This window comes from Melitaea cinxia, chromosome 16 (genome assembly GCF_905220565.1).
Source record: "Melitaea cinxia chromosome 16, ilMelCinx1.1, whole genome shotgun sequence".
Taxonomy (NCBI): Eukaryota; Metazoa; Arthropoda; class Insecta; order Lepidoptera; family Nymphalidae; genus Melitaea; species Melitaea cinxia.
The window spans coordinates 6,027,192-6,095,733 of NC_059409.1; the positions used below are offsets into that span (position 1 = coordinate 6,027,192).

Here is a 68,542-nt window from a genome sequence, read left to right on the forward strand (position 1 = left end):
CATCCATCTAGGATGGACAAAGATGAAATTTAGCAGGGAGGTAGATTATAGTTAGTAGACTTCCGCTCAGATCGGATTTTGCGATATTCCACCGCTAAGGGGGTTTAATTGGGGTTGATAGTTTCTATGAGACATATACAGTAGCTATAAGTTCGCCTGATAGGTTATTTATACTGCAGCCTGAATGGAAATTAAAATATTTTTAAATTTCAAGTCTCTTACTTCAAAAACATAGGACTTTCATACAAACTACCAACCCCCGTTTTACCCTCTTAGGGATTGAGTTTTGTAAAATCCATTCTTAGGGATTTTACGCCCTATAAGGAACCTACTTGTAGATTTTAAATTTGTAGCTGTTATAGTTTCGGAGATTTCGTGATGAGTGAGTCAACCTACCATCCCCCGTTTTAACCCCAAAAGGGAGTTGATTTCTAAAGATAAATTATTTGGACACCTTCTCATCTTATATAGAGCATATATTTTAATTTTCAAGTCTCTTACTTCAAAAACATAGGACTTTCATACAAACTTCCAGCCCCCGTTTTACCCCCTTAGGGGTCGAGTTTCGTAAAATCCGTTCTTAGCGGATGCCTACGTCTTATAAGGAACCTACCTGCCAAATTTCAAGTTTGTAGGTGTTATAGTTTCGGAGATTTCGTGATGAGTGAGTGACCTTTCGCTTTTATATATATTATAGATTATAGATTACAGTTGACAAATTACCTTGTACAGAAAGCGCGCAAAATCAAATGAAGGCAGGCTGCTTCGGCTGCCGCCATATTTTTGTTTCTAATAGTTTTTTAATAATCAATATATTTTGCAGATAATATTTAATTTATTCATATTCAGAAATATATCAACATAAAAAGAACTTTATTTAGTGTTATTATATTCGAAATTCACGAAGAAATTCATGAACATGAATAAAACCTTATTGTCATATTAAGTAAAATTCAGTGTAATTATTTGACTGATTTAGCATACTCTTTTGTGTTGGTATCTCGCATTAAATCACGGAGCCTAGATGAATATCATATTCTACGACAACATGAAAGGGATGATGGATGTTGCTCGAAAATGGCAAGATTAATTATCATTATAATAATATTGTTCGTATCCTAGTAATTAGTCGTGCATCATCGAGTCTGTTCATTATATTATTCAGGAAAGTAATATAGTACACAATACATAATCTTAATTTTTTTTTATTATATAAAAACTCTGAATTGTCAAAATATATGTAAACTTCCGAATGCACAAATTTAAGTAATTAAAAAAAAACCGCATTGGTTATCAATAAACACAAATATTTCAAAAGACATGTTTCTTATCCTACTCAAAAATTGTATTCATAATAACTATAATAAATAATCAATTCGCATTAAAAAAAATGACACATCGCTGTCAATTCAACAGTCTGAAAAAAGATAAAGAAAAAAGTAATTTGATTGATTCAGCCTTTAACTACACTACACTACTATAGCACTGCTAGGCATTGGCCTCTTTCTCCACGTAGAAGAAGGGTTGGGACTTAATCCGCCACGCTATTCCACAGCGGGTTGACGGGCATCGACCGCACTATAAGTAACAATCGCTATCAGGTGTATATGATAACAACTAGGGCCGATATATAACGTGCTCTCCGAGGCGCTGTGAGGACACCCAGACGTAAAATAAATATTTGTAAAAATACAAATATCCACTCCGAGCGAGAAGGGAACCCGTGACCGCCGATGTTAAGTAGTACTTTCCTTCAAGTGGACAAATTACACACGACGCGCGACGTTCTAATTTATCATAATATATACGCTAAGTTTAAGGATGTTTGCCTCCCTTTTTAGAAAAAAAAAACCTGACAATTACTCCACATAAATTATATATCATTTTATAGATAGATAATTGCTTGCACTACCGGCATCAATAACTAAAAAAATTATTATTGCTTTTGTTTTTGTAAATAAAAGTTTTCCAATATAAAAGAATACAAAAATAAAATAATTTTTGTAATTTTGTAAAGTGATAATTATTATACTTATTTATTGCGAATTTTTCGCACGGGTATTGCTTGTAGATGTAATTGGTCAAAGTGCGTAGCTAAGTGACATTGGTGACTCAATATTTTCTTTACGCAACTATTAATATAATTAATTTTCATGCTGCACACTTGCTCAACGTCAGAGACATTTTCAATATCAGAAGAAATAAAGACGACCTTTGTAAATGTAACAATTATTGCTTTGAACTGGGCATGTACTCTTAACGGTTCGTTGATAGTTTCATTTTCGTCGATTCAACTTGCAACGAACGCCTGTTACCCGTCAGATATAATATAACCCCTAGAGGAAAACCAATATCAATTAACACTAAAAGGATATTTGGATTAAACGGACCGAAAAGAAAGGGCGCCTACGCTTGTCTATTAGGACCTATTTGATCATCTTACAATTAGTTCATGTTGGGTTGTTAAATAGAGCATACAATAAAAATACCCTGGTAAAAGCTAAAAGTATTTATGTTAAAGATATTTGATAAAAGAGCCATAAATTTAGAATTATACCGTCGCCTTTTGTACAGGTTTATACACAGTTCATAGGCTGGTGATGTATGGGTTTTTTTTTTTAAAAAAAGATGATATTTATTTGAAAAATAAATAGATAAAAGTCGATATTTAGAATCTACGTTTAAAATATATTTTTCAATAATTTTTCATTAAAATTGTTTATGTATTGTAAATACTATTATAAAATATTAGTTAATGTGAATTGAAATCAATACTAAAATGAATACTGTCTAAAAACTATAATTATTTGATGTAATACTTATCAAAGTTTTTGAATAATTTTGTTTTATTTTTACGACAACCGTTTAAAAATGTTTCAGCGAAATATTTATAAATAAATGAGATTGTTTTGTATGTCGTTAATCCGAACACGTTTTTCAATTTTCTGTTCCAATACCTTTTTTATATCTCGAAGCACGTTTTCCTAAATTACAACAAACATTTATAAATTTTTATAACTGCTACAGGCTGCAGGCGTGTGAACTAAAATTAAACAAAATTAGCCTTTTTTTAGATTAATAATAATTAATAATAATAAATAGTTTTTATTTGCTCAAATTATGTAGTTTACATTATCAAGAAGCCCTGCGACCCGTGCTAGCTTAAAAAAGCTGTGTTTACAGGCCACAGTGTCTTCCACAAAATTTAGTTTATTGTTACATAATCAGACTTCAGCGTTCAGATAGCGAAAACATAAATAATACTAGTCTGTATACAAAGATACACAGACAACACAATAATAAAACAAGGATTATAAATACAAAATTTGGAAAAAAAAACAAAAAAGGTTGACAATTATTAAAGTTTGGAAATATTTACCATCAAAACATAATTGTTTTTAAAAATATTTTTTTTTTCCTATTAATATTAACGAATATTTTATTAAGTATAAGCGAAGTGAGAGTAAGTACTCGCATGCTGTTTTGTTTGTGCCTGTGTGTGTGTGTGTACTTTTGTGTATAATGGATAGCTGATTGTGCAAGTTATGTACAGTAATGATTAGTTTTACTTTAGCAATTTTAAATGCAGATAAGATTTTCCGTATCATCATAAGATAAGCTCAAAAAAAAGTTAAAAATTTTTGTTTTACATATTTTACTATTGTCAGAAGAAACTTTCAACCTTTTATTAATTTTGTTATAGATAAAAGGTCCCAAGTAACAATACAATTTACGAATAAACGCAGTTCGAACTTCTGATTGTTGGAACATATTGTATAATTTCGGCGCTTATTTAATATTTTCTTGGTATATTTATATAGCTCTGAATGTTGTTTCAAGATAATATGAAGTAAAAATAACTGTCGAACTGTAAGGACCTCATAATATTTATATATTTCCTTCGTTGGGTAAAGAAGTGGAATTAAAGGATTAATCTCATCGATCTCGATCAACATTAAACAACGGGGTTAAGAACAAAATTAAAAAATATTTTTTTAAGTTTTTTTTATTTATTTATTCTTTTCAACGTAACTTGATTTCTATTTAGAATCATCACTCATCACTTCAGGCTATCGCAGTCCACTGCTGAACATAGACATCCACAACTTCGTACCAAAAATGGCGTGAACTCATGTGTTTTGCCCATAGTCACCACGCTGGGAAGGCGGGTTGGTGACCGCGGGCTGGCTTCGTCGCACCGAAGACGCTGCTGCCCGTCCTCGACCTGTGTATTTCAAAGCCAGCCGTTGGATGGTTATCCCGCTATCGGTCGGCTTTTTAAGTTCCAAGCTGGTAGTGGAACTGTGTTATCCCTTAGTCGGCTCTTACGACACCCACGGGAAAAAGGAGGGTTTTAATTAACTCCTTCTCTGTATTATACAAAATAATGATAATTCAGTGATACTAATTCAGTTCAATTCATAAAAGTATGCAATTTTTCATCAATCTTTCTTTATGACGTTATCACGTAAAACTAACATCCGTAAACCGACTTTACAGAGAACATATTTTTTTTTTCATCATTAATATTGCTAGTTTTTAACATGTTTGCTAACTTCGACTCATGCAACTATAAAATAGCTTAAAATATTTTTTAAATATCATTAGGAATATAAATAATAATAGGTGTTTCATAAATTTTATCTGAACTATTATTATCCTTCATTAAGGACACAATCTACGATTTTTATGTAAAGTTGCTTTTGATCTCGTCACTATTAAGATATTTAGGAATAACATTTTAGTATTTTATTGTAGGCAACAACGTAAACGACTACAAAACCTAATGGTGTGTAATATTCCGATAAAAATGTTTTATATTAATGGTATACGATTTAAATGTGTGCCGATAACTTAAGAAAAGAAAACGGTACGTTTACTTAACTATACCTAGGTAGTTTATAAATATTAATGTGAATAACAATTTTTTTATATTTAAAAATATGTATATATCTATTAAATGTGTATATCAGTCGGATTTCAGCTAAATAACACAGGCGTTAAATTACCTTCAACAACAACAACATACGACTGGCACGATCGTGAATACGTGTATGTTAAAAAAAAAATTATTTATTAGTTATAATATAAACAAAAGATAAAGGTCTTTTCAAAACATTATTTTCCTATTATGACTAAAATTGTAATCCGCCACCTCATGTGCTTCAGGGCATACCCAAAATATGACTCCTGCTTTTCATTGGGTCGTCAAAATTAATTAATAATTGTATTTGCTCGCAAACGAAAAAAAACCGACTTCAATTACATCGACAAGTAATACAACGTAGATAGACGAAAAAATAGTTAAGTAAATACGCGTTATCAAATATTACCCAAAAATTTGTAATCAAATCTCGATGAAATTTAAATGTGACCATATGATAAACATCAGCTTTCGAAAAAATTAAAAATTATCAAAATCGGTACACCCAGTTAAAAGTTATGCGGTATAATAAAACGTAGGTCGACGAAAAAATAGTCAAGTAAAAACCAACCACCACCAAATGACACCTTTCGATTAAAAAAAATGTCGAAATTGGTCCACCCAGGCAAAAGTTCTGAAGTAACACACATTAAAAAAAATACAGTCGAATTGAGAACCTCCTCCTTTTTTGGAAGTCGGTTAATAAAAGCAAATGCATTAATATCTAAAAAATAAAACGACCTTATACGTTCTTGACCTGAATTACAGTATAAATTTGCATATTTGAGTTTTATAGCCCAATCAAACGCTTCAATGACATTCTTCATATTTTCACGTCCCTTCTACGGGCCAGTGACATCAAACGTGCTTTAACTTATTGAGGCAGCAAATTGACAAGTTCAGCCCAATATACATTGTTTAACACTCGAGCAGAAACATAGTAAGCACTAATGAAATAACAAGTATTTTTTGGGTCACTATGTAAGACGCAGAAGATGTAACTAAATAAAACTAATATCCTTTGATTATTACATTAAAGACAATGTTAGTAAGTTTATAATAAAAATTTGATAAGCCTTACTTCATTATTATTTATAGTATTTTACAACTAAATAATTCTAAACTTTTTTTTTATAGACGGCGTCACGGACTTAGACCGAATATAAAAAAATCATCATATCAAAAATTTCGATCTAGCGAGTACATCGTTCCATAGCAGCACCGACACGGTCTGTCGGAGATGCAGGTTCGATCCCGCTGGAACGGTCGATTTTTGATATGATATTTTAAAAAAAACGTTTAGTATTTCCTAATGTGTGGGGGCAACACAAAAATAAATCGTACGAACTAAATGATTACTTGGTAAAAAAAAAAAAATTGACGACACGTTGGCGCATCGCCAAATCACTAATTGTAGCTGTTGCGCTGGCGGTTGCGGGTTCGATCCCGCTCATGACAAACATTTGTATTGACCATACAGATGTTTGCCGTGGTCGGGGTATTTGTGTAGTCCTTGTGGATCTCTCCACCGTGCCTCGGAGAGCACGTTAAACCGTCTTTCCCGGTTATTATCCTATACACCTCATAGCGATCGTTACTCCTAGTAGGGAATATATCCGCTAACCCGCATTGGAGCAGCGTGGTGGATTGAGATCTGATCCTTCTCCTACATGGAGAAAGAGTCCTATTCCCAGCAGTGGAATATTACAGGCTAAATCACTTTATAGCATTTTACATTTTGAACCGAATTTTGTTAAATCATTTTAGTGTTATGATTAAATACTCTTTCATACAAAAACAAATTATTAAAATTCTTTCACATTTGACGTTTGCACTTATATTTAGGCATTCTGCCACCGGTACTCAATAATTAATATCAACGTAAAAATAATGTCTTTTTGTTTCAAAATGTTTCTGCAATTACCTAAAAGTCAACGTAAGTATTACGATATTTTACTGTTACTTTATATCTAATACTAATATTAGTTCATATTGTATACTTTTATTTGTGTTATCATCAAAATTATCAAAATCTATGTTTCTCAGTAATAACATGTGACGTAATAATGTAAAAGTTTCTTTTATCTTTTAATATGATAAAGTATTTTAAATCACTTTAAAAATACACGCTCATCAGTTATAACATTTCGTTGTCACTGTAACAGACATTTCTTGGAAGAGACCACTTGAAAACTTAATTACTAACGTAATTAAAATACAAATTGTAACTGTTACCACCACAACACATAATTATTTTAAAAATGTTACATAAAACACGCTTAAAGTACTTATAAGAAATACGCTTAAATACTTCTTCCCAAAAAAATCATAAAGAATTATTACAATCAATTGCTGAATGCAGAAGTTATCCTAAACATTTGTGGAAAAAAATTAAAATATGAGTTGAATTGAAAATCTCCTTTAAAGAAGAATAATAACCTTGTCTCATTGATTCTACCAGAATAAGATATTTATAATATCAAAGATTTATATTTAATGAAAAAAATTGACAAAGAATTATTTGTATAAGTACCAACATTAACTACAAGAAATAACGGTTTGGAAAAATTTCCTTCAAATTAATTTACGTCTTGAAATATAGGTTCTATGATTGGAAAGTCTTGTTCAAAATAAATAAGTTGACTATTATAATTTTTTTTTTTCAAAATACATAAATAAGCATACTGTTATTATATTTCTTTCATTAATTTAAACGAAGGACGACTCAAACGACTCGAACTCGTTAATTAAAGTAAAAAATTAGTCAGATATTGTAGACTGTATTGTATATTTATAAATAAAAAATTAACAATCTCTATCCAGAGGTAAGTATATGTATATATTATTAATCAAGGCATTTCGTAACATAATAATGGCTTAAATTATAGCTATCCCAAACTTCCAAGTTACGTTATAAACAGGTGTTCAATAATCTAATTTAAATAGCTGTGAAATTTTAATCTAAACCCACTGAAAGATGCGAGATTAGTATGTAGACATTTTGTATTCGTTATTTAATAAGTATTACATTACTTATTTAATAAGTAGATATATAGAATATTACATAACGTACACCACATTAAAGGAATGTACGTATTTTAAACATACAAGTACTCAGGTATAGGTATAGTACGGCGGTCTTATCGCTAAGTAGCGGTCTATTGCAGTCAGTCAAATTTTAGGTTGAGGAGAACAATATACATAAAAGGTGGTGTTATAACCAACATTATACGTACACAAATACATAATATACACATTATTACTGTCATCACATGTTATTACATGTATTAGCTTCAATGTACTGTAGTAACAACAAACAAAAAAAGGACATTAACTCGTTTATTATTATTTATTATTCGTTACTAGAAATTTACTGGACTATTATGTACAACCCTGGACACTAATTTATGGGGTTGGGGGGAAAGAGGGGGGTTGGGTGGGGGGAGGAGGGTGGGTTTTCACCCCTCCGGCAGACTATTTTCGTGTAAACCCCGTTGTTACAGAGATAAGGTTAAGGTTAAATTTTTGTTATTTTTGACTCCACCTTAATTCTGGTGCTGCGGTAAGTTTACTCATGCTCCGTTCTGCGACTATCACGCGTTATTTTCCAAGAAATTTACGTAAAAACGATTTTTACTGTAAGATGAAAATACGATACGAACTGACCTTTAACGACTGACGAATAGACACTTTTAAACAAAATAACGCCACTTTTAAACAAAATAACGCGTAGTTGTGCTGCGGGACGTCCACTCATGCTCCGTTTTGGGACTTTCACACGTTATTTTTCGAACTAATGGTGAAATAAAATGATAATTTAAAACACAATAACAATTATTAAAAATACGATACGAACTGACGTTTAACGACATAGACAACATAAACTGAGTTCTGGGACAGATTATTAAATGCATAATATAAATTATATAAAAATCATTTTTAAGATTTAATAATCTAAGCTATTTTTATTTATAATTAATATCTCAAATAATTGTAATTTTCTTTTCTTAAAGTACTTTTAAATTTATATCCATAAATAGGTCAGAGATAGAAATAGATTAAAAATACTTTGAGATAGTTTAACATTGCGTGCTAGAATATAGGTTTAGAAATTCGAAAAATACCCAAAACCGAATCGGAGCACCCCACTGTCCACGTGGTCTTGGTCTGTCCTACCCCTAGAGTGTTTTTTTTGTGCCGCGGAGGCGCGGAGGGAGGGCAGCCCTCGCCCGCCGTGCGAAAGCGCGCGAACGAATGCGTAGAGGAGCGGCTGAGGCTGGTCGCCGCAGGCGACCAGCCTCCGCTGCGGAACGGAGCATGAGTGAGCGTGCTTTCGCACGCAAGGGCGGAAGGGCTGCTTTTCCCGCAGCGCCGGAGCCAAGCGTTCCTCTAACTTTCGAAATTCTTCTTCTAGCCTGAAAACTTTAACCATGGATATCTCCATAACTATGGGGTTCTGAGGTGTGACAGTGGTACCAGTGGTAGCGTTCCCCATCCTCTCCCCCCTTCCCCCCACGTCGTTAAACGTTGTACTTCTTAAGTTAGATAGGTTAGGGTTATTTTTTTTTTTTTTTTTTGTTAAACGAAACTGTCGTTAAACGTACTTCTTAAGTTAGATAGGTTAGGGTTATTTTTTTTTTTTTTGTTAAACGAAACTGTCGTTAAACGTACTTTTTAAGTTAGATAGGTTAGGGTTATTTTTTTTTTTTTTTTTTTGTTAAACGAAACTGTCGTTAAACGTACTTCTTAAGTTAGATAGGTTAGGGTTATTTTTTTTTTTTTTGTTAAACGAAACTGTCGTTAAACGTACTTCTTAAGTTAGATAGGTTAGGGTTATTTTTTTTTTTTTTGTTAAACGAAACTGTCGTTAAACGTACTTCTTAAGTTAGATAGGTTAGGGTTATTTTTTTTTTGTTAAACGAAACTGTCGTTAAACGTACTTCTTAAGTTAGATAGGTTAGGGTTATTTTTTTTTTTTTGTTAAACGATACTGTCGTTAAACGTACTTCTTAAGTTAGATAGGTTAGGGTTATTTTTTTATTTTTTTTGTTAAACGAAACTGTCGTTAAACGTACTTCTTAAGTTAGATAGGTTAGGGTTATTTTTTTTTTTTTGTTAAACGAAACTGTCGTTAAACGTACTTCTTAAGTTAGATAGGTTAGGGTTATTTTTTTTTTTTTTTTCGTTAAACGAAACTGTCGTTAAACGTACTTCTTAAGTTAGATAGGTTAGGGTTATTTTTTTTTTTTTTTTGTTAAACGAAACTGTCGTTAAACGTACTTCTTAAGTTAAATAGGTTAGGGTTATTTTTTTTTTTTTTTTTGTTAAACGAAACTGTCGATAAATGTTTAATTAATTTTATATATAATATATAAAGTATAGCAATTAATTTTATATACAATATTAATTATATGTATATGATAATTTTAAATTAGATACGTTATGGTTGTTTTTTTTTTTGCAATGACAAAAATTAAAATAAAAATAAAAATATATTTCAGTAAAAAGTATGACATGAAATTAAAATAAAATACACTACAATCATTTTGTTTAATAGTCTGTTTTAGAACTGTTTATGTTGTCTATGTCGTTAAACGTCAGTTCGTATCGTATTTTTAATAATTGTTACTGTTTTTATTTTATGTACAGTTATTTAGATAAGAATAATGATTTTGTGTTTAAATTTTTTCTAAAAGTAATGCTAAGTGACGCGTTATTTTGTTTAAAAGTTTCTATTTGTCAGTCGTTAAAGATCAGTTCGTATCGTATTTTGATTTTGCAATAGAGATCGTTTTTACGTACATTTTTTTTGAAAATAACGTGTGAAAGTCGTGGAATGGAGCATGAGTGCATTTCCCGCAGCACTGGAATTAAGCTAGAGTCAGACACGGAGCTCTAAGGTATTGTAATAATCAAATCTAAGGTATTGTAACCTCAAAACTTTAACCACAATATTTTCGTAACCATGGGGTTTACACGATAATAGTTGCCAGGGGGGGTTAGGGGGGGGTAGAAACCTACCCTTCCTACCCCTCCCAACCCCCCTTTTCTCCCTTAACCCCATAATTTAACCTTAAAACAATAACCACGATGTCTTTGTAACAACGGGGTTTACACGAAAATAGTCTGCCGGAGGGGTGAAAACCCACCCTCCTCCCCCCCACCCAACCCCCCTCTTTCCCCCCAACCCCATAAATTAGTGTCCAGGATTGTAATTAATTACCATTTACTGGAACCATTTTAATTAAAATCGAAATCGCACATCGCATTTACAATCATAATTATTTCCACAAAATAACTTTATAAAATTTGATTATAATTTTTATTTTATTCCTTTTCAGTTAGTTTCGTGGAAAAATGGCCGCTAATGAATCCAAATGACATAGCGTTTATCATTGTAACGTATTTTGCATTCATTCTCAAAATAGGTCCGCTTTTGATGGAAAAGCGTCCACCGTACAAATTAAATACGTTTCTCGTATTTTATAACTTAGTTAAAGTAATAAATTCAGCTTTTTTAACGTATAAGGTAAATCTCTTATTAATTAATCTTTCTAATATATAAATTTCTCGTGTCGCGGTGTTTCTTACCAAACTCCTCCGAAGCGGCTGGAACGATTTTTATGAAATTTTGTATGCATATCGGGTAGGTTTGAGAATCGGACAACATGTATTTTTCACACCCCTAAATGATAATGGTATATAGCCAAAATTTTTTATTTTTATTGATTTAGCATAAAAAAATACATACTACCTAAAATGTTCAGCTAGTGATAAATTATATATCGAAGCGTACGTTTATCAATAAATGGTTTCTAATATATATGTATAAAATGCTTGTCAAAATGTAATCCATAAATGTAAGTATCAACTTTTGATAAAAAAGCTTTTACAAATACTCTTTTTTAACGTAAATCCTCAAAGAGTGGATTAACTTCAATATATTGACAGACGTATCGTTTTGAATACATATTGTCCTACAAAAAAAATGGGACTGTTCTAGCTGTAAACGAACGATTCGTCACATTTTATAAAAAATTCGTAAAATCAATATAGCTTAATATTTTGCAGTTTCTCTGTTATAGTATCGACAAAGGATTATTTCCGAGAAAATGTTTATATGACGATCATACCGTTTTTGTGAGTATTTCTTTGAAATTGTTTTAATTTTGTAAATTTAATTTCATTAAAACTTATTAAATAAAGTGGTTATTCGTGCGTCATATTAATTTTAATTTACTTCAAATTTTATTAAATTCAGCACTCAGTTTTTAAAATAAATTATATTCACAGCAATTAACTAACAAATTTACAATACGCTCATTAATAATGTATTTTTTTTAATGAATTTAGCAATAATGAAATAATTTATATTTCAGATAATTGCGGCTTTGTATTGGAAGTACTTGGCAACAAAAATTTTGGATCTTGTAGATACAATAATATTCGTGGTAAGAAAGAAAAACAACCAAATAACATTTTTACACGTCTATCACCACGTGTTCATGGTGCTCATGACATGGTGCACTCTGAAATATGACCCCTCGGACCATTGGGCTTTTATGGCGATCGCAAATTGTATAATACACACTGTTATGTACACTTATTATGGGGTATCCGCTTTAGGTCCGCGCTATGCAAAATATCTTTGGTGGAAGAAATACCTTACGATAATGCAAATAGTAAGTCATTATTATTAAATTATCAATATTAAAAAACTAGTGTTTTTAAATTGTTATTTAAAGTAGAACAAATATTTTTAAGTGTAAAAAAAAATCAAAATTATACATATAGTAACAATACACTACACTTTGTCACTAAAAAATAATATTGTAACTTTATGATGAAATCTATAGATGAAATTTAAATAGATAAATGACTTAAATAGCATATGTATATTTTTTTAAAGGAATCAATCCTACTGATAAAGTATGAAATATGCAAATGTCTATTGATAAGCAAATTCCATTTCCTTATATCAATTATAAAACTCTTTGCTTGTATTTCAGATTCAATTCGTTCTCGTCTTTACTCACGTGGTTATTCAAACGTACACTTCGCAGTGTCCTATGAGCACAATTACGTATTGGGTCGGAATCTCCAATCTTACGCTTTTCACGTGCCTCTTCATCGACTTCTATAATAAGAGGTACAAAGCAAAAGTGAAGAACATTGCCCTCTCCTGCACGGGACAGATCTTTGATTAGGTTTTATCGTTTGATTTCTGTTTATGATAGGGTTAATTATATTCTGAAGTACGTAGTAGGAACATAACTTTGTGTATATGTGTAATAAATAATATATTATGATTAAAAAGTTAAGGCGTATTGTTAATCAAAAATAGTAATTAACTGATATAACTAAGCATAATACGAATATAAGACTATTATATATAATATATTATAAGACTATTTATGTAATTGTACAGTGCTTATCATAACTATTTTTATGTTATGGATTTTTAGCACATAAAACACAAGTGAGGTTATTTGACAAACATCTTGATTATAGAATCATATCTGCAGTAGCAATGCTAAATTTGAAAATATCTTGAATAAAGCTGCACATCTCAAATTAATTATAAATAGCCTCCTGGTACATTCATATTATTTATATAAAGTATGTTAAACCTGCTAATTCTGTAGCATAGCCCATGTCCGTTCTGTCGCGGATAGTCTCATTTCTAATCCTATCTTTGAGAGAAACCTCAAGCATAGCCCGTTCCATTGCATGTTGAGCGATTTTAAACTTGTGGACCAGTATCTGCGGAATCTTCGAAGTGAAGACTCGACGAAGCCTGCCGAACGCCGCTAAGCCTAACCAAATCCTCGAGTGGATCATCGACCGAATCATCGAGTGGCAGTGGGCTGGTCACCTCTGTCGCAGGACCGATGGCCGTAAAAGCAAACATGTCCTGGAGTGGAGACCGCGTCTTAGTATCTTTCAGCCCGCTGGACCGACGATCTACGTAAGGTTACCGGTGTAGGCTAGATGAGGACTGCGGAAAACTGGGATGTCTGGCGCGAACTTGGGGAAGCCTATGTCCAGCAGTGGACTGCAATAGGCTGAACTCTATAACTGTAAAGTATGTTCGTAGATAATTGTGTTTCAGACCTTGTCAATCAAGCAAAACCAAAACTGTAGTATGTAGCGTTCCGATAGTTTATTAAATGGCTGGATAGCAAAGATTACCTTGGAAACATAATTTCTATAGAGATAACTTCATACGCCGTTATATACAATATCTATCAAAATATTAATTTTGTGTTACGTATTACAACGATAAACTTTTAATGTACGAATATACTTTTCGTTTCCGCCAAATTACGAACCGCCGGTTTTTGAAAAAGAAAGAAGTAAAGATAAAGTCTTGAATATTTCATTGAGTTTACGAATGATAAAAGAATTCAAATATATTGAAATATTTGTTGGCTACTTTCTCTTCTGACGATGAATTTATTTAAAATATTATAAGTAAACATTTTTTCTAACAAAATGCTGACATTCGTGAATGAATTTTAATGGTTATGGTAAAAACATGGTCAAAAAATAAAAAAAATAAATAAAAAAATTAAACACTAGACTACAGTCAAAAAAGGTTTTTTTGGTAAACTACGCCTACTTTTTGGTTTTCTACCAAGACTATTAAAGGTCTAAGTCAATCTGTTTAACTCTAAACTACTTTAACAGTGTTTGGTAAAGATCGCTATTTATATATTAAAACTCAACACCCACTACTGCTCTTTAGCTTTTAAGTACCTGGGTGACCGAGCTTAGCTCGATATTTTTAGTAAATCATGTTTTTTGGAAATCATATTTAAATACGAATTACATATTTATAAAAAATAATATTTTTTACCGACAATAATAAAAAATATAATATAAAAAAATATATCTAACAAATATAAAAAAATCAAAAATAAAATAATAATGATAAAATATGAATAATATTTTTCGATGTTACCGACATAATAATAAAAAATAAGATCTGGCTATTTAAATAAAAAAAAGAGTTCAATTAGAAAGAAAAAAATAATAACAATCGATCTAGATATTTGAGGATTTGAAGCGTGGTCTTTTCGGTCAAGTGCGACCGGACGAATTCCTAACCTGAGCTATTACAACTTTATTGACGAGTGCGAAATTTACCTTCGTATTCTAACGATATTGTAGTCATTTTTTCATTTTCAAAAAACTGGGATAAAACGACATTTTCAAAAAATGAATCCTAGCTACAATTATTTATCTCCCCCGAAATCCCCTATAAATTTCATGAAAATCGTTGGAGCCGTTTCCGAGATTCAGATTCTATATATATACAAGAATTGCTTGTTTAATAGTATTAGATATTAGAGAAATATATATTTTTAGTTATTTAGAAATTTAATTAATACACAAAAGATATATAAAATTATTATACTTGGGTATTTACCCTTTTTGTACATAATTTGATTGACAATGTAAAAAAAAATTTTTTTCAAGTGCTAATTTTAATTTTTAAAATTCATTCCGGATTCAGTGTTGAAAAAAAATCTGAGTACTCGTGTAGTACAGAAAATCAAACTTGACTGAAAAGTTGTTTAAATCGAATAAAATAAGAAAAACGTAAATTGAGAGTTTCATTAGCCGCTTTTATGCCTGATTTGTCAAGTCACCCTTATTTATTGAAATTGCTAAAAAGACCATTAATCGGTAAGTACTAAAATTTATACGGCTTTTATAGCGTTAAAATAATGCGATTTGTGAAAAAAATAATCCCCTTAAGTGATTCTTAATTTAGCCCTGCATCACTCTTTAACACGTATCATAATTGTAGGTAATATAATCTTGAATAATTAATAAATAGAAGTAAAATATATATGAATATAGTAACTAATTTACCATAACAACCTGTATACTGCTAGCTATTTCTGAGCAAATAAAAACAAATTAACTATCTCGCTTACACCCGTATGTTTTTTGTAATCGTTTTTGTGACCATACCGTAGATGATGATAATTAATAAAAATGAAACTATTTTTAATAAATAGGGTAGACGTAAAACTTTGTTTAGCAAAAATTATCTAAGCGTAGTATAAATATGTTTTTCGTAACCACTGTAGATTGTAAATGTTATAGCAATATATTACAAGTCTTATGTAAAATGTGAGAGACTGTTACTTGCGGACAAGCTTATGGGCTTTTGCAAGTAAATATAATTTGATGTATGCTTTTCTTAATGTTACAAATAAATAAAAAAAAAAAAAAAGGTACTTAGTAGAAATTTCAATAATATAGTTAACCTTTTGAGTAACTTTTAAAACTACAAGTAACAGCTCTAGTTTTCTTATGCTTTATTGTTGGAACGAAGTTCCTTACGGCAGGCTTGACATTTGGCTGGGCGACCGAACTGAAAAAAATGTGATACTAAAACCGTAAGAAAAATATATAACGAAAGTGACGTCATATCAGTCACACGACTGTATAATATGACGTTTGTAAAACTAAAATGTTACTAGTAAACTTTTTTAAATTATTTATGTAATTTTATACTATCGACAAAAATAAATAAAGACACATGTTTTTTTTTATTTGATTTATTTTATTTTACGGTATTTGTTATTTTCTAAAATACAAAATTTCCTAAATACTTTTATGTACTTAATTAAAAACCAATCAACAAAATTAAAAAAAAATCAAGAACTATAATATATATATATATATATATATATATATATATATAAAATTCAACATTTTTTTTATTGTGTTGCTTCTATACTATACGAAGGAACTTCGTTACTACCTGGTGTCCCATGACACCACATAATTTTTTTAAGTATTTTTCTATTTTTTTACATGAATTAATGTTTATTTATTTTACGTACTTTGAATTGTGCTTTATTTTAACGTGATTAACTAAATAAATTATTAACTAACATTATTAAAAAATGTAAACCAAAACCGATTACGGTAAGCAAATACGACTAATGAGAAATTCTAGTGATTATGCTAATATATACTACGCTCATACCCGTCTTGTAAAATTACTTGCCTTACATAGCTTTATGCAAATAGGCAATCGAATTCCTGTTTGATGTTTCCATACGACATTAGATTTAATAGAATTGCGTGAATATACCCAATTACTTCGTCCATATAGCCAATCCACTTTTATTTCAAATATGTCTAAGTCATAAAATCAGCTATAACGTTATGGTAATGGTAATTTCTATATGCCATTGTTGATTAAGGTTTAAATAACTTTATATTAATATCAACGAATTCTTTACTTCAATTACATGTACGCATTATCACGTACATGACTAAGCTCGCAATTTTCCAACTGAATTCTTACTAAACTGTGAAAGTGATAAATATTATGAAAAGCGATCAAAAATGACAGATTCAACTAATTTGTGGCACTTCACCTCTGATAGGTGATCCACTTTTCACTCTTACTTTAGTCGTAGAACTCCTGGCGACGGTAAAGTTTATGCGTGGGCGTGACTGAAAGCAGCAATTTAAAGTCACCGTAAATGCGATGATCGAATCTTGAAAATGTCATAAGTGAAATTCGTACTTATATTAAATTTACTGCAAACATGCCATACTTTCGCGCGAGAATTTGTTTAGTGTTTGCTTGACTAAGCTCTACATTTTTATTGTTGGTAGATTAAAAATCGAAATAATTTATCAACATGCGACTTACACCTTTAATAGAATGCCCCAGCAAGAATGGGTAGTCCTGAAACGCCTAATAGTACGACTAGCTGGTGCTCTTATAAAAATAAACCAAAAAAAATACCAAGTGATGTCAAAAATATGTGGTTGTTTTTAAAAAATGCGTTTTTATTTACCTTAGTGTACTTTCATGTACACCACGGTCGCAAATTAATGAAAGCCTGCCCCCTTGACCCTCTCCAGGAGCTCTGGCTACCTTAATCACCACAGGAACAGAGGTACTACCCCAGTCGGGCTGCTCCAAATTATGAGCAATATATTTCCTGCTGTGCCCTACCTCAATATACCTACAATTGTATTAGCATATTACTATTCAAAAGATTAAAAAAAACACTCAAACAGCACTCCGTAATCAAAACCGACGATCAATGATGACTGATGATACGATAACCAATGAATGTAATGATGATGACGTTATGCATAATAAATGTTTAAAAGGGCCAGTCTCGTAATCCTGGCTTTAAACTACTTCTTAAAATCATCAAAATAATAATAATAATAATTCTTTATTTCAGGCAACAATTTGACCCATAAAACAATTTGACTTTCTTCAATTCTTATAATACACAAATACAACTTTAAAAAAATGAATAAATGTCACGACAATTTGAAAAATACAATTACAATAATAAAATAAAACTAATTACAATCACACAATGTCCAATATGAATAATAATAATAATTAATATTTAAAGCTTTCGCTCCGGCATTTGTATCGCAAGGTGTCTATCGCAGGGTATCTATCGCAGCAATGCCGAAGGTAGAAGCAGTCAAAACGCTCCGCGATCATCTTCAGCACACTGTTTTGGCTGCCCCTTACTCTACGCACAAAAGATGCGCATCGCTTACGCATGGTGGTGTGGAAGCAGTCGGTTCTTGCGTCTGCAAACATGCCCGAGGCGATGCAGCATCGGAGCAACCCCAACAGTATCCTGAATGCATTATTGTAGAGGACACGGAGGTCACTGTATCTTTTCTTTGTGTAGTCAGCCCATAAGCTACACAATAAAAACGTAAGCGGTGCAGTTGCAATAACTAGTACAATATAACTCCTCGCAATTAATTAGGAATACGACAGTAACGCAACACTGTTTCATTGTTCTGTGACAATGACAAGCATTAATTGGAAAAGTTATAAATTCAACCAAAGAGACAATTAGAGAGGAGCATGAAATGATAAAATTAAATAACAAATCCTCCTATTATTTTGCTATAGCTTTTCTTTCGACATTCTATGCGTAGAAATTATAATTAAGCGTCTGTTTTTTTTTTTTTTTCATCAAATATTTTCATACAAATTGTTATGTCGACCTATATAAACAAAAAGAAACGGTGTCCATAAATAATAAAAAATAATCTTTTGGTGCTAATATTATAAAGCTGAAAAGTTTATTTGTTTGTTTAGGGAGCATTTTACGTAAGTTATTAATGATTAAATTGATCTTATTCGTAGACCGCATTTTAATTTCATTTACATACAGTAAAAATGGTAATAACTAGCTATTTCACATTACCTATTTATATTGTTGCGGGGGCGTTAACAATGGAAAATTCCCGTTTTTAAGATATCGACTCCAAATTTGGTACGAATCTCCTATATGTGATGTAGAAATGATCGATGAGCGGATTTTAGGATAACTCATGCCCAATAAGGATTACGGGGGTGGGCGTTAACAATGAAAATTTTAAATGTATGTAACTCCGAAACTACTAAACCAATTTTTATCAAATTTTTTAAGCATCTGTAATTTGGTCCAACTTGGGAGATAGGGTAGTTTTTATCTCAATTGGACTCGGTAGGTGGCGCTGCTATATGTATGTAGCTCTGAAACTAATGAATCAATTTTTATCAAATTTTGTAAGCATCTGTAATTTTGTCTGACTTGGAAGATATGGTAGTTTTTATCTCAATTGGACTCGGTAGGTGGCGCTGCTATCTGTATGTAGCTCTGAAACTACTGAATCAATTGTTATCAAATTTTGTAAGAATCTGTAATTTTGTCTGACTTGGAAGATATGGTAGTTTTCATCTCAATTGGTCTCGGTAGGTGGCGCTGCTATCTGTATGTAGCTCTGAAACTACTGAATCAATTGTTATCAAATTTTGTAAGCATCTGTAATTTTGTCTAACTTGGAAGATATGTTAGTTTTCATCTCAATTGGACCCGTTAGGTGACGCTGCTATCGGTATGTAAGCTATCGAATTTGGTAGCTGTTTTCCGGGCAGGACAACTTCTGCTGGGTCCGCTAGTACGTTAATAAATTCATATAGAGACGATTTCTCGAAATAAAACACGCAATTTTTATTAAATGCGCCATGCAGCAACGAACATAAGTACAAACAGATATACTTACAAGAGTCCGGAATTACACAATATATTGTAACATAATTGTATTTACTCGCAACGAAAAAACTTCCCGGCTTCAATTACATCGACACGTACTACGTAGCTAGACGAAAAAATAGTCAAGTAAATACTCGTTATCAAAGATTACTCAAAAAGTTGTTATTAGCTCTCGATGAAATTTAAATGTGACCACATGATAAACATCAGCTTTCGATTAAATCAAAAATCATCAAAATCAGTACAACCGTTAAAGTGTTATGCGGAAAAAATAGTCAAGTAAAAACGCATTATTAGATATAAATCGAAAAGTAATTGTTAGATCTCAAATAAATTTCAATGGAACCAAATGACACACCTTTCGATTAAAATTTTTTTTGTCGAAATCAGCCCACCCAGTTAAAAGTTCTGAAGTAACATACATAAAAAAATATATATAGTCGAATTGAGAATCTTCTCCTTTTTTGGAAGTTTAACAATGGTTGATTGATTGCTTCAACCTGTAGCATCCCATAGCTAGGCATATGCCTCTTTTTACATGTAGGAGATGCGTGGGAACGTTGTGCACCACGCTGCTCCCTTGCGGGTTGACGGATATATTTCCTACTATGAGTAACGATCGCTATCAGGTGTCTATGATTATATACTACTACTGATATATATTATAACGAACTTCGACGACGCGTTTGCGCAGTGGTCATAGCACTGACTGTTGCGCTGGCGGTCGCGGGTTCGATTCCCGCGTCACGACAGACATTTGTATCGGCCATATAGATGATTGTCGTGATCTGGGCGTTGTGCTTGTGTTTTGTGTGTTTCCGGACACAACTTCCGGTTTGAAGCGTTTATGATAAGTCTAGTGCTCCCAAGAGTGTGTGACGGTGGTGAAAGCCATAGGGACAGACACCTAGTACAGAAACATAAGTTTTGTACAAATACAAATATAGGTAAGTACGTCTCGAGCGAAAATCGAACCTGCAAACACTGGTGTGAGTTAAGCGCCCACGCAATACATGCAACACTTTACAAAGGAGTTGTCATGTACCATATAAATATACGTATATTTATATGGTACATGACAACTCCTTTGTAATAGTGTTGCACGTATATCTTACAACCATTTTTATTTTAAGCATGTATCTAAGTACTTCCTATTTATAAACGAAACGTAAAACAATTGCGTACATTTTTATTATTCCTATAATTAAATTACATCCATTAACTTAGGAATCTGTCTCATAGTAGCCATAATCTTTTGCATATTCATAGTTTCTGTTTACGTTATTCTAAAACCAACTGCAAATTGAAATTTCAAGTAGCTTTATACCATTACCAATACCAGTACCTAATACTTATATTAAAGTGTGCAGTTATAAGTACTAATTGATATCTTTAGAAAGGAAAATGAAAAAAGTATATACAGTTGTTTTTTACTGTTTTAAATGCCCTAATAATACAGCATGTAAATGAGAACTGTTTTTCTGAAATATGACCAATAACAAAAGCAATTGTTTGAGTCAGAATAACTTTCTTATTTTGTTTATTCATACCTACTCAATAAAAGAAAAGATTCTTTTGATTTAGGAACATCAAAGCGAATTTGTTTACATCTAACGTTTTCTTTGCTTTCATTCGCTCACTTGATGTTTTGTTTTTCGTTAGAAAATGTTTTGTAAATACGAATTTTAGCCTTTTTCGGTATTTAGAAAGAAATATAAGATTCATCAGTTCATCAGCACCCTAGGGACATTAGAGCCTGGTGTCCACGCCAGCGAAGTTTTCAAGAACGACAATAATCAGGACATGTATTTTTTTATGTTCACAAAGTTGCTTTAAAAATACAATGTTATTGAAAAATAAACTTCGAACTTTTGCACGACTGTGATCCTAGTCAAAGTTCTAAGACACCTTGGTGGAAAAAATCTCTGAATTATTGACAATATCAAACTTGACTCTTCAGAGATTTACAGAGTTATCATTGTTACTTTTTAAGATTTTTTCAAACAAATATTTCCACGATGCAGCCGCATGTGTATTATAAGTACCTACCTATTTATTACGTAAAGCATGCCTTCTACTAATAGTTTTGTTATTAAAATCGTTGTAGATAAAGTGGTCAAATAAGCTAAGATGTCCATTCTAACTATATCGATAAAAAATTATACATCGTTTTGCACTATCTTCAATATTAAAACTTATATGTATACTGTAATAAGTATAACTTTCTCAACTTGAATTACAGAAGGTAATTTTCTCTGCTTAGTATTAACGATTCAATCCACTAATTTAACGTAACATACGTATTACGTTCCATTTTGTGGAAGCAAAAACTTGATAATCAGAGCTAACTCGACCGCCAACTGCAATTAAAGAGAGGAAATATTATCTTAACGACTTAAGGCTAGAACTCCATCAGCTTTAAGGTTCTCCAGGCACAAACTTTAGATAATGCGATAAAAGATTTGTTGGGCTTGGAATATTAAATTAGATTAAACGGTGATTTGTCTTTTGAGCAGCTTCAGTATTTAATAGGCTCAATAAGTTAATATTAAGGTCCCGAATAATTTGTGGCATTAGTGACCTTTAAAGTTACATTATTTTCAATAAAATTCTAATTCTATTGATTACTTTTTTAAGTGATTACAAATACTTTTCATTTTTAACGATTTAAAAACACATGAAAACAATGATTCAAAGAAAAGAGCTTCTTAGAATATATACGAAATTATTCAATAAAATGTTTTTTTTTTGTTTGATGATGAAATTAGGGTTTAGAACCGGAAACCTTTCTTTCGGTACCGGGATTTCCTGGTTTATTGGGCAGTCAAAAAGAACCGGGAAATCTAATTTCAGTCTCAGTTCTTTCAGTACTTTCGGGAATTTTTTTTAATTACGCAATTCATATTGAAGCGAACTAGAGATGCAAACTGGGTATCTACACGAAATTTATTACGTGTCCTAAAGATAAGGCTGCTATAATAAAAACATGATGGTGGGACTATGGCAACTGTTCAAAAATCTCCCTCTTGTATAGATGGAAAAAACTCGTGCAGAATCAACGTCTCTATGAAGAGATAAAAAGATACTTATAGATCATAAAAAATATAATGAACTGCCTGTCGTTGAGGGAGTCTAGGAGTTGTAGTTTATATTGGGGGACACCTGCAAAGGTGCAAACAATATTCTGCATATAGACAGATGTGTGAAAAAGTATCCAACGTTTCGATGCGAAACATTGTCTGGCCCTGTTCAATACCCTGAACTTTTTGGCAGCCAGTTTGACATTATTCTCCAAACTATCTCGAAATAGGACCTCATTCGTAATGTAAGCATAAGGATCTTAATATTCAGGGAGACGTTCTAGAAATTTAGAGCTACAATGAAGGAGAGCTTGAAAGCGTCAAGTACTCAAATCTGCGACTTTTCTTTCACTTTCATCCCAGAGGTAATAGGCGTGCCAGTAAATAAGGCATCATCTGTGCATTAATGGGTTTCCGAGAATACTCTTTCGACAACCACATTATTCTGCTCTGGTTAAGAAAACCGGTTACCGGAGTGCATGATACTTCTAAGATATCGTATGGTGGTTTCCATGTCAAAAGAGCTTTATGCCAGACCCTATCTGAATTATATGAAAATTACTTTGAAGTGCCATAGCTTCTCCGTTACCTTTTAATAGTGATTGCTCAACGGCGTCAATCACAGTTAAATCCTACGCTACTACATTGATTGGGTTTGAAACTAAGAAAAAGTAGGCTATTATCAAAGCAAATTCACTACTACTTACGCTTTCAATACCATGACCGGTAAACCGTTTCACTACTAGACTTCTTGTTATAAAAAGAATGAACGACACTGTGCGCGCGCATCGTAAAAATTTACTCTCATCATTTTTCCCTAACGCGCCAATAGAAGTATAACTTTAAAAAATATTCGAATTGAGAACTTCCTACTTTTTCGGAAGTCGGTTAAAAACAGATCTGTTCTGAGAATCCTAGTTCGCAGTTATACTCGCTGGAAAATATTCCTCCGATAAATAATTCGCTATCCGCTCGGTGCAGAAATCTCTATTTTTTACAAATATTTATTTCTAGTTTTATTATAAGTTTTTGTCTTTATAGTTTGCTCCACTATGTCGCGTAGAGCACGCAAAGCCGATAGTCTCAGTTTTAACCATAGACACGTGAAAGTGACTGACTCACTGACGTGACTCATGATAGATAAAACCATGGAGCAATGCTCCATGGATAAAACATTCGCCAATCAGCAGTGGGAAGCGTAGTTAATTAAGCTTCAACTCTTCTCCTACAATTGAGGAGAAGCCAACAAAGAGGACTTACAGTCTGATTCAGTTCAATTCGATAACATAACAATGGCTATGCATAGCATTCACGTCATGCTGTTTTTAACCTAGCATAAAAAAGAAAACAAAAAATAAACGCAAAACGGAATCTTAATAAAGAAATAAAAATTAGTATGCTTTACTGAAGTAAAACTTCTTTAGCTCCATCTAACTTATATATCCCTCTCAACTTCCGTTCACTTCGCCCGATCACTCTTTTCGTAACGCTCTCGGCACGCATTCACCATAGCTAACTCCCCAAGTCAAGCGTGCGTAAACTTTATTTCAAAAATTGAATATTAACCATCATCGGTAGCGAAAATATTAATAACGTTGACAGTGAATTTAAAGACTATTTTTAATTAAATTCAAAAAAGGATGAGGTTATTACTTGTACGTTGTATTACCTGTCGATGTAATTGAAGTCACACAACACAATTATATACCTATCGTATTAAAATAATTAATAATATATCCGTTTCAAAATATTCTGTATAGTGCCCTGAAATAATTATGCGAATCGATCTGTGGAAAGAGGCAGTCGGCTAATTTCAGCTTGGTAAAGCGTTGTCTCTGTCGAACACTACCTATTATATTAGCTGACCCAGCCACGCGTTGCTGTGGCTCAGTAATTATAATTTAGTAGAATATTTGTAATTCTATATTCAAACGCACCATCAACAATCTAGAAATAGAGAAACCGCGCCATCTACCGGACATCTGTGCAACTTAGATGCCAAAGTCGTTTAATAAATATTTAATATACAATAACCAATATTGAGATCAATAATTGAGATAAAAAATACCCCATCTGCTAAGTTGTACCAAATTACAGATGCTTACAAAAATGGATAAAAATTGGTTCAGTAATTTCGGAGATTATCGCTAGCATACATCGTGACACGAAATATATAATATATATTATAATATATAAATAAGTATTTTAAGTTGTATTATGGCATCTTTAGAAAAAACAGGGAAACTTTTACAAGTTCAACTACGATAAATCATCTTTGATATTTCAACAACCGCTCTGGTATAGTGATGCGAGTACACGCCTAAAACACTGACGGTTTGCGGGTTCGATTCCCGCGCGGGTTAGATATTTGTATATGTACAAATATTTCTTTTCGGTTTGGATACGTCCTTGTGAGTCTGAAGTGGTGGTGAATCTGCATGGACGAAATGGAGTTTCAATACAAATAAATAAATGGTAAGCTCTAGTTTTTCGTTTATTTATTTTTTTGTGAACCCCCATCAATAAATATTACGAGCCGCCTCTGATGCAGTGGAGCAGCATGGTGAAAGAGGCCTATGCCTAATAGTGGGATGTTACAGGCCGATTGCATCTTCAATATTTATAAATATATAGTTACCAGACCCGTAAGATTTAAAAAAAAAATATTAGGTATGAAAATATAAGTAATTATTTTAAAACATTCAAAAGATAGTTGCAAATGCCATTGAAATGTCAAAAATTTTAAACAATATCATAAACTAAATACTGAAACACATTCGTAAGCACACTGAAAAATTGGAGAAAAAAAAATCAATTTCGTTGGCGCAATTTCGTGGATGATTTTGATCATCATCTCATGATTTAACTACTGGTAAATAATTAAATATGTAAACATGATGTAAACATGTTTTTTTTTTCTTATCTTATTTTACACCAAAATACCATACACAGCACTTGTAGAAAAAATTGCTGTATAAAGGATAAAAAAAATATAAATACAAACAAATCATAATTGTCTTAACAGCTCCTAATGCATATCGAAATGTTAGTATTTTGTGTGACAGTTATAATACAGTAAGATATAATACATTTTATCAATCAGTAAATAAGAAAGGTCTGGGGGTGTGGGACTTCGGATGGATCTTGATAAGAAAAGAAGCGACGCCGTAACTGTTTTTAAAATTTATAGAATAACACTTAATCTACGTAATATTTGGTATATCTCCAATCCACCAAAACACTAAACTATTTTCAGCATTAGTTGAATACTTTAAATCTCCCTCCATAGATAGATCAACTTGTGTTAGATCATCTATATCCTTCTCTGAATCTTCAATTACTGATATAGGGTCATTAAAATGATATTGACCTGATCCAGTGGCAAGGATCGGTCTCAATGGATGAATTGAAAGACTGTTACAACAGTCAGTGTGTAACATAAACTGTAAAGAAAAATATTGATATATTGATACAAGTTTACACTACACTTTTGAATTTTATGATTGAATCAGATAAAATATTAACTACAGTCTATTAATTAATTAAAATATTACTTTTTTTAGTTTTCTATATGAAAAACAATCTGTGTAGTATGATGGACTTCAGTAGGTACTATTTTTAATTTAAGTACAAAATTATTCATAAACAATTTGTATAGAATGACTCAAATTTGCTTTGCTCCAGTAGTGGTCACGAAAAATTTATATTAAAGGATTTTACAATAAAATTAAAATTGTGTGCACAGTGCATTTACGCTAATGTAACTTGTAATTTTAATTCATATTTTTTTATAAGCCTAGTTTTTAGCTGTTACTCAAAAACTACGAGCTACAGATAATCGGTCTAATTTTCAGATATTTTTGGAAATCAAACTTACAATCTATCATACTTTATCTCAAAAAATTATCTAATAGTATAATTATTCACCTTAGTAAAATATGATCTAATTTCAAACCTTACCCAAACATATCAATTTGAATAGTAAATTACATTAAGTACTTAATTATAAAAGATAAAACAAGATTAAACATAAAAATTATTCTTATTAAAACTTACTCTGTAAGAAGCATTCTCCTTTGAAACATCAGTTATGTCAATACTGCTAGTCCACCTAACTTTATCCATATCCCATACTTTGACCACACCATCTGTACCTCCAGTAACTAAATATTTACCACAAGGAGAAATATCAAAATAAATTCTTTGATTTGTGTCTACGGTTCTTTTAAGGATGTTGAGGGGCCTCTTGTAGTAACGAATATCCCATACAAGTAGCCTATGATCTTTTCTAGCTCCAGAAATCAATTTTTGTCCATCTGGTGTAAATTTTATGTGTGTTACTCCACCTAATAAAAATTTAAGTTATTTAAATACATATAATTATCTATGAATTAAGGTTTTGCAATTTTGAAATGGTTAAACTTTTGCACCATTTTTTTCACAATTTTTTTAAGTAAAAATAACAATTTTTTTTTAACAAAGTAAATAATGTTTCACTAAAATATATTTAGTAATCGTATTTGTAAGAAAAATAAATAATAGAGCCATCACCAATTTATATAAAAAAAATAATAATAATAAATACCAGAATGCCCATGCATTTTTCCAATGCTTTTATAAGTTCCTTCTTGACTCATATTATAAAGACTTATAGAGGTATTCCATGAACCCACAGCTAGTAAATTCGTAATGGTGGTTAGGCAAGTTGCTGATGATTTTATCTTGTGTTCTCCAAAATCACGCCCAGGTCTGAAGAAAAAAGGAATCAAGTAATTTACCATTTAAAATGAAAATAGTATCGTATGGTGAGCGTTTTAGTTTTTGTTGAATATTATGTGATAATATTCAATGTTTTATGTAATTAATGTTTTATTATATTTAATGTTTTTCTTTTTGTTTTATAATGATTTGATTTCCAAAGACATCAATGAAACATAGTACATTGACTTATTTCTATACCATCATAAATCACAATAAGCACCATAACAACCACTCTGGTGTAGTGGTGCGAGTAGTCACCTAAAACACTGACAGCAGGTTCCATTCCCGCTCGGGATGGATATTTGTATTTTTACAAATTTTTTTTTTCAGTTTGGATGTCTGTCCTTGTGGGTCTCTCTACAGTCCTTCAGAGAAAATGTCAAGCTGTCGGTCCCAGTTGTTATCGTAAATATCTGATAGCGATCATTACTTATAGTAGGAAACATAAACATGTTCCCTACAATGAATTATAGTTATAGATTGTTCCCTACTATGGTTAGCAGATGCCAAACCACAGTAGAGCAGTGTGGTAGATTAAGATCCAATTCTTCTCCTAAATGGAGAAAGCGGCCTATGCCTAGCAGTGGGATGTTAGAGGCTGAATGTAAGCACAATGAATCACATAACATGTGCAAAATTTTGACAGTCAAGAAAAAACTGCATCCTGATATGTTTAATCCTCAAAACAAAATTAAAAATTTCATAATTCAAGTAAATTTAAAGGGACTTTTGAAACTTCATTTCATTCATTGTATCTATGCCCGATAATGTTAAAATCTCGTGTCAATATTATACTACCTTTCAACATCAAAAGTACGTAGAAACTTCTTATATCCTGCAACTATTTTTGTACCGTCTGTAGTGAATGTGACGGACATAGCCGGTTCCATCTCGTCAAAAGCGTTGAAACCCCGATATGAACACCTCAGAGAACCATCAAATGCATCCCACATCTGTACTGGAGCATTCTGTTTAGTTGTGATCCAGCTAAAATTATATTTATATAAATAATAAAAATTCAACTACTTTTTATATATTTTTATGCTATACTAATGGTACTTTTAAGTAAATGAAAAGTATAAAAATACCCTAGCATTTATAAGAATGCAGTTTTTTTTTTTTATCAGGTAATTAAAACAGTTATGTATAGGAGAAATCTGGTCTCGAAAAATTGAATTTTTTTTATTGTCTTACCAGCAGCTCTCAGGGAGATGACTATTCATCCCAGGATACCAACAAAAATCGTATACTAGTCCAGCCTCTTTAACATGAATTACTGAATCTAAAATGTCAATTGTCCGTTCAGGATGTACGGATCCAGTGTAGAGATCTTTAGGAAGCTCTGTGACATGCACTCCATCGTTATTTACCACTGTCAAACAACAAGTGCCGTCTGGAGACCATTTACATCCACGTAAATAAGGCTGAACTTCATTTCTAGCACAATTAGAAGGAGACCAAGAGGAATTACATAGTTCTACTAAAGTTTTGCTTGAAAATAAACGTGGATACTGGAACAAACTTGCTTCATATGATTCGATACTTTCAATATTACTATTATCGTTTAGACTACTTTCAGTCTTATCGGTGAGATTTACTTCTTCATTCATTTTGAAATTTCTACTTAAAAATTTGATAAAACGCAACCGTATACTGTTAATAAAACTACGATTTTATTACTCCAACCCAAAGAATATATAAAGGTACTCCATCACATTATACCCAATTTCAATTATACCTATCCGCCGGGCGCTGGTTGCAAACAACTATAGCCTGTTTTTTTTCGCTACGGACTAAATTGACATAAGCTGTGTTGCTAGTTTTTTGTGAATCATTAATAGTGATATGCCACCACCGGAACTTTACGTAATTTACAATTTAGTATCGTTTTTCAGCAATAATTACAAAAATGTGTCTTAAAAATTTTAGAATGTGGCGACAACCGTAATGTACCTATAGGCATACCTATATATGTACCTGTATGGCTAATGTATAGATATGATAAATGAAACAGTTATTTTTTAAGTATTTATTAAGCTTAGTAATCACATGCAAATTAAGGCTATCTCTTAGATTAAGCACTATCGAATTATGGGGTTTTGGGGAATGGAGGGTGGAGGGTGGATGGGGAGCTATACTAGGAAACATTGCCATCGTTCGGAAACCAATGGTTATGAAGATCTATCTATCTCAGTCTATGTTGTCTATACGGCTGTTTCAATAGTCAATCTATTTCTGGTTTTGCCTCTTAGCGATAGATTTTTGACGCAATTTCTATGGAGCTCACGTCAAAATTATATCTCTTGTAAGCAAATTCAGAGATAGATAGAATATTGAAAGTGATCGTATGTCGTTTATGTCAGTTCGTATCGTTTATTGATCTTGCAATCGAGATCAGTTTTACGTACTCCTGTTCGAAAATAACATGTGAAATGTGAAATAAACGTGTGAGAGCTGCGGAATTTTTCTTCTAATCTCAAAACTTTAACCATGGATATCTCTATAATATCTGCATAACCATGGAGTTCCGAAGAGTGGCAGTGGTAGCGGAGGTACCAGTTTCTCTTTATAATTTGCCTTATGTGCAACTTTTTGAACGCTCAAATTCTCATTCTCCTTGCGCACTTTGTATACCGAACTCCTGGCTATGTTTAAAATTTCAGCAGTTTTTAAAACACATTGGTTTTTCTTCAGCGTTTAGGTTGGAGATTCTGTTCTCTTTTCGGTGTATACATATTTGTACGCGTTCATTATCATGTTTTTTTCACTTTTGGCGAAAGAAATATGCTTTTGTCTTTTTCTTGGCGAAAAGTTTTCTTCGTCGCATTTACACGACAAAGTTGAAGGTTGAACGTCCATCATATATGGCTCAAACAAAATAATAAAACTAAAGAACAAAAAAGCAACGTAACAAAAAAAAAACAAAACAAACAAAGTCAACGAAAAGGAAACAAATAACACGTGAAATCGCATACGACAACGGGCGCATTTGAACACTTCAGAGATTGAAGAACGAATGCCGTGTATTCAAAATAGCAACGTGTTTTCGTTTTTTATGGCATTCATCATTACAGCCTATACAGTCCACTGCTGGACTGCCTCCACAAGTTTACGCCAAAAATAACGTGAACTCATGTGTTTTGCCCATAGTCACCACGCTGGGCAGGCAGGTTGGTGACCGCAGTACTGGCTTTGTCGCACCGAAGACGCTGCTGCCCGTCTTCGGCCTGTGTATTTCAAAGCCAGCAGTTGGATGGTTATCCCGTCATCGGTCGGCTGGTTGTGGAACCTTGTTATCCCTTAGTCGCCTCTTACGACACCCACTTTTATGGCATTAGCTACGGTCTATCGACCAATTTCTAACTTGTTATTGCGTATTCTTCAACAACAAATAAATAATTTTTGTATTTACTCCGTATAGTGAGTAATTACAATAAAAAAATATTTTTTTTTTATCTGATGCTCCATAGTTACCATGATTTTTAAAAGATTCGTCAAATAATAATGATAAAATTATGTGGGCAAAAAAAATTAAAAAATTACGATTCATAAAACCGGTTTCGTAGTACAGTACTATTACTAAAAAGCTGGTATCATTATTTCGAAAATTGACATTTGCATGTGTCAATTTAGTCCGTAGCGAAAAAAAACAGAGTATAGGCAACTAGCCTAGATATTTTTTTTTTAATAAAAATCATATAAAAACCAAACGAAAACAATTTTTACTGTCAAATTGCCAGCCATCATTTATTTTGGTTTGCTTTCCATTAACTATTAACCAAAGAGTATATAAGTATATGCTATGAACGTCTACCTATCTCAATGTTCCGTATTTTATTATTATACTCTTTAATGTACACCTTGATCATGAATTAAGTAAATAGCTTAAACAAATAAAATAATGATGCGATTCAATTGTCTATGCGCATACGCAGCGCTCACCTGGCTTATGATATAAACGTTAAATTTGTTCGAACTATATATATTTATTTAAAAATTAAGGTAAGTGGAGCTGTACCAAACTGTACTTGAGCAAATGTAAATGCAAATTGAGCAGTTTATTAACACTTTAAGCAATTTAAAATATTGTATACATCAAAAGATATAGGAGTTTGAAAATATTGATAAATTTTTTTTTCAACGGTTTTATTGATTTTTAATTAAAAAATTTAATTACGAGTATCATTATTTTGCAGGCTGGGGTGGGGTAGGTTTTCGTCATCCGTTAAATACGTACCCCACCCCAGCCTGCAAAATAATGATATTTGTAATAAAAAAAATACTAATTGATAGATTTTGAATAGCTCAATTCAACTACGTTGTCATTTTAAATTGCTCACCTCAAATTATATAATTAAAAATCAAAATTTAAAAAAAAAAATCAAATATTTTCAAACTCCTATATCTTTCGATGTATACAATATTTTAAATTGCTCAAAGTGTTAAAAAACTGCTCAAGTTGTATTTATAATTGCTCAAGTATAGTTTGGAACAGATCCACTTCCCTTAATTTTTAAATAAGTATAAATAGTTTGAACAAATAAAATATTGATATTTGTAAAAAAAAAATACTAATCGATACATTTTTAATAGCTCAATTCGACTACGTTGTCCTTTTAAATTGCTCACCTCGAATTATTTAATTAAAAATCAAAAAAGTCGTTGAAAAAAATTCTTTTATCAATATTTTCAAACTCCTATATCTTTTGATGTATACAATATTTTAAATTGCTCAACGTGTTAAAGAACTGCTCAAGTTGCATTTATAATTGCTCAAGTATAGTTTGGAACAGCTCCACTTTCCTTAATCTTATTATCTATTATCTATATATATAAGAATCAAGTGCTGTTCTTTAGTCTCGCTAAAACTCGAGAACGGCTGAACGGATTTATCTTATCTTGCTCTTGAAATGTTCGTAGAGGTCTAGGGAAGGTTTAAAAGGTGAGAAAAATTCGAATAATTTCCGGGAATACGGTGATTTCCCTACGCCCGGATCTTCGTCGACGGATAGGACGTCTGCGTCCCGATCGGTTGTTGCAAACGAAAAAGTAGAAGAACTTATGGATGAACCTTAATTTAAAAAAAAAATAGATATAAGAATATTTTTCAACGACTTTTTTGATTTGTAATTAAATAATTTGAGGTGAGCAATTTAAAAGGACAACGTAGTTGAATTGAGCTATTGAAAATCTATCGATTAGTATCTTTTTTATTACGAATATCTGCAATTTTTTCGCTTCGCATCATTGTCTATGCGCACGCGCAGCGTACACCTGTCCTATGATATAAACGTTAAATTTGTTCAAACTATTTATATTTATAGAATAGAATAGAATATACTTTATTGCACACCACTCGGAATTTTTTTTACATAAAACAGTTATTTACACATAGAGATTACTATCTCTAAAAAAAATAAATGTACAAAGGCGGTCTTATCGCTTAGTAGCGATCTCTTCCAGACAACCTTTTATTTAAAAACTTATTTATTTAAAAATTAAGGAAAGTGGAGCTGTTCAAAACTGTATTTGAGCAATTATAAATGCAATTTGAGCAGTACTTTAACACTTTGAGCAATTTAAAATATTGTATACATCAAAAGATATAGGAATTTGAAAATATTGATAAAAGAATATTTTTCAACGACTCTTTTGATTTATAATTAAATAATTTGAGGTGAGCAATTTAAAAGGACAACGTAGTCGAATTGAGCTATTAAAAATGTATCGATTAGTATTTTTTTTTTTTTACAAATATCAATATTTTATTTGTTCAAACTATTTATACTTATTTAAAAATTTAGGGAAGTGGATCTGTTCCAAACTATACTTGAGCAATTATAAATGCAACTTGAGCAGTTTTTTAACACTTTGAGCAATTTAAAATATTGTATACATCGAAAGATATAGGAGTTTGAAAATGTTTGATTTTTTTTTTTAATTTTGATTCTTAATTATATAATTTGAGGTGAGCAATTTAAAAGGATAACGTAGTTGAATTGAGCTATTGAAAATTGAACGATTAGTTTTTTTTTTTTACAAATATCCGCAATTTTTTTGGCTTCCCATCATTGTCTATGCGCATCTGCAGCGCTCACTTTATCGATATAAAAACGTTAAATTTGTTCCAACTTTATATATTTATTTAAAAATTAAGGAAAGTGGAGCTGTTCAAATCTGTACTTGAGCAATTATAAATGCAACTTGAGCAGGGTTTTGACACGTTGAGCAATTTAAAATAATGTATACATCAAAAGATATAGGAGTTTGAAAATATTGATAAAAGAATATTTTTCAACGACTTTTTTGATTTATAATTAAATAATTTGAGGTGAGCAATTTAAAATGACAACGTAGTCGAATTGAGCTATTGAAAATGTATCGATTAGTATTTTTTTTTTTTACAAATATCAATATTTTATTTGTTCAAACTATTTATATTTATTTAAAAATTTAGGGAAGTGGATCTGTTCCAAACTATACTTGAGCAATTATAAATGCAACTTGAGCAGTTTTTTAACACTTTGAGCAATTTAAAATATTGTATACATCGAAAGATATAGGAGTTTGAAAATATTTGATTTTTTTTTTTAAATTTTAATTTTTAATTATATAATTTGAGGTGAGCAATTTAAAAGGACAACGTAGTTGAATTGAGCTATTCAAAATCTATCAATTAGTATTTTTTTTTATTACAAATATCATTATTTTGCAGGCTGGGGTGGGGTAGGTCCGTTAAATAATGTTATCCACAGCTGGTGAAACAGCCCTTATTGCGTCTGCATGACAGAGTAACAGAGTATAAACAGCAAACTATCAGCTGCTTTGCTGTCATTTGCTGTCACTGACATTTAATCAATCGTTGTTTATCATTCTTTCAGTCAAGTCGTCAAGTTTTCTTGAATCGCAAAAAAGACGTGACTGAATTTAAAATAGCAATGAACAGAAGCAAATCCAAACGTAAAGTACTGTCAATGTAAACAAACATTTCTGACACCGACATATAAATACCATACGAAAAATACGATGTTATTTGTTCGCGGAATATTTTGTAAATACATTGGGTGTTGATTTCTTTCAGTACTTAACGAATTTTCACTTCATGTCTTTAAAAATTTTCAGATGAAGTTTAGGTTATTCAGTCGTGGATTTCGTTTCTTCACTGGCAGACGGAAATTATATAAAAAAATGGACTTCTCGGATCCGCCTGCTAAGGCGTCATTCTGCTGCGAAGAAACTGTCGAAGGTGCTCCGCCGACCTATGCAATGTACGAGGCTTTAAAGGATTCGTGTCAGAATAATGCTACCTACTTTCAACCAGATGATAGTGAAAACGGACAAAGACTATACCAGGGCTTTATGACTCTTTTAGATCACATAGACACCGTTTGGCCTCTTGTTGATCACGTTCGTAAGGTATGTAATCATTTGTTTCGTTCAGATGTGAATAATTGATTTATTTTTTCTTTGAGTCATTCATTAAGTTATTATTACATAAATTATAAAAGTATATAATTTCAAACTTAATGTGCATATAATAATGATTTTGTGCATGTGGAAATAATGCTAACTATATTTATATTTTATGATTCATCAAAGTGGCTATAAATTAACACTTAATATATTTAGCAACTTTATAAATAGCATGTAAAGTGTAAGTTTGTAATTAGGTTTAACAAGGTATGATGTAATGATTATCATCATAAGAAAACATTGTTTTAAACAAATATAAATTATCTATACAATAAAAATATATATTCGTTATTTTTTTTTTTTAAACTAAAACTGTGCAAAATATTCTCAGTTCTATGTCTTTAGACATCAGTTTAGATATTATGAAAAATAAAAAAAAACTATTGTTAACTCATTAGATTAATATTCAATTTAAGTTGACAGAAATATATAAAAGAGCTCTAGTAAACATAAGACAACTTTGTGAACAGTACAAAATATAAAGTGACTTTAAATCAGATTATCAAGTTTAATACACTTCATTATGATTTGCTATCGCTTCAGCCTGTAATGTACAACTGCGGAAAGGAGAAGGGTCAGAGCTTAATCCAACATGCTGCTCCAATGCGGGTTTTACCCTACCTACCTTGATATATATATATCAAGGTAGGACACACCAGGAAATTTTGTCTTCAAAATATGGAGCAGGCTGACTGGGGTAGTACCTCGACCTTTCGGAATACCACAGCAAAATAATACTGTTTTCAATTAGTATTATGTTCCTGTTGGTAAGTTAGGTGACCAGAGTTCCTGGGGGGATTAAAGATAGGATTGGCAACACGCGATGCTTCTGGTGTTGCAGGTGTCTATAAGCTACAGTAATCGCTTTATTTTATGTAACTAGGTAGGCTTACAAGCGTACGGTTCACCTGATGGTATTTAAAAAAATATATACAATATTTCTTATATGCAATATTTCAAGTATTTATAGTTCAAATAAAAACAAATACAGGTCAACGTCGTTAGCCAGAATAGTATAAACTATATATATATATATCTTGCCATGTATATATATATATATATATATATATACACATATATATATACACATATATATATATATATATATATTATCTTACTAGACTTAATATTCTATTATGTATCTAATATGTATATATATTAGATACATAATAGAATATTAAGTCATGTAATTTACTTTCTTTCTTAAGGTAAAATTAAAATGTGAACAATACATAACGGGAATTAAAAAAAGGTCAAGATACTCAATGAATAAATCATTTTGATTTTAATTACGAGGTCACAGGTTTAAATAGATATTGTTAGTAAAAGTTTTACAAGTGTTTTTATTTAAAATATTTATCTATTGTTGATGATAATAAGGAATATTTAGAAATATATATTAGGGACAAGAAATACTTTCTAGAATCGAAAAACTTAAAACAGATAAAATTAATGGACCAGATGGCATACCACATGAAGCCTTAAAATCAGCTAAAATATGTACTAATTACTTACATAACTAACCTCTTCAACAAAATACTGGACAATAGACAAATACCAATAGAGTGAGCACAATCTGATATCATACTTTTATACAAAAAAGGTGACCCTGCTGACGTTGGCAATATGTACAAACTATTTGCCTCGTGTCTCGAAAAACGCCTAGAACCCTATACTGAAGACTACCAGCCAGTTGAGCAAGCAGGTTTTAGAAAAGGCTACTCAACAGTTGACCATATATATAGCCTTGAACAAATTATTGAGAAATATGCGAAAAAAGCTAAAGCGTTCGATTCAATCTCTCATGAAACCATATGGAAAGCTTTAGAGGACTGTAACATACCAAATGAAACCATAGAGCTTATAAAAGACATCTACGAGAAAAGTACAAGCAGAGTCAGACTAGAGAGAAAAGGTCCGGAAATAAAAATATGCAGAGGAGTAAGACAAGGGGATCCGCTGTCACCTAAATTGTTTATTACTGTTCTTCAATATGTCATGAAAAGCCTAAAATGGTCTGAAAAAAGAATTTTCATACACGGAAAATATCTGAATAATCTCAGATTTGCTGATGACATAGTAATATTCTCAGAAACACCAAAACAATTACAAAAAATGATTAACGACCTTAACAATGTCAGTAGAAACATAGGCTTTGAACTAAATATTACTAAAACTAAGGTTATGACAAATAAAGTTAAACACCCAATTATAGTCGATGGTAGCCTCCTAGAATATGTACACGAATACATCTACCTCGGCAAACAAATTTCCTTTAGAAGATCTAGACATATGGATGAACTAAACAGACGCATAAACTTAACATGGAAACAATTTTGGAGCTATAAGGAAATACTAAAGTCACGTCTACCAATCAACCTAAAATCTTTTGTTTTGGATTCCAGTCTACTACCCTGCCTATCATATGCGTGCCAAACATAGATCTATAACAAGAAAACCGAAAGGAAAATCCAAACTTGCCAAAGAGCAATGGAAAGGAGTATTCTGAACCTAAAACGCATAGACAAACAAAGAAACATAGATATAAGGAAACAAACAAAGGTAATGGATGCTCTAAACCACTGCAAAAAACTTAAGTGGAGATGGGCAGGCCACGTAGCACGTATGAACTCAGATAGATGGTGTAACAAAATAACTCATTGGCCAGGCCCGTTTGGAAAAAGGAAACAGGGTAGGCCCCCTGATAAGTGGCTTGATGAAATTAAAAAGATAGCAGGAGAAAATTGGACGTCAAAGCCAAAGATAGAAAACTTTGGAGTGAAATGGAGGAGGCCTTTACTCGAAAAGAGGTCCTTAAAAGCATTTGCATGATTTACTCACAAAATTATTTATTGTATTTTAAGGATAAATAAATGGCTTAATAATAATAATAAGGAATTATTTATCTATACTATATTAGAAGAAATTCTAAAATGTGTCATGTATGGGAACTGAAATGATTTTTTCTTAATAAGTTTTTTATCTAATATTGGAAATATAAATATGATTAGAATCCATTTACATCTTACAATTTAATACTACATAAGTAAATGATTGTGTGTTTCAAGTACAAACACTTTACCATAACATATAAGACCCTCAGTTATTATCTAATTATAATGATTTAAATATAAATAAAAATTAATTCCGAATGACTACACCAAATGAGATATAGGAGACCACCGTGCTTCGGAAAGGACTGAAGAGGGACTGCACAAACACCTAGACCACGGCAAATATCTGTATCGCCAAAACAACTTTTTTTCATGAGCGTGCGGATCGAAGCAGCAACCGCCAGCGCAAAAACCATAAACCAGTGCTGTGACCGTTGTGCTAACGCGTCATTTTTTTGTTTTAAAATTGTTATAAAAGCAATAAAAAAAATCGATATATTCACATACAAAAAATATAACACAACGAAATTTCTCGGCTCAGTTAGTTTTTGCTAAAAAAAAATTTCAAACAAGCCATATTCAAACTTATAACAATGCAACTTATTTAACTAACATGTATGTAATTACTAAAATTGACACGTGTTTACAGAACACGCCTTTATTGTTCACAAGAAATTATTTGAACATATGTGCCATATTATTCTTGAGCATATTTAATCTAATGCGTGCAAGTGTAAGATAGTAAATAATGTAAGATGAAGTTTACATATTAATTAATATTTATTACTTATGCATTATCGTATTAGTCATGGGTCAATATGTGTATTAAGACAAAGAACAGTTGTAATCTCGTACATTATATTTGACGTTGTATTTTCTTGTAATATATTATTACCTGAAAAAAAATTAAGATTCATAAATAAATAGCCTGATAGCGATCGTTACTCATGGTAGGGAATATATCCGCTAACCCGCATTGGAGCAGCGTGGTGGATTAAGCTCTGATCCTTCTCCTACATGGGGAAAGAGGCCTATGCCCAGTAGTGGGATAGTACAGGCTGAAGCGTTAAATAAATTAAGGCTCCCACTACGATTTTCTCCTGTGTCGGGGGTCCGAAAACACACAATACATAAGCACAAACGCCCAGATTACAACAAACATAAAGACATATGGCCAATACAAATGTCCGTCGTGAGCGGGGATCGAAGCCACGATCGCCATCGCAACAGTTATTGCTGTGATCGCTGCGCCAACGCGTAGTCAAGATTACATACGACCCTGAAAAAATAAAAACCACTTTATTTTTCCAGTGAATATACTAAACTAAACTTAAAAATTAGTAAAATTTGTATTTATACACAAACATTCGAGGGTTTTTTTTTTGTAAATTTTATAAAACAAACCTGAAATTAAGAATGCAAGTAGGTAGTTTTAAATTGTTTATTCACCTTTTAATGTCGGCGCATACTATGCGAAACGCGACATCGACAACTCGGCGACTAGACGCTAGGCTGTGACCGATAATCTTCTTAATCTTAATATATATAAACTAGCTGACCCTGCAAACGTTGTTTTGCCATATATTTTATTAATCCTCTTAACCCCCCCCCCCCCATAACTTAGGAGTATGAAAAATAGATGTCCGATTACCAGACCTACCCGATATGCACACAAAATTTCATAAAAATCGGTCCAGCCGTTTCGAAGGAATATTGTAACTACCATTGTGACACTAGAATGTTATAATATAAGACTAGCGGACCCGGCAGACGTTGTTCTGGCCGGAAAATAGCTACCAAATTTGATTGCATATATCCGATAACCGTGCCACCTACCCGGTCCAATTGACATAAAAACTACCCCATCTCCCAAGTTGGACCAAATTACAGATGCTTACAAAATTTGATAAATATTGTTCGGTAGTTCCGAGAGGTTATTGCCCACATACATCGTAACACGAAATTTTTAAATATATAGATTACGCGTCACGTTGTTTGTCTGCGATGGACTCCTAAACTACTTAACCGATTTTAATCAAATTTGCACACCGTGTGCAGTTTGATCCGACTTGAAAGATACTTACGCTATAGATTATTGCCCGTATCAAGTAGTATAAAAAGAAAATTGATCGGTGTGAATAAGATTAAGAGTAGATTCTCAAGTAGATTTTATGGTGTTGAAGCATTCATATTATGTTTCTACCGTAAGGTAGAAAGCATTTGAAGCTCTAATAGCATAATCATCGCTTTTGAGTTCTCTCAATCTGAAAAAAAACTTAAACCAGGAACCCACAATCAATCACGATTGAGTAACGACAACAATATGTGATCTTTTTCAAATTATTTTACAATTTCTCAGAAAAATACGATTGATTTCAGTATAAAGAACATGGTCTAGAACTCTAGAGAGTCGTGTAGAGACAACGTTAAGATAAATCGTCCAAAAGCTTTAATTTTGTTAATTCTGGACAAACAGCAGCAGTGTTACCGATAGTGTACCTAAAAGTAACAAATAAACATTTTAATGTTTCTAAAATTAACCTTCGTGACTCAGAAAAATGTAAATAGTAACACAACATATGCAGTATTTAAACTTGATTCAAATTTAAATTTATTATTGCCATAATAAAGGCAGCAGTTAAGCCTTCTAATCTTAAGGATTTCGTCCTGAAAAAGAGTTTACAAAATGCATCAAAGTTAGTGCTGTGTGGCTACGGCACTAAAGAATTTAGCCACCCCCTCTCTTCCGGTGGGTGTCGTAAGAGGCGACTAAGGGATAACAAGGTTCCACAACCACCTTGGAACTTAAGAAGCCGACCGATGGCGGGATAACCACCCAACTGCTGGCTTTGAAATACACAGGCCGAAGACGGGCACTGCGGTCACCAACCCGCCTGCCCAGCGTGGTGACTATGGGCAAAACACATGAGTTCACGTTATTTTTGGCGTCAACTTGTGGAGGCCTATGTCCAGCAGTGGACTGTATAGGCTGTAATGATGATGATGATCAAAGTTATGTCAAATAAACGCCATATCCTTTTCTAGATCCATTATTATAATGTTAAATTTGTCATGTGTCTTATTATATTTTGCCATCGCTAAAACAATATTTTTAATGAAGTTGTAGCACTTAAAAAGTCAACTAAAATTCTATTGTAGCTGACAATCTTACCGTTGCCATTCACAATGGATTATATTTGTATAAAGAAATTGACCTTTCATTTTTCGAATCAAGACACCGGGAGATGATACTTCTCGAGGTCTCTTCACAATAAATGGTCCTTGTCGTCGTCAATTGAATAACTCTTAGGGTTTTTAACAAAAGAGGGACAGATACGGATTGAATGGTTTTGAGCGGAAGAAAAATGAATATTTAAAATTGTCGATAGTATGTGAGGTTCCAGGGATTTAGGACGTCGATTAGCATTGGAAATTTATTAATAACAAAAAAGTAAATAAATTAGTAACTTACAAAACACACACACACACACAGGCACAGTAGAGAATTTCCTGCTTAAATTTTGGAGCAGCCGGACTGAGGTAGTCCCACAGACCTTACAGAAGATCATAATAATAATGCTCTCAAGGAGTGTTGTGTTCCTGTGGTGAGTAAGGTGACCAGAGCTCCTGAGGGGAATTAGGGAATAGGGTCGACAACGCGTTTGCGATGCTTCTGTTGTTGCAGACTTCTACAAGCTACGGTAATCGCTTACCATCAGGTGAACCGTACGCTTGTTTGCCGACCTAGTTGTATAAAAAAATAAATAAACGAATAAACCAATTTACAATAGATAATCTATGAAACAAGAAAAAGAGTACTAGAAGTAATTTATATTACCGGTTAACGCGGACTAGCAAGCTTCCTATACAGAAACGAAAAAAACCTTGACATAAGCTGTTTAATACGTAATGATTTTATTATCCTATACGAGTATATTGTATTTTGGTGTTAAGACGTGACAATATGCTATTTTTAAATCGTTTCAATAAAATTGACATGTTATTTGTAAAAAATAACTTTTTATAACATTATCTTCGTCTTGGAAACAAAATTCAGACACGTAATTCCATTAATAAATTATTATATCTAAATCTTTCTTATGAATTACTCTTGTATTATGGGTGAAAATCGTATGAAAATATGTGCAATAGTTATAGATTATAGCTAACAGACTGACGATGGTACGTAATGTTTATGACAAACTTTATTTGCAGGTAGCTCCACTATACGACTTCGACGCTAAAGCTCCGGGTAATGGGTACCGGAGCTTCGTTTCCGTCGTCGACTCTTGTGTCTTACACGGACTCAAACTTAGCCGCCAAGTGTGTACTGGACGAGACGCGTTGCTATTTCGAAAAGGCTACTTTGTTAAGTAAGTATTTTACAAATATTTTGATATAATAACAATATAAAAAACTCTTTTCCTATATGGACAAAAAGGCAAATGCTCAGCAGTAGGATGTTACAGTCGGAATCAATCAATCAATCCAGGGAAACTTGTTTTAATGTTTTAACCTTAAGGTTTACAATACAGATAAAACATAATGTATGTTTTAGAGGTTGTTATAGATATAAAGAAAAATTACAGTTTAAAAAATAAAAACTTCTGTCAAGTAATAATAAAAAGGAAAAATTCGGGTCTGGCAAGATTTCAAACCTTTTTTTACCTTAAAGAGACGAATAAGTATAGTATAAAGTTTTAAATATAATGGATGGTAAGTAGAACAGAGTTACCTCTTATCGAGGTTTTAATTTAGTATTTAATTTGCCAAAGAAGTATCATTTTAAAATGATATCAATAAAGATAAACGATGATATCCATATATCCTGTAAGGCTTTTTCTCTTGTGATTACGCTCAAAGAGACAAACTTATGTAATGTACAACATCGTTCTATCAAGTAAAGAGGTACTAAAAAGTCCTTATGCATTATCTTCGATATTTCATTACGAAACAAATTAAAACATAATAATTTTTCCAAGGAAATAAAATGGGGATGAAAGTTTGCATGTAATTTGTAACAAATTAAAAGTATGCACACTGCAGTTTTAGGATGTCGATTAGCAGGAAATAAACATAGGTTTTATAGTTTTGGAAAAGGGCCGTAGGTAAACGTGATACAAATTCTTAATCCTGCAGCAATCTAATACTATTTAGTATTAGTACTAGCTATCATTGCTTACGGTACGTAAACGGTTTGCTTTTAAACAAAATACGAAATGACGCAATTGAATTGACTTCCAATGCTATTATGATTGATAAAAATAGAATCTACGTTTTTTTTTCACACAAAAGTAGTATAGTTATAAAAAAAGTTTATTATTTGAATTGACAATTTTTAAATCGTAAGCTAACCAGACATCGTTCGTAAGTATCCCATAAAACAGAATCGTTTGATATTCTGCCAGAAACAAAATCAAAAAGTATAGCAGCTACACGCCAACTGAACTAATTGTAAAGATTTTAAAATACTACGTCTGATTAAACAATACACGCATAAGTAGGTCACATTTGATTCGTCCCAGATATTCTAAATGAAAGATACAAAAATATACGATAGAATATTGTGTTTATACATAAAATACATATTATTGTTTGTTTTGTTAGTAGAACATGTGAATTGTCGATTGTAGTTATAAGCACGTGCTTGCACTAAGAAATTTATAAATTTATGTCATACAATGTAATGTTTATTTTACTTTTGTAGACAGATTGCGTGTATAAAGAAAGTTGCCTATATTTACCTAAATGTGTTTGATTTATTACAATAAATTAACTGAACTATTACTTATAACGAAATATTTAATGATTGTATTTATTGTTACGTAAATAATTTCAAATGTAAAATGAAAATGATGCAATACGACTTCATAAAAAACTTTAACATCTTATTCCACTTCATCATCACTTCAGCCTATCGCAGTTAACTGCTGGACATAGGCCTTTACAAATTCGCGCCGAAAATGGCGTGAACTCATGTGTGTTGCCCATAGTCACCACGCTGAGCAACACACATGAGTTCACGCCGGATTGGTGACCGCAGGGCTAGCTTTGTCGAACCAAAGACGCTGCTGACCGTCTTCACCCTATGTATTTCAAAACCAGTAGTTGGATGGTTATCCGGCCATTGGACGGCTTTTGAAATTCCAAGGTGGTAGTGGAACTGTGTTATCTCTTAGTCGCCTCTTATGACATCCGCGGGAAGAGATGGAGTGGCTAGATTCTTTCCTGCCGTAACCACACAGCAAATTCAATTTATCTTTGTGACATTTCGCTAATAAAAATATTTTAGGGAGGTAGAATCATGTGGGCAACTGCTAGCATCGTTGGGTACGTGTTTACACCACCTCCAGACTTTACTCTCGTGGGCAGCGCCAGGGGAATTGTTTCCCACTGAACCACACACACCAGAGGAGTTGTTCTCACAGGCGGACCCAATAAATCAATACTGCTTTTATGGAAGATGTCTAGGATTTCAGGTAACAGATTAGTAGTTACTATTTTCTTCATTTATTATAAATAATTATACACGTACCTATCTATATTCATGTTTATCTGTTAACAGATAATTTATATTAAAAAGCTACGTTAACTTAAACTTAGAAGTGTAGATTTTTCTTGTGATGTTGAATTGAGAAAAAAAAAACACATCTAAAATAAATTTTGGCGCTTTGTAGTTTGAATTAAATTTATTTAAAATTGTATTCTAAAGTTTTGCTTTTAAAGTAAAAAGTTCTTAAGACATTTTGATTTAGTTAAAAGTGTGTTTTTTGTTAAATTTATTTATTATTTTACGGTTATGCATGTCCTATTTATGATATATTAAAGTAAATTGGCGTTGCTGTCTCCTACGAATATAAAAATTTGCATTTTTATTATCATTATTACCCATTAAAGAGACACCAATAGTTTTTAATTTATTGTAAAAAAAAATAATAAAAATTTACCTTGTTATTACTTGATTAATCGTTGAAAAATTAAAAATTTTAAGACGTTATGACGGAAAAATAACAACCTAAAAAAACTATTTTATAATTACGGTCGTATAGATATCGGTTGATAATTGGAGTAATATGTATAAGTTTGTTAATTTTTTTTTACATTTTTCCACGTTACAGACAGCAAACCATAAAAGACTGTATAGGTAATTAAGATTTCGTCACGAAGCATTATATGTAAATTAAGTATTTAAACGATTACAATGTATTTACATTAATAATAATATATCTTCGATTTTGTTCGATAACTTGCCGCCATCACGTAGGTAGTAATAAAATTTCGTTGCTGTAAAAATTTTGGGACTTCTCACAAAACAATTGCGACAAGTTGTTTTCGTCGGTTTCGTCGTCGACAGACCTTTCTTGATCTTTCTGTGAAACAATTCTGAAGAGATCGAAACAGATTGATATCTAAGGGTGGAAGGTCTGAGCTATATGGTAGATGCAATAACACTTACCAGTCAAACTCTCTCAATTTATGTTGAGTGGCTAAAAACTTATGTGGTCGGGTGTTGTCATGATGAAAGACCACACCTTTTCTGTTGATCAATTCTGACCGCATATTCTCAATTTAAAAAACAAATCCCAATCGATGGGTTTGCCCGGCGGTTTTACCGCTCATAATGATTCTTTCATTTTTCATCCCACAGTATACGCAACATCACCTTTATATGATATAATTTAATGAAACAATTTTGTATTGTTATGAACGTTGTTTTCGAAAGTTTGACGGTTACATACACTTCGGCGGTTCATTTTCATTTATATAAAATACTAACACAAAAAATTTCACATATTTGTCATATATTTCCAGTGTGTTTAGAAAGATATAGTTAATAATGAAATATAACAGTAACGTTCATTAACATTCCTATGACCTGAAATAAAAAAATGTATACTTATGTACATGGTTAAATAACAATAGCATTTTTGTTACCGTTTTATAGTAATAAGTTGCTGGTATTTTAATTTGAATTTTTTGTTCTTTTTTACCACAACCTTTCTGAACATATTAATCTACAGCATTATTTGTCGCTGTATCTGGTTAGCATTAGCTACTCGTATTTTTTTTTTAATTATTTTAATATAGGTTTTTTATTTAATATAGACCATCTTTTTTCCAGATATAATATGTAACTGACTACTTTTCCTTTTATTTTGAAATTTGCATAATTATGTGACAAAGTTAATTAACAATGTAGATTATTCGTAATTAAATATTTAATATACATTTAACAATTTTGTGTCGACATTGAAGTTACTTTAATAAAATAAAAATAAAATGATACGGGAAAAAACATTCTTTAGAATATTTAGTTTATAATGAAACTACTTTTTTGGATTTTATCGCGGTTTATTAAGGCGCCTCCCTGACCAAAACGCCGCGCTAGCCGTTTTTTGTGCACTTTTTTGGAGCTATCTACTTGTTAATGGAAAGAAGAATCAAACTAATAAAAACACAGTTAAATTCTGCATAATTTTAATTATACAATGGTAGATTTTTTTTTTTTTTTTTGAAGGAATAGATGTTAAATAATCTCCTTACAACGATACCACAAAAATGAGAAATAGTGATTGATAATATGCATCTCCTCGTAAAGTAAACATTATTTTATTTTGCAACCGACACCAATGGATTGACAATTTAATACTGAACAATACGTAAGAATTTTTTTTTTCAAAAGACCCAAATTTGAATTTTTATAGATTTTTTTCTAAAATCTGGGCGTATTCACTACTGTAACTCAAGCACAGGGTATCGGAATTCAGTCTGCCGCAAGGTTTGGAGGGAGAAGCTTGTGTTGTTTGTCACCGTGTCGGCTAGCGCACGCTCAATACACAATATCAATTAACAATAATAAATTTATTAGCATCTTGTTAGCATTTATTGTTGAAGTTTATAAAATAAAATTTACTTTGTTTTAAATAAAAAAAAAAGTTGTTTGTTAAAAATAAAATATTTTTCTACTTACACTGTCTGAATAATAAAGATAGATTGCTTTTTAACCGACTTCCAAAAAAGGAGGAGATTCCCAATTCGATTGTATTTTGTTTTAACCGACTTTCAAAAAAGGAGGAGGTTCTCAATTCGACTGTATTTTTTATGTATGTGGACATCAGAACTTTTAACTGGGTGGACCGATTTCGACAAAAAAAAATTTAGTCGAAAAGTGGTGTGTGTCATTTGGTCCCATTTAAATTTATTTGAGATCTAACAACTACTTTTCGAGTTAGATCTAATAATGCGTTTTTACTTGACGCTTTTTTCGTCGACCTACGTTATATTATAACGCATAACTTTCTACTGGATGTACTGATTTTGATTATTCTTTTTTTGTTGAAAAGGAGATATCCCTAGTTTTGTACCATGATAAGGAAACCAGGATTTGATGATGGGATCCCAGATAAATCGAGGGAAACTCTCGAAAATCCGCATAACTTTTTACTGGGTGTACCGATTTTGATAATTTTTTATTTAATCGAAAGCTGATGTTTATCATGACATTTAGTATCATCATATTTAAATTTTATCGAGATCTAATAACTACTTTTTGAGTAATCTTTGATAACGCGTAGTTACTTGACTATTTTTTCGTCGATCTACGTTGTATTACTTGTTGATGTAATTGAATTTTCGTTTGCGAGCAAATACAATTATTAGCAATAAGATCGCCTGGTTGAACAATTTATTACTATAATTGCTTATTATGTAAATTTTGTTCTTTATTTACATGTGCAATAAAGTATATTATTATTATTATTATTAGGACCTGGGTGACCGAGCTTAGCTCGGTATTTTTAGTAAATCGTGTTTTTTGGAATTCATATTTAAATTCGAATTACATATTTATAAAATATGAATAATATTTTTTTTAAAATAACGAGTGCAATTAAAAAAAAGGAAAAAAATAATTGATCAGGGACATTGGGATTTGAACCATGATCTCCTCGGTTGATCCCATAGAGCAAAAACAAACTTTGTTTTTGCTCTATGGTTGATCCCGACCGGCCGATTTCCCACCGAGCTATTACAACTTTAATGACAGTTGCGAAATTTACCTTCGTATTCTAACGATATTATAGCTATTTTTTCATTCCCTAAAAACAGGGATTAAACGTCATTTTCTAAAAGTGAATCCTAGTTAGATGGATTTATCTCCCCCGAAACCTCCTATATACTAAATTTTATGGAAATCGTTGGAGCCGTTTCCGAGATTCAGATTATATATATATATACAAGAATTGCTCGTTTAATAGTATAAGATAGATAACTCGCCTTCAATCCAAAAAGTCAACACCAAACGAGTATCATGAATACTTATACTTCACTACATAGTATAAAACAAAGTCGCTTTCCACAGTCTGTATGCTAAGATCTTTAAACCTACGCAACGGTAATATAATAATGTACTAATATATAATATATACATTATAATGTAATACAATATATTTTTTATATATTAGTATCTTTTCATCTATATATATTTTATATTTAGTATCAGCATTGCACCCGTGCGACGCCGGGGCGAGTCGCTAGTATTAGAATAAAAGTTGTAAGTATTCATTATGAACGTAAGTGTAGTGACTGAATTCATTACCAAAATTATTTATGCACCAATTAAATAAAATTAATTTACTTTTTATTGTACACAGCAAATATATTATATATTATATTAATATTAAATAAAATATATTTGTAGTACATATATATATATATATATATATATATATATATATTTATTAACGTAGGTGTTGTCACTGAATTCATTACCAAAATTAATTTACTCACCAATTAACATTTCTTTCTTTCTTTAAAAAAAAAATTTTTTAATGAATGCCATGTCTACGGACTCCATGATCTATATTTTTTACGCGTATTCGTAAGTTGTTTACCAAATAGCGCTAGTAGTGTTTTACGAAGTATTGTAGAGGTGGGGTGCGGCAAAGAGGGAACGAATGCTCAAGGTTATTTGGTCGGGGTAGCGCCTTAAGTTTTTTAATGCCCGGCGTTTCGGATACTTTACAGCAAACATGAGGAATGTTCTCGTAAAAAACTTCATTTTAATTAAGGACCTAATTGAATATTCGACCTAATTTTTTTCAATGTTACAGTTTCTTCCATCAATGCGTGGTATACTAAAGGGTATATCCATATGTATGGCTGGTTTCTCCGAAGCGTACTACAGTCACGGTAATCTCATTAGTTCCGTTTGGACGGGAGGGCAGTATTTAATAGATCCAGAAATGCGCGCAAGGCGTATTGTAAATATCAGTCAGTCAGCTAGTGTGGATTTCTGCAAGGCGTTTTGGTTTTTAGCAGAGAGTGGTAAGCATTTCGGCTTCTATTTGTGACTATTTTTTGTATGTTACGAGTTTATCTTTTAACAGTTTTTTTTTTCTCGAAAAAATAGAAAATTTAGTCGAAAAATCAAAATTTCTAAAGATTTTTCCGAGGCAACGGTTAAGACTGGAGAAAATGACCGTCCATAAATGAAAAAAATACTTTTTAATACAATAAAAAGGAGGATTGTCGCAAATCTTTACATACATTTCTTATCATAGTATATTATTTAAATAAACCTTTTCGATTAAATTTTCTAAAAATTGTATAGTTATCTAACTCCAGGTTAATGAACAAGCCCAGTGGTGAAAATTATAATATTTATTGTTATATTTACGATAATGAAACTTGAGATAATATTCATTCATACGATTTATAAATTAACTAGAGCTGTATGTACCCTGCGTGCGTTGCTACGGTTTTTTTTTGGTCGTATCAACTCTAAAACCTTTGTGGACTCATGCACAACGCTTTGCTGAAGATCATGACATGATCAAATGCATAGTTTACGAGTCTATAAAGGACATACAGACAAACATTCATTAATATATATATACATATATATATATATATATATATATATATATATATATATATGTTTCAAGGGAAATAGAAAACAATATATTAAACAATAAACAAATGATTCTATTTATAAATTAATTACTTGATTTTTACGCGTTAAGGAAATAGTGACTTAACAATTGACATTAAAGGCGTAACTCCAGCTTGGGTAAAAAGTAAACTATTGATTAATTGCAGAAATGTTTTTACTGCATTATTAAGTGTTTTCAAATTTATTCAGAACCGTCAGAACTTTTATCAATGTTTATAACTAAAACATTCTGCTCTGCGAGTTTTGTAACGTCGTTTAAGTCTCCATGTAATGTTTTTCTGACCACGTGGGTACAGCATTTCTTGAATTTGTAGTTCTGCTATCACTTGGTCCATTATTATTTTGACGAATAGGTATAAATTTAAAAATTGACAAAAGGAGTATCCTTACTGTCTTAGGGTTTAATTAGGCAATGTGAACTCGGCTTTATAATATACTTTAATCTAACGATCAAGGGTACATAACTAAGCTAAGTGATAACTATGAGTCACTATTCTTAACGCAAATAAGTACTATAATCAGTCATTATTCTTAACGCAAATAATACTATAGTAAAAACATATAATAATAATTAGTTTACTTTCAGAAATAATGAAACGGGTACCAAGTTTAATGTCGTCGACGGTGGCCGTCAATAAATTAATAACGTTGCCCCCTGAACCTATAGCCGTGACTACGAAGGAAGGGAAAGAGTTGACGATATTACCCCCTGAGATGCATATAGGCCTACAAGGACTTAATGTTAGATTGATCAGCGTTAATAAGAGAAATGGCATGGTGAGCTTTTTTTGTGTCTTAAAATCCAGTATTTGAATTTCATCTAGCAACAATAAGTTTTAATTCAATTTGACTACCCCGTTGGCGCAGTTTGTAATGGCCCTGCTTTCTGTTCCGCGTGTTGCGGGTTCGATTTCCGCCTTAGTCTGGGTCTAATATTTGTACTTATATATATTCTATGTATTTTTATCAAAGAAAATATATTTATAACAGTCGGCTGTTACCTATAACACAAGCATTAAGTTGCTTACCGTAGGAACAGACGAGCGTGTCTATGTGTGTATCTCGTGCTTGAAGGATAAAGGAAAACAGTCGTTTATGAACCGATTTTGACAATTCTTTTTTTTTTTTTTTTGTTGCGAAGGAGATATCCCTAGTTCTGTACCATGATAAGGAAACCAGGATCTGATGATGGGATCCCAAAGAAATTGAGGGAAACTCGAAAATCCGCATAACTTTTTACTGGCTTTACCGATTTTGACGATTTTTACGACGATTCAATCGAAAGCCTATGTTTATCATGTGGTCACATTTAAATTTCATCAAAATCTGATTACAATTTTTGGAGTAATCTTTGATAATGCGTATTTACTTGACTATTTTTTCGACTACCTACGTTGTATTACTTGTCGATATAATTGAAGTCAGTTTTTCTTCGTTTGCCCGCAAACACAATTATTTAAATATAAGTTTAACGCAATAATTAAATAAATTATTGAGTTACGAACTTCAATACTATCTAGTTTGATTTAGGAATTTAGCTATGACTCTTGACATATTAAACAACCTTATAAATAAAGTTGTTAAATCACTATTTCCTTAACGCTTAAAAATGAAGTAATTAATTTATAAATAAATTTATTTGTTTATTGTTAATATATTGTTTTCTGTTTCCCTTTATACATAATACGACGTTTGATGTAAACAAGAACATAGAACATAAAAACAACTCTTCTTTTTGAAGGAATATTGATTTTAAACAAGCAAACAAAGTCGTATAATATTTCTATACATAACATGTATACTCCATAGGCAGGTGAAGGATCCTCTACCCTCCCGCCAGCAGAGGGCGTAATATTTCACTGCCATGGAGGAGGCTTCGTCGCCCAGAGTTCGAAATCTCACGAAACTTACTTAAGGGAATGGGCAGCTAAACTTAACATGCCCATACTATCAGTGGACTACAGTCTAGCACCACAGGCGCCTTTCCCAAGGGCATTAGAAGAGGTCTTCTACGCTTATTGCTGGATGATAAACAATTTTAAAGAAATTGGAACTACTGGTAAGGATCTTTTTGTTTTTATTTTATTTGTGTATATCGCGATCTTTAATAGGTCACGGTGGTTCAAAATTAGAACTTTCACAATAGTTTTTACAAAGTTATGCCAAAAAAACTAATGTTTTAATTATTCGAAATAGCTGCCCTGTAAAACTTAAATATATAGAACTACTAGCTGACCCCGCAAACGTTATTTTGCCATATATTTTATTAACCTTCTCCATCCCCCCCCCCCCTTATAACTTGGGCGTATGAAAAATAGATGTTGTTCGATTCTCAGACCTACCCGATATGCACACAAAATTTCATGAGAATCGGTCAAGCCGTTTCGAAGGAGGTTAACTACAAACACCGCGACACGAGAATTTTATATATTAGATGATGATATTTACTGGACCATTTTTTTCCACATATTCACAGGTAAACGAATTGTATTCGCGGGTGATTCGGCGGGTGCGAATCTAATCGCGGGCTGTACGCTCAAAATCCTGGAGGCCGGTCTACGACCCCCCGAGGGTCTGTTCATGGCGTACGCTCCCTTACTCATCAGTTTTGTACCGAGTCCTGCAAGACTTCTTTGCTTGATGGATCCCCTACTGCCTTTTGGATTCATGATGAGATGTCTTAAAGGTTAGTGCGTAGTATTTAATGGTAACAGTAATTTTTCTAGGACCTTTCCTATAATACACACTATTTTTATTTAACAGTACCAGCTTCTGTTTCAACCGGTTTTTTTTGGGTTTGTTTGTTGTTCTCACATTACACGTATAGGTCTGCTTTAAAAATTATAGTACTTTTATTGTTTTTTTTTTTTTGTTTCTCTATGCTCCTTAAATACTTCTAAAATATTGCTAAACGTCAAATAGTTTTATATTTTTATTGTTCTACTATAACAAATTAAGTGGTGATACTATATACATTCCATGCCTTTGAAATAAAAATACTACATACAGAACAACAAACTTTACAATGTGTATAAATATTCAATTAACAATGAATCGAATAATTTTAGCATACGCAAGTCCAAACGCAAGAGGTAAAGAAGAGAAACGCTCGAGTAAAGAAAACAGCACATCAAATGCCACAACGCCTATTGAAGGAAATGGTTTCCTGAAAGTTAGTCCATCACAAGGTAAGGATTAAACAAATTTAACTTCTATTGCATGTCTACTTGTAAAAAAAAAGTATCTAATTATATTTTCGGTTGGTATGTGATGTATTAACAATGTAATGATTTTTTTTTTTCTAAATCCTTGCATTATTTTGAATTGATTTAATGTACGTAGCGAATGTATACGTCAACAGAGTAAAATGGACTGATTAATATCTGCTGGCCTGCTATGATGTTGCCATTATAAGGATTACCATTTTAAATCTATAATTAATACTAAGCTACCCATAGATCTAACTTGTCTGTCATTTTATACTTGTATTTACACTGACTGACCTACTAACGGTTACCTGAAATGTTATCTATGAACAAATACCCTCTCCTAAACAAAACTAGCATTCATTAACAAACAAAAGAATTGGCAGTTACGAAATACGGTGAAGACTTACCATATCATTATGTTAGACACGCCAATAAATCAATAATTAGACATCGCAACGCAAAATATAGTATTAATTGATCGCTGAGAACGTAAAAGAATATTTGTTATTTTAGTTGGGTCCTCGAAAGGCACGGTGGGCGTTTGTGGCTAATAGTTTCTCAGGAATTTTGTCGCGATATATTGGGCGTACATCCCCAGAGGGTGTGAGTGAGGGCCCGTCATCTTTCGAGGAGGTGTCCCCCTCCGACCTGGCGGAGCTGCAAGCGCACAAGTCCGGCAGCGAGCGGCGCCAGTCCTCCGACACCACCATCAGCGCCGCCTCGCTCACCAGCGAGCACACCGCCGCAGGTCACACGCACGCACACGCACGTACACACACACACACGCACGCACACACACGCACGCACACACACGCAAGCACACACACGCACACACACACACACGCAAACAAACGCACACATACACACGCACAGAAACACACATAAACGCACTCAGACACACACCCACACACATGCGCACGCACACTTTATTGTATTTATAGGACCAACATATATGCTAAGACTAGGATTTCCAATGGTATTACCTCAACATTGAATGCATGTCTGATTGAACCTTTAATCCTACCTAAATACCAATATCCAATTTTCTCGCATATTGATTAACGAATTTATATATTTATGTTAAACACTAATAAGAGCATGACAATTTTTAAAAACAATTTTCTTTACTAAATTATATATTAAGCAAAATTACATATACTGTATGTAGTAAATTACGAAGAACATTTTCTTTAGGTCAATGTCATAATTAACAAATAATAATAAGGTACCACCAAATAAGCGAATATTACCAAAGCCAACTGATATTTCAAGTAATTTTAACAGACAGACTTTGATTTTGCAAAATCAAAACAGATAAAATGTTTGCTAATTTGATCACTCTTCCACTGACCATCTCTCATCTCTGTATACATATATTACTCATATTTACATACAAATGAAATTTATATAATTATTTGTTTATAACAGGTATAACACCAACGGAGGACAAGTCTCAACAGTACGTATCGGATTTCCTCGATCGATACGTTTTTGAAAGCGACACAGACTCGGAAGGAAGGCGGTTCCCAGTCGTTAAACCAAACAAGAACCAACGTTCCAGGTAACTACCCACTTCTAGAATGTTTTGATTAAGACTAACGTTTTTGAGTGTTGTTTCAAATACCACAGAATTTAACTGCTATTAGAGGAAGCCCTAATTTGAATTGTTAGATGTTTTGAAAGATTGTGTGTGCTGTGTTAGTAATTTTTCTTCTCATTAGTGTAATATATCTATCATTTCCTGTAAAATATAAAAATAGCGTTTACTTTTCCTTTAAATGGTTGTAACAAGCTTTCTTTGCTAAAAAATTGTATCTAAATCTATACTAATATTATAAAGAGGTAAAGTTTATAACTTTGTATATAGGGGGTAATCTTCGCAAATACTGACCCGATCATGGAATTTCTTTCACTAACAGAAAGCTACACTATTCAGGGGTGACATAGGCTATATTTTATTGTAATTGAACAAAAAATTCAGTCAATAAAAAAAAAGATTAAAATATAATATCAAAATAGTAAATAAACTAGCGCCATCTATCGCTATTAGAAAACAATTTATTAGTCTTTCGACGTTATTAATTTAGTCTTATTTTAGTCTATCGACGACGTTTTCTCGATTTTTGATAGATGGCGTTAGAGCAATGTAAGTGCTATATAAGTGCTAATTTAAGTGCTATAAAATTTGTTCTTTAAAGTTTGTTATTTGGTTAATATAATAATAATTAACGCCCAACGAAGTGGGCACGGGTCGGCTAGTATAATATATTTTTGATTTTGTAATCATAAAGTAACATGTGATCCCAATATTAATTATTTCATGATCCAGTTGCTAGATCATAGATAATTTTAATAAAGGGGACATTTATATATTGCGCGTGTTTTAACTTTGGGTAAACTTACTAACTGGCGGCAAACCGATTAAGCTCCGATCCTTCTACACGGAGAAAGAGGCTTATGCCCAGTAGTGGGATATTACAGGCTGAAGCGTAAACTTAGCTTAGTTTAGTTAGACCTGTAACGGTGGGTATATCCATGTTGTACATAGCCGCTCTTATTAAGTTGGTAATTTGTTAAGAAACTAAACTGATTTGATTGAGTTAGTGCCGCTATATCAAACTTAAACAAAATTTTCATAAAACCAAAACTTTTATTTTCTATTAGAGAACCGGAATCGGAAAATTCGAGTACTTTGATAGGTGAACCACCATTAATACAAGACGAGGATCAAAAAGACAATAAAAAAAGGATAAAAACACGGTAAGTGAGTGAAGTTTGCAAATTCTTATTTATATGCTATAAAGTATACAACGCGCTTACATAAGTGTGTGCGTGTGTATGTGTGCCATTGTCTTGTGTGTCATTGTGTGTTTTTTGCATGTATTGTGCTAAACATTAACGGACACAAATCACAAAAACACAATACACATTGTTTTTTTTTGTTATCACGAATTGTGCAATCACAGATATAGTAAATAATATTTTTAGCAAACATAACACCGTTGCAAATACACAGCGGCTACACAGGTTGCAAATGCCTTGCAATTTTCACCTCTAGTGGAAAGAAACATGAAACATCTACCACAGTAAGAGTGAGGTTATCTTTGTATGTGGCTGGCATTGTGCATAGGATTTATTGCAGATTTATACGTGTTATTTTATTTACTGAAGATAATGTCTGATGCACAAACTACTTTACGATTATCATAAGGAACGGAAATTATTTTATTTCTTATAAATCAACTATCTCAAAGTATTTATTGAAAAAAAAGTGGTCATTGATTGACTGTAACTATTTTATTCTCCTACAAAAGCTCAAAGAGATGATGTCCCTAATTCGATCGAAACGATTTTAAACTTTATTTTATCTTGAAATTATAATAAATATTTCAATCATCTCATAAAATTTTGAGAATAAATTCCACCCTACCAATAAAAAAGTATGGTATTTTGACATTTTTTTTTTGTTTATGAAAATTTTATGAACTAGGTCGATAACTCTTTATTTAACAATATATATATGCTTTTTGTTTATTATATGCATAAATAGTGATCGTTATGAATATAATACAATAAAGTGCCGTGTCTATGTTGTCTTGACATGTCTGTAAATTCTTGTCATAGTATAAGTGAAGCGGCCACGGGTCTAATGGGCGCGATGTCGTCTCGGCTGGCATATATCACTGGTTCTAATAGTATAAGGCCGTCACAAGAAGAGTGAGTACCCGCTACACATTCGTATATTCATGCAGTTTTAGAAATATATGTTCAATTTAGTAACATTGCGTAAAAATACAGCTATATTGTTATCGTTATTCTTTGTGGCCTTTGTAATGTTTTGTATCTAATTTTTACTATCTAGTTTATCTTAAACTATTTAGAATATTAAAATATTGTAAATAAATATATGTGGCAGTAAAAAATAAGCTTTTTGGTAAATATCAGAATTTTTATAGTTTACAACTGTACATCTTTCTTAATAGATAATATTTTTAATGTTTAAATTTATAATCCATAATTGACGTATGTATATTGAATAACTCAACTCAAACCTACCGAATTCCTACGTGCTCTGATGCATCCTAGAGAAGGCCCTAATCTTCTCACAAAAGAAAGCTTTAAGCAAGCATTCGAAAGTTTATAAGCTATTAAAATACTTTAAGTAATTAATTATTTTTAATATATAGGCTAGCAGTGAGGTCCAATTTTGACGCCTTAATAGCGCGCAGTCCGTCCGATGAGTTCATCTTCTCCGTTCCCCGCGACCCGTTTCTGTCGCCATACTGGGCAGAAGACAAACTACTGAAAAGATTTCCGCCTGTAAGGATACTGGTAAGTAAGGAAGTGGATAGGTGTAATAAACAATTTCTATAAGTCCTAGTTTTGCTAGGATCACTATAATTTTTTTTTCACAAGTCTTCCCGTCACCTACTCAGCGATAGATGGCACTACAAGTTTAATATTAATACACTACACATTTAAAACATATGCCCAAACCCTAAATTTTCTTCGAAATAGTTTGACAAGATTGTTGTAACCACGATTAATAATAAAAAACAAGCATATATTACCTTGATATTGATTTTCATTCAAAACTACAAATTTCATAAATTTTACGTAATTATTATCTACTGGTTTTGTAAAACAAATTTTTATAATAAGGTTTCTATCTAAATCTTCATTTTCCACCTAATATAGTTGTCCATGAAAATTAACCTCCTCTAATATTCTATCAATATTTTGAAAAAAAAATCAGTTTACGTTACTTTTTAAATATAGACCGTACACTTGGACCCATGCCTGGATGACTGCGTGATGTTTGCCAAGAAACTCAAGGGTCTCGGCAACGAAGTCGGTCTCGATGTGTTAGAAGGTTTGCCTCACGGATTCTTAAACTTTTCATTGGTAAGTGAAACTCTCTCACTTTATTATGATTTACTCAATTTAAAAAAATAATAATAACCTTGTAATTTATTTATGATATAATGATTTTACTGCATTTCCATAAAACGTAGATATTTTGTGGGAGGTTCTTTTTGGCCAAATGTGTTTGGTACCTTTTGCTCTGATGGGATGCTTGACTGATTGTTTTTATTTTATTTTAGTCTGCATAATATCTCTCTTATATCAGCCGATGTTTTTATACTTAATATGAAATAGTTATAAAATTTGTTTAATACAATAAAAATATATAAATTTATGTTTTAATTATATTTAGTAAATATCTTTTTTTCAGATGGCCAAAGAAGCTCATGAAGGTTCAAACTTATGCGTAGAACGTATAAAACAATTGCTCGACTTAGAAAATCATGCAAGTACGCCTGATAACACGCAGTTATGAATGTGTGGCCTTTGCGGTATTAATAGAACTTAGGCTTTAATGTGTGCCTGATACAGATTATAAATCTAGGCAAATCTCAAAATATAGCTAATGCTCTGTTAATTTTATTAATACTCTTTAATGGTTTTTTTTTGAAAAAACATACCTACTTGTTAAATGTTATTTAAACTCGTGTATTATTTATTCAAATATGCTTAAAATATAAAAGTGGTGTAATGTTTTCATGTGTTTTATGAGTGAAATAGTAAATAAGTGTATATGTATGGCACTAAATTTAGTTATTTTTAAACAATTCAAAAATCATAAAATAGTGAACGCTTTATTTTTAATTCGGCAAAAGACAAGACTATACCAAAAATGTTTATAAATTTATTTATTATCTTAGTTAACTATTATTATCAACGTTGTCATGTAATTTGTTATTGTAGTAAATAACACGAACATAAAGTTATGGTACATTCAAGGAGGACCAGTTAAGATGGAGAGTAATTTGCTTGACAATGAAAGTATTTCGTAGCAAATATTTTTTTGTATATAAAAATAATAAATTAAAAAACCTAAAACATGTTTTATGTCGACATAAGCAGCGTATATCTCATACAATGATACAAAATCCTGTTATTAAATTTAACTAATCTATTAAATAAAGTTCAAATTCTATAATAGAAAGTAAGATGTCGACTTAATTAATTGTAAATTTTTGTCTTACTTTTTTTAAAACGTCTTTCTGGATCTCGTCCACAACTTCAACATATTTTATACTTAACAGTGTTACTAGTTTAAAACTTTCAGTGTCGGTTGACTATCTAAGAAATTTCTTTAAATTAATTTATTAGCTGATGTAGACATCACAGATTTGTAATTAGTTATTGATAGATTTATCCGTATAATAAAAATTAAAATAATATTTCAAATTGTAAAGTTACCTTTAGCAGTAGAGTTATTCCGAAACACGTTAAATCTAGGCCAAAAAGTTGGTAACATATTTATAGTATCTTAGTAAGTCGTTCTATTTCTGATAAATAATATGGTCGCTATTAACATGTGTCTATAAAAATATTGTAAATAAATAAGTATTTTAAAAACGGAACGCTTACCCGTAATCATTACAGCTCACTACGAGATAAGGCTTCAAATATTTGAAGCCAAATATGAAGGAACATTTAGCGCCGCCTAATTTTACGGTCAGTACAGTTGATTTCGATAAAAATGTTGTTCGATTAAAATGCCGTTCCATCTCATGTTTATACTGCCGAACTCATGCTCAAGTTTTCAAAATTGAACAGTTGGCCAATACGAATCGTTTTCTGCTTAACTTAATAAGAACCGGGCTTATATAGTAAGCAGTACTTCTAGAATTTCACTTCTAGAAATTGTAAACTCGGTTCCTATATTCAAGAAACGAAGATTGTTTAAAGCGTTTAATTCAGAACGCAATATAGGTATATAATATGATCAGAACGGTAAGTAACGGTTTTAATGAACGAAGGTTAAAACGGGGTTTTATTGTGGGAATTATGTCCGTCCGTCTGTTTGTCCAAGCGCTTCTGAAGATTGTTTGGATATAATCTATGTAGGTATATCTTTGTTAATTTTTTTGTTTGATGCCTATGATAGGCACTTTTCTGACTTTTTAAAATTATTTACCGTGTACCTAAACGTACTTTCGAGTCTCCGTTTATTTTGTTCGAAGTTACTTTAACATTACTATAAACGTTAAGATAATTTTCTTAACGTTTTTGTTTAGTTAAATATGCTTAAATAAGATAATACTGACAAATTAAATAAGTTTATAAAAAAACTGCCCAAGTGCGAGTCGGACTCGCGCACTAAGGGTTCCGTACAAACAAAATTATTAAAAATATTTTATTATATGATGTAACTAAAAATGTATGTGTTATAAGATGTTGCTTCGTACCAAATTTCAAGATTCTGAGTTCACAGGAAGTACCCTGTAGGAATTGTATCCCTTACGAATGTCGAAAATTTGCAGCATAAACGGCTGCATCCTTTGCTTGCGTTGGTTTAAAAGTTTGTTTTTTTCACAGCTCCAAGGGACAGTAAACCTGAGTATTTGATATGAGTTTTAGCTTGATACCTCCACGCATTCCTGATAAATAGGGTCGTGATAGACAGACAGATGGACAACAAAGTGATCCTATAAGGGTTCCGTTTTTTTTTTCTTTTGAGGTACGGAACCCTAACAAACAAGCAGACCAAGAAACAATAATTAAATTATTAATAGAACCTTTTAAAGAGTCTTGTAGTCTCAAAAGTTACATATATACACAAGATGTGATACATCTTCGTATATATTAAAGAATTAAATACCGTGATGAGTTTCGCTCAAATTCAAAATCAGTGATTTGTGGAATACACTAAATAAGCATTTACAAAAAAATGCATTTAACTACACGACAACATAATTTTAACTATTTATTGTTCCTATTTACGATAAGGTATGACTCTTGTCCGGCTGCATAAAAATAAAATATTAAAAGTTAAAAAAATCAACATGTTTAAAATAGTTCGTATATTTATTCACACGCATTTAGTGTAAATATAGTGTATTATTGTACAAGTTTGGTTATTAACCTTGCCATTTATTCCTGAAAAAAAATGTATAATTTTTCTGTTTCTTTACAAAAGGTTTAAAAAAAAGTATGTACGTATATCATCACAAGTTAAAGACTTAAAAATAAATAAATAAACAAATAAAGCTCGATATTTTAAAATATTATATAATAATAACCTTTGTGTCCATTGTACCTATTGTTGTAATATTTTTGATAAATTTTATGAAATCGATGTCTACTTCTAATAAATTTGTCTTGAAATATGTTTGCACATAAACTTGTCAACGTTATATAATACAAAAAAAAGTTAGAATTAGGGCCAGTTTTACCAGTTGCTGATAAAGCTGTCAGACATAATTGAATTTGTTCTTTCAACCTCACTTTTTTCAAATATTTCCTGTGAATAGAAATTTGTAATTAATAAGTTGAAATGAAAGAAGCCTTAACAGATTTTTACCAGTCTTTAAATCTCACTTCAGCCTATTGCAGTCCACTGCTGGACATAGACCTCCACAAGTTCGCGCCAAAAATGGCGTGAACTCATGTATATTGCCCATAGTCACCACGCTGGGCAGGCGTTTTGGTGATCGCAGGGCTGGCTTTGTCGCACCGCACTTTAAATCAATCAGTTACTTATGCTCAAGACAAACTTTGTCGGTAACAAGTAAGACAGACCCTAATATCATTAATACGTCATTTCTAATTATGCTTAAAATAGGCGTACCTACATATCACTTTAATTGTTTAACACTTTAAAGATTTTATCTTTGTGGAATAAAATGATTTGAATCACATATTTATTACCTGACCTAAGAGGTTCTACAGTTAATGTACTTTATTGCACATGTGTTTATTATTTCTGTGCCTCCTGTAAGTGATAAAAGTCGAGTTATACCCATTTAGGACGTTATCGTGGACATTATCTATACATATAATAAAATGGTAGGAAAGTCAAAACTGTACATTGAATATTTTTTAAAAGAATACTTGGACGTGTGATCTACAATCAATACGGAAGCCAAAAATATAGTTTCTAGAATTTTTGTCTGTTTGTCTGTATGTAAGTCCGGGATAAATTCAAAAAGTACTGCATGGATTTACTTCAAATTTGGCACGAATATTATTAAGAAGCCGGGTCAACATATAGGCTACAAATTATCTCCTACGGGGAACGAGCAGTGAACCTTTATTTCTTCAACGCATTCTGTAACAACGTGTAATCTAACGACGCATATTTGAATGTTGTCGCTAGCCAGAAATATAACGATTTTTTGGTCCAACTCGCGTTCTTCTATCTGCTATGGTTACGGAAATAATTTTTGTACAAAGTGATGTCTGAGATAATATATTAATTTATAATGATATAGTATATATACGTGTACCGATTGCTTGTTTTGTTTTTTTTTTTGTATTCAATTTAATGTTTATCTACCCTCATCGGTGTTAATAAAAGTCGCTGACTATGGTACAGTGTAAAGTTCATAAAACTTATGTCATGCCATAATTATTGTTTTGCTCATGTTACCTCATGTTAAATAAATAATAATAACTGAAAAAAAAAGTAAATGTCGATATTAGTCAGGTTCTGTACCCCCTTGTCAGTACGTAATATAATATTAATATTACATTTGTTATTCAATAAATTTGTTGTGAATACTGATGTTACTAGAGTTATATCCCTTTGAATATAAAATTTTCGTAAGCTGGTAAAATTCGGTTAAATTATGTAAACAAAGAAGTCAGGAGTGATAACAAAAAAAATGCAAAGGGTTATATCTTTATCTTTTACTAGCTTTTACCCGCGTCTTTACTTACATTGTTTTTTTTTAAATAAAAAGTATCCTATGTTACTTCTAATATCTCCAAGAATATGTGTACAAAATCTCACGATGACCTGTTAAGTAGTTTTCGCGTGAAAGCGTAACAATGAAACTTAAATTCACATTTGTAATATTAGTAGGGATTTGAAACACATTACGCTTGCATCATTTATTTATTCTATATTTTATACAAAGACAAGTTATAGGTGGATAGTAATTTTACTGTACAATCATTTATCGCAATTTTAGCACTTAATAAATGTGAAAAAGAGGTACAACTCCTTAGTTTTTTTCGTAAATTACCTTTTCTAATACGTAATTAAGGAAATATCTACCAAAAAAAAAACTGTAAATTGAAAGAGAATGTTTCACTCTACAGAAGATGATACTCAAGTTGAACCTAGCCCACTTAATCCCCGAACAAGAATTTTTAAATGTTGTTTTTGTTTTCATGTAAAATGATGATTTTCGACTTTTATCTGTCATAGGGGCACAGATTTACTTTGTGTTTAAATTTAAGAAATGTACTTTTTTTATATGTGATTAAGTACCTATATTGTAATAATAATTTGGGTTTTATGGTTCTACTCTCAAAATTTAAATAATTAATAATTGTTATTTATCTACTATTTTGTAAAATGAAAATTACAAGATTATAAAAATACACTTATATTACGCAGTAGGTACGAGTAAAAATTATACAGACAAAACACTGCTTTGAACCTGAAAAAGATATTTTAATACGCCTAAAGCATAATCCGTACCAGTATACATAAGATTCTTAAAAAAAAATCTTAAATATTCACAGAGAATCTCAGATTATAAAGAATAAATTGTATAACTATTGTAAAATTAAAAATAAATTAGTATTTTTGTTAAACAATAAATTTCGATATATAATAAAAAGTACTGTGTTGCATTTGTTTTGTATTTATTTCAATTGATATGTAATTATTATTTAAATGTTTAATTGTTTTAATGAAATTTTATAGTCTGTGATAGTGAATTGAAGCTTTTAGAAAGCATAACAGTATTCTAAAAATGCACTAATATTATATTAATAAAATAAATACGTGTTTCATATTGTGTCGAGTGATTTATTTGTCGATACCTTATTCTATAATATTCCGAAGTTATTGAGTTGTAAATTTTTTAAGTTACTATTAATACTAATTTTAACATGTAATGAAAAAAAAATGTAGAGTTAATATTTCAACGTCGAATAACTTTGAAAGGAGTGAATTTAATAAAAATGCTAAGAATCTTTTTTTTATCGCTACATTTCCGTATGGTGCCGGCCGAGTAGAATAGCACCACCTTCTTTCTTCCCGAGGGGGTCGTAAAAGGCGACCGAGGGATAAACCTGGCTCAAAATCATCAGGGTCCTGGAGAAGGAAAACTTCATTTGAAACCCGGAATGGGGTCTCCGTCAAGCATTCGTGGCTCCACACATATCGACTCGTCGTTCCTGTGGGCCTAGTCAGTGAGGTCGAGAGGGTGAAGAGCTTAGGCAACTCTGCGTTTTCCTGAAGAGTGTTCTAGGCTACACAGTGTCTGTCTGACACTGTCTAAATCGTCTGAAATAGACGGACTAAGAAGGCCAATGATGATGAATGATGATCTCAATACAACTCCAATTAAATATATATATTAATCAAAAAAAAAAAAACAAATAACACATACACGGCCGTCTGCTCCTAAGCAAGTTAATGCTTGTTTTATAGGTAACAGCGCAGACTGTAATTGCTAAATATATTTGTTTTTTTTTTTTTATATTGAATATGTTAATACAAATATTACACCCCCACTCGGACAGGAATCGAACCTGCAACCCGCGAAACAGAAAGCAGGCAACTACAACGCTTGAGCCAGTAATATCCCACAACTGGTCATAGGCCTCTTTCCCCATGCAGGAGAGGAATCAGAGCAAAAACAAGGTTTATACCAATTCTTTTTCGTGAATTAAGTGGATTAGGTTCGATTGGGGTATCTTTTGTAGAGTCAAACATTCAATTTCAATATACATTTACCTAAGTTTTTTTTTTTTTTTTTGATAAACATTTAATTGTTAAGTTCGTTTACGAAAAAATACTTTTCAGTTGTATCTTTCTTTTACAATTATTAAGTGCTTATATTACGTAATAAGTGATACTTGTACAGTTTACACCTAAACTTTTCTTTGTGTCAACTCGAGAATAATTATCCTAGCGGAATGTTCCTCAAACAAAAGATATAGATATTTATTTATTTAATATTCGGAAAAGCAACAGCACAAATAACAATATAGAGCAATTGAATTAAACAACATTTGGCTAATGATAGATCTTCAGGTATAAGAACTACTATATAAACATATCATGCGGACAGAAATATTGCACGTCAAGATGACACAGAACCTTTTCTAAGCAATACATATATGAGGAGTGACGGAACAAAACATGATAATTCCACTTTTTGTAAAAAAAAAAGTTAGCAATGACATTCGACAGAATACCATAAATTACGTCGCCCGTTAAGCTGGTGTGGTTCAAATCATGCTTATTCCTGCAGTAAATCGTCTCTAAAGTTGAAAGTTTGATGCAAATCATGATATTTCCATGTTTAATAATATTAATAAACGAAATCGGAACAAAACATGATACATTTCATACATTTCTGGTACGCATATTGAAAGTTGGCACAAAATAGGTTATTTCCTATGTTTCCTGTCATACAGACTTTTGAACGCTTTATTAGCTTAAATCCTAGAGTGCCGAAGCCGTAAAATAGTTTATTATTTTGTCTATGGTTGGGCTGTGTGTTTGACATATGTCAAATGACTTGATTCAAGTCAATGTCAAAATATTAGATCGGTCGCAGTTGGTCGTTAATTCGTGTGAAAAATTGTAAACTTCGAGTAATAATTATAACTAAATTGAGTACTTTAAAGTTTTTTCAAGTGATTTACAAGCATGTCTGAGCAGTCAAATACTGTTGGTGCACTCAATAGTGGAGCGAAGAAAAAGAAACGTCGAGAAAGGAAAGCTTTATCCGAAAGAAACAATAAGTAAGTTCGTTCAATTATGTTGTTGTAGTAGGTATGTAGAATGTTCAATCTGTTACAAGATTACAATATGTGCATACTTTTGTTTTAGATACGTAGACAATGACCCGCTGGGCTTAAGAATTCAATGTACGTGTAATCATGGAACAAGGAGCAATTTTAAATGTAAACAAATATCGCAACGGGATGTCGTTCGAAACCGAAAATCTTTTTATACAACATCCGGAAAAGTTCACCAAGACGTGTAATTGTGTCGTCTTATTAGTGCATTTGAACCCCAGCGTAGAGGCAAAGGTACACCACGTCCTTCTGGTAAAACGAAACTTCGAAAGTTAAGTACTTCATTCTTCCTATATGGGAAAAAGAAAGTAATGAAAAGGGTATGCAAATCATTTTTCATGGCAGTATTTTCTATCAAAAGGCAGAGGTTATCAACTATTATCAAATGTGTGATGGATGGCAAAGTTCCAAAGGAAGAAAGAGGAGGTGACAGGCGTTCAGCTAAATCTCAAGAGAAAAAAGAACATTTACGCAATTTTCTCCGAAACCTTCCTTGTAGTGAAAGCCATTATAATAGAGCAAAAAGCAAGAGGGTGTATTTGGATGCCGGTTTGAATATTAAAAAATTGAGAATGCTTTACAATAATAGTGTCACAAATGAACTGAATGTTAAGAGAACAATGTTTTACGAAGTGTTCACATTTGAATTTAACATTGGATTTCGGTCACCTGCATCAGATGCCTGCAGTTCCTGTATACTATTGAGTAATAGTATTAAAAATGAAAAAGATTCATCAAAAAAACAAGAACTAATGACAAAACTTCGCATCCATAAATTGCGAGCAAACTTTTTCTTTAAACTTTTGAAAGAAAAGGTTGATAATAGTATCACTATATGTTTTGATCTCCAGCAGGTGTTTCCTCTACCGAGGACACCAATTCAGGAGGCTTTTTATTCCCGTCAGATTAGCCTGTATAATTTATGTGTGATGGATCTGTCAGAACAAAATAATTCTTGTCTGTATAATTGGGATGAAACAGAATCTGGCAAGGGTGCTATTTCAATTGGATCTGCGTTATACTGCTTCTTGAATACTCAAACAATACCGGCTAATGTGAAGTTAGTAAGACTTTTTTGTGATGGCTGCGGGGGCCAAAATAAAAACAGCCATGTGTTGCATATGCTGCTATTTTGGCTTCAAAATAAGTCCCCTGCACATGTTAAGGAAATACAACTTTTTTTCCCAGTGCGAGGGCATAGTTTTCTGCCAGCAGACCGTTTATTTGGTAGAATTGAGAAAGATGTGAGAAAAATACCAGTGATTACTACGAGGGAAGAATATTTTGAAATATTTTCTAAACATGGCAGAGTGTGCGAGCTTGGTAAAGAATGGTGTTTATATGATGTAAAAGGTTTAGAAAATCACTATAAAAAACTTGTGGGCATACAAGGAATGAAAAAAATTATATTCAAGAAGTGCAAATCTTCTCAGGGCAGACAATTGAACTGCGTAGTAAAATCTTCACCAAACTATAGATTTGAGTCCGGAGAACAGTTTATATCACTACTGAAAAGGGGCAAACGTCACCCCAGAAATATAGAACAAATTCAGGAAGAACGCGGACTAAGTCTTGCAAAGAAAAATGATGTGACCAGTCTATTAATAAAACAGTTCGGTGCCGATTGGGAGAACCTTTCAGCATTAGAATGGTACAAGCAAATATTAAGCTGTTCTAGAAACATTACAGAACAAAATGAACAAGTTGTTGATGATGATGAAGCGTGTATTTGTACTGAGATGGATATAGAAGACATAAGAATTTAATTTTTATTAATTAATTGTGTTTTTGTCCCATATTTTGATTTATCAATAAATACTAAATCCAGAACATAAAATGTTATTTCCTAACCTTACTTTTTCAAAACATGATATTTCCAAACAGTTTGATACAAATCATGATATTTTCGCCTGGTCTGATCAGTACATGATATTTCCATTTTTTACATAAGAATAGATACACAATTTGAAATAAAAAAAAACATGCTTAATAAGTTTTTACAGTCATTTATTCATTAGAACCCATATTTTCTTCAATTGTACAAAGGCAAAGTAGTTGCCGGTTTTTGACCTTTTCTGAAAAGTTAGACATCATGGAATTATCATGTTTTGTTCTGTCACTCCTCATATATCAACAAAATAATGCAAAGAAATTCTGGTTCAACACTCGTCTCGCCACTTACCGCCCCCGAACTGAATACATCAAAATCGTTCAGTCTACACAGATTATTTGCCTTTACTCGCGCGTCACAGGAAAGCATTTTGGCAGTTGGTACCTAATTTGTGGATACCAGAGGTAGTTGAATAGGTGTAAAATGCCGTACCGATTTCAATGGTACAATGA

General features: G+C 31.9%; 3 protein-coding genes and 1 long non-coding RNA gene across 4 annotated transcripts; 3 read left to right on the forward strand and 1 right to left on the reverse strand.

Moving 5' to 3' along the window:
• Nucleotides 1–6,814: 6,814 nt before the first annotated feature.
• LOC123661227 (elongation of very long chain fatty acids protein 4-like) lies at nucleotides 6,815–13,131 on the forward strand. Its single transcript, XM_045596214.1, has 5 exons — nucleotides 6,815–6,860; nucleotides 11,266–11,453; nucleotides 11,996–12,064; nucleotides 12,304–12,606; nucleotides 12,934–13,131. Exons 1-5 carry the CDS (start codon nucleotides 6,815–6,817, stop codon nucleotides 13,129–13,131), a joined length of 804 nt encoding a protein of 267 aa, XP_045452170.1.
• A 13,106-nt stretch (nucleotides 13,132–26,237) lies between these two features.
• LOC123661228 (telomerase Cajal body protein 1 homolog) lies at nucleotides 26,238–29,440 on the reverse strand. Its single transcript, XM_045596215.1, has 5 exons — nucleotides 29,025–29,440; nucleotides 28,629–28,817; nucleotides 27,655–27,818; nucleotides 27,126–27,415; nucleotides 26,238–26,512 (listed from the first exon to the last, which is right to left on the reverse strand). The coding sequence occupies exons 1-5, from the start codon at nucleotides 29,438–29,440 to the stop codon at nucleotides 26,273–26,275; spliced, it is 1,299 nt and encodes a 432-aa protein (XP_045452171.1). The 3' UTR covers nucleotides 26,238–26,272.
• Nucleotides 29,441–34,690: 5,250 nt separating this feature from the next.
• Nucleotides 34,691–59,770, forward strand: LOC123660768 (hormone-sensitive lipase). The gene is made up of 16 exons (XM_045595805.1): nucleotides 34,691–34,795; nucleotides 34,953–35,246; nucleotides 42,413–42,570; nucleotides 44,490–44,676; nucleotides 49,309–49,522; nucleotides 50,737–50,927; nucleotides 51,960–52,209; nucleotides 52,627–52,836; nucleotides 53,219–53,338; nucleotides 53,958–54,107; nucleotides 54,788–54,920; nucleotides 56,024–56,119; nucleotides 56,984–57,076; nucleotides 57,547–57,691; nucleotides 58,139–58,264; nucleotides 58,596–59,770. The coding sequence occupies exons 1-16, from the start codon at nucleotides 34,769–34,771 to the stop codon at nucleotides 58,698–58,700; spliced, it is 2,499 nt and encodes an 832-aa protein (XP_045451761.1). The 5' UTR covers nucleotides 34,691–34,768; the 3' UTR covers nucleotides 58,701–59,770.
• Nucleotides 59,771–66,069: 6,299 nt separating this feature from the next.
• Nucleotides 66,070–66,262, forward strand: LOC123660769. Its single transcript, XR_006744243.1, has 2 exons — nucleotides 66,070–66,142; nucleotides 66,231–66,262. It is a non-coding gene; the product is annotated as an uncharacterized LOC123660769 (long non-coding RNA).
• The last annotated feature ends 2,280 nt before the right edge of the window (nucleotides 66,263–68,542 follow it).

Coding starts and splice junctions, on each gene's coding strand:
- LOC123661227 (XM_045596214.1), top strand. CDS start 6,815: ATGTCTTTTTGTTTCAAAATGTTTCTGCAATTACCTAAAAGTCAAC. Junction 11,454..11,995: donor CAGCTTTTTTAACGTATAAG/GTAAATCTCTTA, acceptor AATATTTTGCAG/TTTCTCTGTTATAGTATCGA. Junction 12,065..12,303: donor ATGACGATCATACCGTTTTT/GTGAGTATTTCT, acceptor TTTATATTTCAG/ATAATTGCGGCTTTGTATTG.
- LOC123661228 (XM_045596215.1), bottom strand. CDS start 29,440: ATGAATGAAGAAGTAAATCTCACCGATAAGACTGAAAGTAGTCTAAAC. Junction 27,416..27,654: donor AAAAATGCATGGGCATTCTG/GTATTTATTATT, acceptor AATTTTTATTAG/GTGGAGTAACACACATAAAA. Junction 26,513..27,125: donor AGGAGAATGCTTCTTACAGA/GTAAGTTTTAAT, acceptor TTTTCTTTACAG/TTTATGTTACACACTGACTG.
- LOC123660768 (XM_045595805.1), top strand. CDS start 34,769: ATGAACAGAAGCAAATCCAAACGTAAA. Junction 42,571..44,489: donor CGAAAAGGCTACTTTGTTAA/GTAAGTATTTTA, acceptor AAAATATTTTAG/GGAGGTAGAATCATGTGGGC. Junction 54,921..56,023: donor AACAAGAACCAACGTTCCAG/GTAACTACCCAC, acceptor ATTTTCTATTAG/AGAACCGGAATCGGAAAATT.